The 72,089-nt window shown below is 41.5% G+C and overlaps 2 protein-coding genes and 2 long non-coding RNA genes across 4 annotated transcripts; 2 read left to right on the top strand and 2 right to left on the bottom strand.

Moving 5' to 3' along the window:
* Window positions 1-2,482: 2,482 nt before the first annotated feature.
* Window positions 2,483-13,015, bottom strand: LOC111973761 (LETM1 domain-containing protein LETM2, mitochondrial). The gene is made up of 10 exons (XM_024001155.2): window positions 12,548-13,015; window positions 12,114-12,188; window positions 11,291-11,798; window positions 7,673-7,816; window positions 6,204-6,347; window positions 5,637-5,960; window positions 5,273-5,392; window positions 3,754-3,843; window positions 3,527-3,595; window positions 2,483-2,935 (listed from the first exon to the last, which is right to left on the bottom strand). The coding sequence occupies exons 2-10, from the start codon at window positions 12,158-12,160 to the stop codon at window positions 2,882-2,884; spliced, it is 1,500 nt and encodes a 499-aa protein (XP_023856923.1). The 5' UTR covers window positions 12,161-12,188; window positions 12,548-13,015; the 3' UTR covers window positions 2,483-2,881.
* An 8,354-nt stretch (window positions 13,016-21,369) lies between these two features.
* On the top strand, window positions 21,370-21,952 carry LOC139028891 (uncharacterized). Its single transcript, XR_011481106.1, has 3 exons — window positions 21,370-21,443; window positions 21,534-21,819; window positions 21,900-21,952. It is a non-coding gene; the product is annotated as an uncharacterized lncRNA (long non-coding RNA).
* A 7,527-nt stretch (window positions 21,953-29,479) lies between these two features.
* si:ch211-127m7.2 (uncharacterized) lies at window positions 29,480-34,553 on the top strand. The gene is made up of 3 exons (XM_024001159.2): window positions 29,480-29,827; window positions 33,313-33,418; window positions 33,747-34,553. Exons 1-3 carry the CDS (start codon window positions 29,703-29,705, stop codon window positions 34,119-34,121), a joined length of 606 nt encoding a protein of 201 aa, XP_023856927.1. The 5' UTR covers window positions 29,480-29,702; the 3' UTR covers window positions 34,122-34,553.
* A 9,653-nt stretch (window positions 34,554-44,206) lies between these two features.
* On the bottom strand, window positions 44,207-58,781 carry LOC139028809 (uncharacterized). The gene is made up of 2 exons (XR_011481022.1): window positions 58,591-58,781; window positions 44,207-44,870 (listed from the first exon to the last, which is right to left on the bottom strand). It is a non-coding gene; the product is annotated as an uncharacterized lncRNA (long non-coding RNA).
* Between the last annotated feature and the right edge of the window lie 13,308 nt (window positions 58,782-72,089).

Raw genomic sequence — 72,089 nt, 5'->3', positions numbered from 1 at the left:
CTTCTTGATCTGAAAGGTATGCCATTAGCAATATAGTTCTGGTTTCCACTATACTGCTTGTACCAACAAGGGTTTAGGGGTAGGAGTTAGAAATTGGTATTAGGCATGTGAGTGAAAGGGCAATTACACAGGAGTTTAAATGAATCTAAGTATGTGTCCCAATTCTCTCCACCAACTTCCTAATCTCCTTGCCTCCATGACCACTGATCCAAAATAACCACAAAAAAAAAAGGTATATAAGCAATAATATGGTCAATTCCTTTCACCCATCTATCGACATGAACGGAGCCAAAAGGAACAAGGCAGGGGAATTTGAACACAATGTAAATCGCTTCCAGTAGTCAGTGGGGAACAGGCAGAGGAGAGATTCCACAGAGAGTAGAGGTAACAAAGCACCTTTTTACAGATCTGGCTGTACATTAATTTGCATAACAATCCTTAAACCAAGTAGAAAAATAAAGGATGGAAAGGAGAATCCCTGGTCTCATAGTCCTCTCTACCCGCCATTGCATTAATCACAGATCTGAGAGGATTGGTCAAAGCAGAAGGGTGGACATCTTGTTTTCGCTTATACACTCACCTACAGATCAGTGATTGGGAGAGGAAGATGCACTCTGAAGCCCATTCTATTCCATTCAGAAATGGTGAACGGTCAGCCACTGACTAATCAGTGAAGTAATGCAATTTGCTTGGAGGGGTTCATAAAGTTAATCCCCTAACTCAGGGTTTCCCCAAACTCGGTCCAAATAATCAAAGCTTGATGAGTTGGTTATTGGAATCAGCTGTGTAGCGCTAGGGKAAAAACCCAAAACATGCACCCAGCGGTGGCCCAAGGACCAAGTTTTGGAAACCCTGCCCTAACTTGACGCTGAAAGAGGTTTACCTCAAGGCTAAGGCAACACCAAACGCACACACTCTCATACACGCACACTGAAATATGAAACATACACAGTACATGTTTATGTGGTAAACCTTCCAAGAACCTTCTCGATCACATAATTGTGTTAACATACGTAAGCAGGATAGGTACTAGGCATTTCACCGTCAAATAGCGGCCATCTTTCAAGTTCTTCGAGAACCACATCTCAAAATAAAATGTAACACTTTCTTGTGCAATCCTTTAAGAGTTCACAAATCCTGCATTTTCATGCTGTTTCGCTCAAATAAACTCTTCAGACACTTCTCTAGTTTAGTTTTAACAGTGGGTATGGATCATTTCCAATAGCTGTCAAAGTCAAGTATTTGCTTTTAAAATGTGTAAATCAAGGGTAGAAGAGCATTAACACAACATATACACTGTATAGTCCATTTGTCCCCAGACTGGCAGTTGTGTTGACTATCAGGATGTAGGTGCTCCTACAACCTCTCCTGTGTATCAGGAGTAAACGCTCTCGCTAGCTTACAATTACAGCAGCAGGTAATCAAGTGGTTAAGAGTGTCGGGCCAGACACTGAAAGGGGGCTAGTTTGATTCCACGAGCTTACTAGGGCACATCGACAGAGGCACTTTACGCTAATTGCTCCTGTAAGTCGCTCTGGATAAGAGTGTCTGCTAAATGACATTGGACCACTCAGTCATAGTGTCACGCTTCACAATACATTGCAGATACCACGTGTTACATTTTCTGTTGTAATTCAAATGCAACTACCATTGTAACTACCTAGACAATTTGCCCAATTTCCTTTACACATCATTCATTGCTTATATTCCTTATTTGCAAAGACCATTTTGAGCTAAACAATTACATTCTGGTTACCAGAGTAGTTAGAGAGTAACTTCATGGTATGAAGGCAAGTTAATGTAAAGAGTTGCCCGGTCTTAGATTCCAATATTCAACAAACAAGACAAAATAAGAGGGTAAAAGTTCATAGAACTCTTTAGTTGGGAGAGCTTGAGGGCGTGGCATTACCAACATACAGAGGTGTACCTTTTCTGCCAGACACGGAGAACAATTTACAGGGTATTTACAAATATACACGGGGGGGGGGGGGTTGGTGGTGGTGGTCTACGTTAGTCTGATCCAGATCTGGAGATGAGCGGGCCAACTAAAAGAAAACACACCTTGACGAATGGTTGAAAGCCAGCAGGTGACCCCTAACACACCACAGCCACACCCTGCTTTCGCCTTTGTGGTGTTTCTAGTCAAGAGGATTCAGTTTCAGCACCTAATGAATCTGAGACCAGGCTAGGTCAAAATATAACCGAAATCTGAGACCAGGCTGCATGCAACCGGAAGTGAAACAGACTGAAGTTACACCAAAACCAACCAACCAGAACACTGGGCCAAACGGTACATCTTGAGAGGATGCGTCTACTCTTCAAGGGCATAATATTTGTTACATCACTGGGTAACTGTGATCCTTAAAACAAAACGAAAAGGTAATTCCAGTTGAGGGACTTTTGAGTTTACGTAACAGTGTCCTGCTGAGATGGAGTGTGAAACCCAAATGGATGGAGTGCATAACATGTAAACCAAATAGATGCAGGCAAGAAGAACCAGAGACTAATCAGACAAAGCAGAGGTGGGTGTCCCGTTTTAAACACCTGCCAGCGGCCTCACTCCAGGTGTAGCCAGAGTGGTCTGATCCTGAGCAAAGTGGCATTTTAGGCAAGCGTTGTCTGCTCTAATGACATCATCTCATGTGATGATCTTATGACCTTTTCATCACACAGCGAGCCCCCATTGGCTAGACAGTGAGGACGGGGGACTTGGATACAGACTCACGCCCCCTGGTCTTTGGGATAAGGAGAAGGTGTTAAGGGGGGCAGAGGGGTGATTGGGTTGACTGATCCCTCTTGATTTAGATTAGCTTGATTGATAGCCCCCCTCAACCCTGAGTACACAGGGTTGTGGGGTCCGGTCAAGCCCTTTCAGTCCTCCTCACACTCCGTTGACACTTATCTTGCTCTTCTGGGACGCCTTTGCTTCTTCAGCCTGGAGGAGAGATCAGAGGGCAAAGGTTAATTTACAAACAAATGATGAAAAAGAAACAGATGGCACTCATTGAATAACGGTGAATTTCAAACGTGGACATTAACAATATTGGAATAAAACCCGTTATGGGCGTACTGTAATTTAACGACTCATGAATCCTATATGGTTAATGAATGTGACAAGTAGGTGGATCGATGGTTAAATAGCTATGATTTCATGTGGACAGGTTTGTTTATCTTTTAGCCCACAATGGTTCTAATCTTCCAAGAGTCCATGGTTGGTTGGTTGGGCAGTTTGTTGTTGTGTGAGCGATTAGGACGTGGTGAGAGAAAGGGAGACGGTATTGGGGTTAATGTAATTACCACTAACACTAACCTTCAACCATCTCGAACCATAAATCAAGACCAAAAAGCTCATTTAATTTTTTACAAGTGATGAAGATGTTAAGTGAAGTTGTGAATAGTCATTTGCTTGCCAGCAGCCTGGCCATCTATTTACTACGGCTACTCTGTCATTTCTAGCACGGCCATCTAGTCACTACAGTGATGCTCCTTGTGGGTATCACATGACTGAGGGTCAAAGGTCGCTGACCTGAACAATCTGGGCAGGGGTGGGAGGTTTGTCTGAGACGATGGCAGCCGGGTCTCTAACCTCTTCCACCTGGAGGAACAGAAACACACACCAGAAATTAGGACTTTCTTTACCAACACCACAGGTCATGCCGGAGAAGATACTGGACCGGTCGGTCTTTGACCACAACCCATTTATCTACTCTACTGAGCATTCTGTGACCGGGTTGTGTGTGTCTGCGTACTAACCAGCATGTCTTTGATGACCAGAGCTGGGTCCACTAGTAAGTCTGAGGAGGAGGCTGTTGTTCCCTGTGGGGTCTCAGCTAGAGTGGCCTTCTGAAACATACAACACAATGTTACATTATCAACATACATACTTAGACAGTTCTGTTATGACCTCTCGGTTTAACAAAACACACACAATGACCTCCCTGAAAACAAAAACACACACAAACGGAATGATCCAGCCAGCTATGTAAGCAGTGGTGATGCCTTCTACAGAGTGTCCTGAGACTGGTGTAAAAGCCACAGAGAGAGTTGGCAGCAGGAACATACTTCAGATGGCTGACCTGCATTTCTATATCACTACGCTCAAGAGTTGGAGAATAAACCAGGTCTCCATGGTCTGATGGTCAAGCCTTAGTTCTGAGGGAAACCTGTGCTTCTGTGAGAATCACTGGAGGCAGGAGCCCTTAACCACAGACCTAGAATCAGATCACCCTTCCCAAATACGAACTGATCCGGTTGGGGGGGGTCTTACCTCTAGTATGGTTACAGGGGGTAAGAAAATGTAGTCTATTTCAAAAGAACAGAATACTCTGCGTTGTCCTTACGTTAGGTCCTGAACTGGTTATGCCATATGGCGGTGGCAGACAAGATTTGCTTAGAATTCCTTGGCATTATTTTATAGTATGAAGAATACAATTGAACAAACTGAATAAAATAGAAAGGATATTTTCTCCAAACGATTTGAGGGAGTGCGGTTAACAAAGAAACAGGTCCTCCAATATGCTTCATTTAGAGTTATTTATGCAACTTTAGTTGCGAAACAAAATGTTGGGCTATATGTTTTGATTTTGAATACATTCTAAGGCTGCATGATGAGACTAATGCTGACTTGAAAAAAGCATCATGAAAGGCATGGGCCCTTTGGTTTTTTTGCGCAGGCTGCACACAACTTCATCATTCTCTTATTCACAATTTGACAAGCACTTGATAATGCCTCAAATTTCCCAGCAACATTCCCTTTGTGTGATATTGTCCCCCATCAGACTATTCTTGATTTATTCTTGTCTTTACATATACTAAATAAGATATGTATGAAATTTGTTTTGATATAGAATGGACCATTATCATGCACCTGTCTCGATAAATGTCATCTATGCACTTAAACAGGGAATGGACGACGTATTTCCCGTGGTTCATTTTCATGCCAGCCAGGTAGGCTATACTCCTGCTGTAAGGGGAGGAAATTTGCTTAATATTAGGAAAGTTGAGAAATAGTAGGGCTAGCCTATAGAAAGCTGATGGGGTCCTATTTTTAATAGAGGCCATCAAAACCCTTGTTTTCTCACGCAATTGCATAGCCTATAGAAATGTAGCGCAACATGAGCTTGTGTTTGATTACATTTGCAATGATGTCAGAGTGACTTAGAGGGACAGAGTACTGAGTACCAGGCAATTAGCAAGTTTGGTAGGCTACTAATGACCATCAGCAGCATCAGTGCTTGGAGAAGCGATAGGTACAGGGGGTATGATGTCTTACCTCTAGTTTGGGTACAGGGGGTATGACGGGTATAATGGGTTTGACGTCAGTCAAGTACATAGCTCTGGAGAGCAGCAGCAGAGAGGGAGGGACGTTCTCCTTCAAGTGCAGGTCCAACCACTGGAACAGACAGAGGTTACAGGTCAGAGGCCACTGAAGAAGCTAATCCTTTTTCGTCCCTAATGGCACAAAAGGGGGCCATTTTGGACGCATCCCTTATAATACAATAAATAGATTGAATCCTTTAGTGGCTTGACATAACGCATCTTTAACAAGGTGGGCTATACGTTTTGATTTTGAATATATTCTAAGGCAGCATGATGCAACTAATGATGATGACTTGTTCACAAGTTGAGTGTCTGACCTGTTGCATCTGCTGGCGTAGCTGGTCAGTGGTCAGACCCAGTGACCTCATCCCTCTGCTACGACACGCTGCCTGTAGCTCTGACACACTCAAAGCAGGCACACCTTCAGCGGCGATCACCTCATCGTCTGCTTTGATGGTTCTCAGCTGCATCATCAGCTGGAAGCGGAGCAGGTTATTGGTTCCTATGGGCTGGAGCTCCAGCAGCTTACACAGGGCCACCAGCTGGGGGCGCTCTAGATGCTCCAGCGTCAATTCGTCTTCAAACAGCTTGGAGAACTTAACGATGTCCTTAGTGGTGGGCTGCTCCCCTGTGTGACGCACCTGGAGATGACACAGGGAGGACAGGGGTTAGTTAGAGCAGTCTGGGGACTTGGGAGACAGACTTGGGAAGGACACATGGGCACGTGAAGGTTATCACATGTTGACCGTTATCAGGTCTGTATGAACTTAGACGACCACGGCTAGACGACCAGGGCTCGATAAACAACGGGATGAAAACTTGAAACACTTATGACATTATGAATCAGAGGTGTGGATGCATGCTTTGCCCCCTGGCTAAATTACCTTCTGTACGTAGGTGGAGAAGCGCTGCGTCTCGTCCTCTGTCAGAGCCTTGGTCTTGTTCCTCTTGGCCATTTCTGCTATGGTCTCCTGGAGGAATTTAGCCAGCTCCAGCTTAGCAGCTAGACCCTTCTTCTGCTTCTCTTCCTTAAAGAGAGAAAAAAGGCAGAAAGAGAGAAGTCATTTCTCAAATGGTCTGTATGCATAAACTAGTATTAGCTACTTGTGATTGGGTTTAGAAATAGATTAGGTTTAAAAAAAAGAGCCTCATCACATTCTATGAAGATGCTAGGCAATGTTAAAGAGGGTCTATTTGAAAACAAACTTTCAAAGTGCTCCAGTTGGCTAATGGTGGTCACTACCCTTGCTTTCTGTAGGTATCCCAATGGCCATGATGTGAGCGGCCAGATCAGGCACCTCTGTTGTACAGGAGCACGAGGACATAAAAGCCATTCAGCCATGAGTGACCTACAACTAGCCAGGGCCCGGTTTCCCAAACGCATCTTAAGTCAAAGTTCATCGTTACAACCTTCGTAGGAGCATCGTTAAATCTCAGAGCGGTTTCCCAAAACAATTAACGTTGTGCTTGAAAACGCTCGGAATCTAACGCCTGCCTTTCGTAGAACAGCTTATTGCCCTCCCGCGTCACCTTATACACAGAAGATCTCAGCTAAACATAAACCGTGATTCTATCTTCTCTGACCGCAGATAACTTCAGAACAAAGTGGACTACAAATAAAGCTGCCAATGTCTTTTCAATTGATACAAACAAGTGACGTATAAAAAATATGCTTCAAATKATTTTGAAATACATTTCGTGGTCATTCGAGTTCTACTTTTCTACTTGCAGTAATTTGTCTCAACATATTTCATGTGTGATTTAAGGCATTGTTATTGGGTAAGCATTAGAATAAGCCGCCTCYTGAAATAGCCTTCAGMTTATTACAMAAATTATACTCAATGGGGTGATATGTGAGAGTTGTGTCTGTTTTTATTACCTTACATTATGTGTAATAAATGGTGTATGTTCATGTTCACAGAGCTCTCTTGTAAATAAGACCCCGGTCTCAATGGTGACCCAGCCTGGCCACCAAAAAATAAAATACAAATATATTTGTAGCCATAGTTGCTAATCTCTCTAGGAGCWGATCCGTGTGCTTTTGTCTCCTTTCCTTTATCTGCATAAGTCCCTGGTTTGAATCCAGGCTGTATCACATAGGGTGACGCACAATTGGCCCAGCGTCATCCGGGTTTGACCGGGGTAGGCCGTCATTGTAAATAAGAATATATTCTTAACTGACTTGTCTGGTTAAATTACAAAAATGGAAGAACAGAAAAACAGACTCCAAGCATATCATGACTAGCTCAGCGCAGATGAAGGAGAGATAAGGAAGCAAGTTTAGACCAATTGAGARGCAGTCAGTCATCAACAAGTCAGGGACATTAACATTGCAACAGTGTGAAGAACATGCCTTCTTGGTCTCGGTCTCAAAAGTGGAGGGCAGCATCTCAGGGAAGAGCTTGAGGAAGACAGGAAGCAGGAACTCCATGAAGGGAACGATGATGAAGACCATGAAGGGCAGCAGGCGGAACAGGTCAGCACATGTCCTCATCAGCTGGAGAGAAAACGAAGGGTTAGCAAAGCAAACAGTAAACAGGTCTCACACAACATCAAAGGAGAGGAGAGAGAATACAAATATGGCAGATTACTTATGTAGGCTACAGTTTATTGGTATTATAGAAAGATGCAGTGATGCAATGCGAGTTTTGCCCTGTCATTGCACCAACATCTATAGAAATAGAATGCCAACACCCAAGTACAAAGTCGATCACAAACATTTTGAAATGTGACCGACAAAACAATGTTTTCTTAAAAAATGTTCTCTTTGAACAAGCAAAACCAATGACTGTGGCCACATCTTAGGTGAAACTCCCATCTGATTCTTGTTGATTTTATATACTCTAGTCCATCTGATTCACAGGACCTTGTTCCTTTTATGAGCAAGGTCCAAAGACTGGCACAATACCTCAGCTAACCCTTCATGGACGGTAGACTAACAACGTTACACTATATACCTCAGCTAACCCTTCATGGACGGTAGACTAACACATTACACTATATATCTCAGCTAACCGTTACAGGCGAAAGATTCAAGGAATTTAGCACACTGTTATGAGCAAGGGTGAAAGACGCAAACAGAAGTCTGTATGTCTGATCGTTTAGTTCATTTTATGAGCTGAATGGGGGTGAAGGACGTTAGGTGAAGCCACATATGATGAAAGTTCTGTTCATTCTATGAACAGAACAGAGTGAAGGATATAAGTGAAACTCCATCTGAAACACTGTCCTGGTTATTTCACATAAGCAGGATAGTGAAACTGTATGTATGATAACGGATAAAGTTTGTCGGATCAGGATAGTGAAGAAAGTGTCAGCCTATTTGCAACGCACCTTCTTGTTAGTGCATTTCCATTTTCGTGTGTTGCACTTGCATTCAGTAGTCTATGAAATCACATAAATGCATAAAAGTGTGTATTCTTCTTTAAAATGTATGTAGTTCTGTCCTTGTAATGTACTCGTCTAGGTCATGTATTACGTCATGTTTTATGCGGATCCCAGGGAGAGTAGCAATTTGATGAATAGAAAGAGACATCAGTTACAAAACAACTAAAAGTATAATGACATTTGGCAATGATCATTAGGCACACAACACTTAAGCCTGAATAGCTGCGCCCACTGCTGTACCTGCGTGTCTCGTCTGGGCCACTTATCAAAGCACAACACAATTTGAGAGGGTGTATTGCCCGTTTTCAAGTCAATTCACTCATTTCCATGCAGCTGACCTGCGGTAATGTTAAATAATGGTGTCATTGCCTATAGTTCTCTTAATTATTGTAATAGGCTCACGTTTTACAGATATAGCAAACCCCACTATTTATTTTGCTGGGACGTCATACCGGATCAGCTTACTTTCACTCCTGGTCTTAAGCCAGGACACAAGAAGGAATCCCCCTTGACCCACCATGGGCAACACTATGTTAGCATTCTGTCCCTCCGTCTCTGGCAGACTACTAGCACTGCCAGTCCCTTTCTAAAATAGACCCGGTGCTGAGTAAAGCTCTACCATGGCATTCAAACAGCAAGGGTCACACGGCGGTGTGTTTGGATGTGTGCATGTGTTATTGCGCCCATCTTGTATCAGAGGCAATAGGGTAGATGCATCCTTTCAATCAGCCTTACTGATAAACATGAAGCCTGAAGTCAACTGAGGGTGTGTGTGTGCTGTCTCTTATACACATCTAGATGTGTATAAGACGGTAGACTAACACATTACACTATATATCTCAGCTAACCGTTACAGGCGAAAGATTCAAGGAATTTAGCACACTGTTATGAGCAAGGGTGAAAGACGCAAACAGAAGTCTGTATGTCTGATCGTTTAGTTCATTTTATGAGCTGAATGGGGGTGAAGGACGTTAGGTGAAGCCACATATGATGAAAGTTCTGTTCATTCTATGAACAGAACAGAGTGAAGGATATAAGTGAAACTCCATCTGAAACACTGTCCTGGTTATTTCACATAAGCAGGATAGTGAAACTGTATGTATGATAACGGATAAAGTTTGTCGGATCAGGATAGTGAAGAAAGTGTCAGCCTATTTGCAACGCACCTTCTTGTTAGTGCATTTCCATTTTCGTGTGTTGCACTTGCATTCAGTAGTCTATGAAATCACATAAATGCATAAAAGTGTGTATTCTTCTTTAAAATGTATGTAGTTCTGTCCTTGTAATGTACTCGTCTAGGTCATGTATTACGTCATGTTTTATGRGGATCCCAGGGAGAGTAGCAATTTGATGAATAGAAAGAGACATCAGTTACAAAACAACTAAAAGTATAATGACATTTGGCAATGATCATTAGGCACACAACACTTAAGCCTGAATAGCTGCGCCCACTGCTGTACCTGCGTGTCTCGTCTGGGCCACTTATCAAAGCACAACACAATTTGAGAGGGTGTATTGCCCGTTTTCAAGTCAATTCACTCATTTCCATGCAGCTGACCTGCGGTAATGTTAAATAATGGTGTCATTGCCTATAGTTCTCTTAATTATTGTAATAGGCTCACGTTTTACAGATATAGCAAACCCCACTATTTATTTTGCTGGGACGTCATACCGGATCAGCTTACTTTCACTCCTGGTCTTAAGCCAGGACACAAGAAGGAATCCCCCTTGACCCACCATGGGCAACACTATGTTAGCATTCTGTCCCTCCGTCTCTGGCAGACTACTAGCACTGCCAGTCCCTTTCTAAAATAGACCCGGTGCTGAGTAAAGCTCTACCATGGCATTCAAACAGCAAGGGTCACACGGCGGTGTGTTTGGATGTGTGCATGTGTTATTGCGCCCATCTTGTATCAGAGGCAATAGGGTAGATGCATCCTTTCAATCAGCCTTACTGATAAACATGAAGCCTGAAGTCAACTGAGGGTGTGTGTGTTTGTTTGACGTACTGTATCTACATGCCTGCGACTGTACTGCGTTTCATTCATCAATCCGCCGTATTTGCTGATAACCCCGTTTGCTTAATTGGCCTGTGTATCACCAGACAGCCTGTTAGAGAGACAGTTCGGTACACCATCCACATGAATGTCCTTTTTTCAGATAGCAGATTAACCACAACACTGCCACTGTGGCAGGCAGCGTTCTGAAATGTTTATAATCTAAGGGCCAGATTAGGTGACTCACACCTAAGATTAACTCAGTTTTGTTCTTAGACTGAGGGTTAAACTACAATACCTCACGACATGTGGTTTTACTCCTTCGGTTGTGTTCAATAGGCACAACGAGAGAAAACATGAACACAAAAATGAGCAACATTGTTATTGGTTCAATAAGTTCAAAAGGTAGGAACTTGTTCTTTTCAAAACATCCTGAGATTTGGAGGTGATCAGATGATCATTAGTTCCTGGTACTCCTTACTACACATCAAAGAGTATTCCTATAAATCCTGCCCTCTACCCTGTTATTTARTCCTTAAGGAACAGGTTAAACACAGAGCGAACTCAGCCTACACTTCCTGACTTACCCGTCTCCTCTCCCTGCGTGAGAGCAGTTGTCCGTGCAGCAGTCTCCACACCATCCTCCCTGCYATCTTGGTATCGATCCCCAGCAGCCTGAAGCCGTTGTAGTAGTGTTTCAGCTCATCCACTATCCTCTGGCCAATAGATTTCCTTACTACCTGGACCGTAGGGGCAGCTGCAGCCGCAACAGTGGTAGRAGCAGGGGGAGCAGGSGCTGGAGGTTGGGATGCAGGGGGGCCATTCTTAGGGGTCCCTGGGTGGTCATCCTGTGCTGGGGTGGCAGGGGCCTTGGTGTCCTGCAGCCAGACACAGGAGCTGTGCAGAGATCTGGCCAGCAGGGTGGTATTGTGGTTCTTGAAACCGTGGAGCCGAACACAGTGAGGGTAGCCAGACCTGGAATGCCTGAGGGAGGGTAAGGACGACAGGGAGCTGAGGGGGTCCAGGTTGTGATGGACGTAGGCGGTGGAGGTGAGAGGGCAGCAGCTGTGCCTCTTAGACAGCAGGTAAGATCCCCTAGAGACAGAACACATATATACATCAGTATGGTCAGTGGCTGCCTGGTCATATTTGACATATCCTTACTTTCACTACAGCAGTCAGCCAGGCACACTGCTGTTCTAGACCAATGGTTTGTGGGGTGCCACCATTTACAGACCAGACTAGCTTGTTTAAATAACCAACTCTTCCAAATTACTTCCTGGAGAGTTAAATGACTTCTTTAACTAGCAGGGATATTGTGGACACCTACAGTGGTGTCCCCACTGTATGGTTGAGGTAAGTACAGGCCTAAATGGTTTCTAATATAGAGCCGGTGGCCTGGTCTCCTACCTTGATCTTGTTACTGCCAGAAGCACCTGTGCACTGAACACTGCCATTGTTGTTATACCGGCAGATCGAGGTCTCCTGTAGGGTGAACAATAAGATCAGTGAAATACATTACTAGAAATAAATTAATACATACTGTAACTTGACAATTTTCTAGTACTGGTGGATGACTAATGTCAAGATATTTTATTTCAAACCGTCGTTCGGTATGATAAGATTTAATGTTAACGATGCTGATTACAAACAGTACTGTATCTCATTAGCTAGCTAAACAGCTAACATCTGCAGTCTTGAGAGATTGAACCTGTGGTTTGACAATAGAACACTTAAAATATCTGATGACTTATCAAACCTAGGAACATACAGAGATAATGCATGTTCTAGAGCAAACACGCCAACTGAAAACGGAAGTTGATTGACGAACTTTGCTAGCTTACCTCGAACGTCAAATTGTTCTCGAGAGAGCTATGCTATGGCTGCCGACAGGGCGTCGTAAAGCTTGTCTAAAAGAGCAAAATAGTAACGTTACAATCCATTCACAGTTGTGTGCTGATTGAAGATGTGCGACGAAAATCAAGACTGATGAGATAATAAACCCATTTCCGACGTTATTATTACTAGTATTCCTTTGAGAAACGTCGTGTACCCCTTTGACCAACTTCGCCTATTTGGTACAGTGACCTAACGCTGCTCCCGGGTCGTCACCAGTTAAATTAACAGTCATAATTATGGCTAAATCCCGCCCATTTCTACAATTMATCTTCTTAAGACCTGKTTTTAAAACCTAACCTTCACCACACTGCTAACCTTACGCCGAACCTTAAATTAACACCAGTTTTGACTTTGTAGCAATGTTATCTAGTGGAAACCCTGCTACTTCACTGAAAAGGTTATTGCGAGTCACACCGGGGGCGTTCGAGCGGATSACTTTTGTGAAGTCGGTGACTTCTTTGGTATTATTGCGGGCAGCCAACAAAAAACATAAGTGCATGCCGCCACCTACTGTATTGGCTGTGTATCAGCCTGCTATTCTGTAGTTTGAATTCGTTACACTTGGTGAAAAAAAATTGCCCTTGTAACTAACCCTGCACACATTAAAACCTCACAACTATGGCCCTATCTGATCCTACTCCAGGCCAGCAGCCAGGGAGGATGAGACCCTATTGTTCAAAACATTTTGTAACACTTCTGTAGGTCAAATATCATACACCCAACTACTTCTGCAGCTGCCACCACAACATCTATCATCAGTGATTTACGTTCCATTCCTGCAGTACAATTGACAACTATGGCCATAAACGCACKCCAAAAAATACCTTACTGAAGCTCGTTATTCACATGTTATTCTTATCACTCTCTATTGGCCTCGGCCTACTCACTCTGCAACCATTTTCCTCTACTACTCTTCTCRTCACTGCCTCATGCATACGACACCTTCTGCACTACTCTGATCCTGGCAACCTCAARCTGCACCATGGATACCCCTACAGCTTAAACACACAACTTTTCCAACCGATACTACACATTCCTTTGTCTCATGTTCTCCTGCCTACTTCTCACATCTAGAAATCTCCCTCCTACACACTGCTGCCACATGACCATAAGCCTGACACCTAAATCTCTGTAATGGCTTCGGGACAAAAYCTCTCATGGTATAACTGACACATCCCAACTTGACTTTATCTGGTAAAGTAACTGCATCAAAACTCAGTAGTACAGACAGTGTATTCGCTGTTTCACCACTCTCTACACCGGGTCCGCGTCGCACCAAACGGCGGGCGTCAGAGACACTTGAAATCTTCAACTTGAGGTTGATCATCATCGACACTTAACGCCACTCCAGTTATCACTCCTTTCAACGGCGCCCTGCTCCAGAGAGGAAAGCAAGTCACAGTTCTTGTCCCCAGTTGCATGGTACGGAGTGCATGCTCCCTCGGGATGGCAGAAACACAAAAAAAATGGAAACAATTCCACTTCGAGTCACTTTCACTGACCCAACATATCACAACCTGCTCCTCACAAACCTGACACCACATACGGATCTGCCAGAAGGCAAGGATCCATTCTCTCCAAAAACCTCATTCCCACTGGGCCAGAATCATCTTTGTCATCATCAGGATGAGGCTCATACTCTGCTGTCTTCACCGCACCTGCCACCGCAGTTAATTCATCCTCACTCTCGTCACGTTCAATTTTCTTCTGTAGCRCTACCACAAGTTCTGTGTGATCCACCACTCCATATTCACTGAAAACATGTTCCACTTTTCTCCATTTTTTTCCAGTCCGCCATCCTACCCCCACCTCATGGCCACACCGGCAGCCATCTCCAAAGTCAGTGACCGATGCCTTTAAAAGTTTGTTGCYTTATAGGGATAAAAATGTTCCTACTAGAGCCTACATGTCTACTGCAGGAACTTTACAGAAATCATGTGATCAAAGGTCATGAACTTGACTGCAAGTTTCTGCAGTTGTTCATCACCAACTTCRTCCTGCAGCCTTGCCTGCATTGTGGGAGGCTCTATTGTCAACCAATCATTAGGGTGTTTTTTTGACTCACGCAAAGGTGGCCAAAGACATGACTAAAACAGGAACCAACTTCATGTATACAGTGGATAGCCTATATACAAATTAATGTGATATTTGAAGCTCTCTCTCAGTAATTGATTTTACAATGACCACATTATATTTCAGTTTGTGAGTGTGTGATATGGGGGGTTGGAGCCATGTTTATTTAAGCATTATAAAGAAAAACTTTTATAAACAATGGTAACACTGCCATGTTTTTTCTTTTTTTTTCTTTTTAGGGGTGGATCAGCTTAATATTGCGGAAAGAATGTTGCTTCCAATGTAATTGTCTGCATCATTTCCAATCCCCCATATTTTTTTGGTAAATATATCTATACACGTATGTGTAACCGATGTGAAATGGCTAGCTAGTTAGCGGTGGTGCGCGCTAATAGCCTTTCAAACGGTGACGTCACTCGCMTTGAGACCTTGAAGTAGTGGTTCCCCTTGCTCTGCAAGGGCCGTGGCTTTTGTGGAGCGATGGGTAACGATGCTTCGTGGGTGACTGTTGTTGATGTGTGCAGAGYGTCCCTGGTTRGCGCCCGGGTCGGGGCGAGAGGACGGACTAAAGTTATACTGTTACATATGCATACATATACACATATATACATACACATACCTATATAGACATACATACTTTTTWAAAGAATATACCTTTATTATTATTCCCCGCAAACCCTACCACCGATCCCCCAATTGGAGTAAAGTAATAAACACTTCTGCTTTTACCTTCAATTTATACATCTTATACACATTTTACAGACACAGTCTACTTTACAATAGTTCTCTCTTGTTTGTTCTTAGTCCTTCCTCTATTTCTGATGTCCATCCAGCTTGATTTCCACTTGTAACTGTGCTATTTCACAAAAGCTCCGAACCTATACACATTTCACAGATCCCGTATGCCCTACATTGTTTATCTTGTCATTAGTCCCACCCTTTAGCTCCACTCAACCCTTCCCATCTATCTTCCAACATCATCCATTTCGGATTGTTATTTGCCATATATTTTTCAACTGTGCTGTGATGCTTCACAAAAGATTTGAACCTTCCTATTCTCATAGCTTCTACAGATTGTAAATTAAAAATAAACATTTTTGCTAAAATAATAATTATATTATTGATTGATTGACTATGGCTTTTCAAATCCCCCAGTATTGCTATCTGTAGCGTTAGTTCTAGGCAAATGTTGCAATTCTTCAGCCATTCCTGGACCTGTGACCAAAAACYAGCTACATATGGACAATACCAAAATAAATGATCTAATGACTCTGCKTCCTCACAGCAGAATCTGCAGAGCTGGAGATTGTATCCCCCATATATATAACATTCTATTAGTTGCAAGAATTATGTATAGTKATTTAAATAGAAAAATTCGAAGTTTTGAATCCGGCGTTGTTTTGCYTATCAATTCATAAACCATGTGCCATGGAATGGGTACATCCAAAATCTCTTCCCAACTATTTTGCGATTTATATATGGCACAGCTGTCAGTTTTTTGGTCCTTAAATGAAATTGGTATATGTTTTTATTTATCACACTTTTCTTTAACCATTTATGTTCTTTAATATAGGGCCGACATACAAGTTCCTTACTTTTTTCCCCTTCTACTTGCCTCTTCCACTTTTGTGGTAATGCTGCAATTAATTGGTTGTAATTTTGGGTAGAGCAGACATTTCCATATGTCTGTGTTAGCTGCATGTGTGACATAACTCCACCAGTCCTATTTATGATATCATTCACTAAAATTATACCTTTTTTAAACATTTCTTCAATAAATACAGTTTTTTTTAATCAATTACTATATTTGAATTTAACCACAATATTTGTTGTACTATTTGTTCTGTCCTTTCAGGTGGATTAAACTGAAATTGCAACCAACTTTCTAAGCCTTGTTAAAAAAATTAAGATATTTTGGAGATTATTTCCTTTTCAAACAACCGAAAGTGAGCAGGTGTAATCTGAATAAAGGGAAAAGGGCCCTTATTGAACATAGGATGAGACATTCGTACCCATTTACTAGAGAACCAGTTTGGATTTAAGTATAACTTTTCTATGACTGATGCCTTTAGTGAGAGGTCTAATGCTTTAATATTTAATAATTTCTGCCCTKCGAATTCATATTCGTTATATAAATAGGCCCTTTTAATTTTATCTGGCTTGCCGTTCCAAATCAAATTTAATATTTTTGTTCATATAATTTAAAAAGCAGGTCACTAGGTGTAGGCAAAACCATAAGCAAATAGGTAAACTGTGATATGACTAAAGAGTTAATCAGGGTGATTTTTCCACAAATAGACAGGTATTTTCCTTTCCATGGTAGCAAGATCTTATCTATTTTTGATAACTTTCTAAAAAGAATTATTGGAGTGAGATCATTTTTTTCTTTTGGGATTTGTATACCGAGTATGTCCACGTCTCCTTCAGGCCATTTAATTGGTAAACTACATGGTAATGTAAAATGTGATTTTTTTTWGTGATCCAATACGTAATATGGTACATTTATCATAATTTGGTTTTAATCCAGAGAGGATAGAAAAGGTATCTAGATCCTCTAAGAGGCTGTGGAGAGACTCTAGTTGTGGTTTTAAAAGAAAACATGAATCATCAGCGAACAATGACACCTTAGTTTTTAAGCCACGGATTTCTAATCCCTTAATATTAATGTTTGATCTAATTTTAACAGCTAACATTTCGATGGCAATAATAAATAGATATGCCGATAGTGGACAACCTTGTTTTTACTCCTCTAGATAGTTTTAAACTTTCTGAGATGTAGCCATTATTTACTATTTTACACCTAGGGTTACTATACATAATTTTAACCCATTTTATAAGAGATTCCCCAAAATTGAAATATTCTAGGCATTTATATATAAACTCCAGTCGTACTTTATTAAAAGCATTTTCAAAATCAGCTATGAAAACCGGGCCTGGTGTCCCCGATATTTCATAGTGTTCTATTGTTTCCAGTACTTGTCTTATATTATCTCCAATGTATCGTCCATGTAAAAAACCTGTCTGATTAGGATGAATAATATCTGAAAATACTTTTTTTATTCTATGCGCCAAGCATTTTGCTAGGATTTTTGCATCACAACACTGAAGTGTAAGAGGTCTCCAATTTTTTAAATGGACTGGATCTTTATATATACCACTTGGGTCCTGTTTCAGTAATAATGATATCAGACCTTCTTGTTGCGTGTCTGATAATCTACCATTTATATAGGAGTGGTTAAAACAAGCTAATAATGGTCCTTTGAGTATATCAAAAAAAGTTTTGTATACTTCCACTGGTATGCCATCCAGCCCTGGAGTTTTCCCATCCTAAAAGGCCCCAATTGCATCAAGCAGTTCCTCCTCTGTAATTTGGCCTTCACATGAGTCTTTCTGTACAGATGTTAATTTTACATTATTATTAGGAAAAAAATCCATTCAATTAGTTTCAGTTAGTGGAGATGGAGGAGCCTGAAACGAAAACATATTCTTAAAGTACTTTACTTCCTCTTTCAAAATATCATTTGGTGAATCATGCGTGACTCCATCATTTGTAACAAGTTTTAATACATCTTTTTGGTAGCATTTCTATATTGAAGATTGAAAAAGAATTTGGTGCATTTTRCCCCATATTCCATCCAGTTCGCTTTATTTTTATAATATTTTACACTGGATCTTTCTTGAATAAGTTCCTCCATTTCTTTTTGTTTTTCCTCTAACTTATTCTGTGCCTCTATGGTACCGTTCTTATTGTTATCTAACTGTACTGTTAGTCCTTCAATTTCCTTTGTTAATATGGACTCTTTTGATCTTAATTGCTTTTGTTTTATAGATGAGTACTGAATTGCATTGCCTCTAAAGGCACACTTAAAAGTGTCCCATACAATACGGGGATCTTCTGTACCTATGTTATGTCTGAAAAAGTCAGTTATAAATTCMTCTGTCCTAGTTCTAAACAATTTATCATCTAGTAGGCTTTGATTAAATTTCCAATATCCTCGCCCACGTGGAAATTCTGTAAGAGTAATATATATGCCAATTATGTGATGATCCGACCGCAMTCTGTCCCTCATCAACACTTTTTAAACTTTTGGTGCCAGAGAGAATGGTATAAGAAAGTAGTCAAGACGACTAGCTTGATTAAGCCTCCGCCATGTATATCTCACTAGGTCAGGGTATTTAAGTCTCCATATAACCACTAATTCCAATATATCCATGACATTCATGAGTTCCTTAAGTGCCTGAGGGGAATAGTTTGTAGTGTGATTTCCTTTCCGGTCCATAGAGGTATTTAAGACCGTATTAAAATCTCCCACTATAATAATAGAGTCTAGTGTTGCTTGTAGAGTTGATAAATTCTTTATATATATTTTCAAAGAAAGCTTGGATCATCATTATTCGGACCGTATAGGTTAATAAGCCATATCTGTTTATTGTCCAATAACATATTTAAAATAATCATCTACCTTGAGGACTGTTTGACAATTTGCACATTTGATCAAAATTATTTGTTAATTAAAACCATCACCCCTTTGAATTTCTTTGCCCATGGAGAAATATTATTTCGCCCCCCCAGTTCTTTTCCACAAAACTTAATCTAAAACTGTTGAATGGGTTTCCTGTAAACAATAGATTATATAATCCTTCTCTTTAGCCAGGTAATACTGATCGTCTTTTCTTATTATCTGCTAAGCCATTCAATTCTAACTGGCTATACTTATTTCACCACTTACCATAATGAGACACAACTTTCAATTATTTTTATCAAAATATATGTTTGTAAACGTACCATTAAAAAGTAACATGATGATTGAGTGTCTATATGAGCCCAACTGCCATGTTGATCTGAGCTTTGCTGTTGGAAAACCACATTAGTGTCCGACTTTCGAATATGGTGTAATTGCATTCTGCAATTCGGTACATTTCCTGATGTGGGTGTTCCCTGATATCAGGAAATGCCCACTGATACTTGTTGCCATTGGTCAGTTCCAGTGTTATGAGACTGATGGGTTGTTTTACATAACAGGATAGGATAACTAACGTGGCAGGTAGGATAATTAACATGGCAGGTTAGGTGAATTAGTGTTGCAGGTTAGAAAGATTAGGAAAAGGTTAGCTTAGCTACAATGCTGCAGTGTCAACAAACTGTTGTCCCCGATGCGAAAGAAACGGCCACCAACCAATGTCGAGCATCAATAGGTATAACTTGACATCAAGAAGCGCCTGATTCAGAAAACACGCCTAATTGCGATCTGCAATTACGCCCTTCTTCCATTTTCAGCTGTTGGAGATGCACCTCCCCCGAAGTCACTCCTCGACTTTTGCTACAGTCGGTTGCTTTTTCCTTACCACTGAAACACGCCCACAGACTTGATTGTTGTTGACATACAGTACTAGATCAGGGCCTGTTGCACAAAAGTGAATTAAGACATCGCGGATAAATGACTCAAGCTGAGCTCAATGAAGCCAAAACATGTGCGGTCCAGCTTAATTGGTTGCACAAAGACCAAGCCAGGATGAGCAGACACGGATTCATTAAGCCAGGTGAAACCAATCCTGGATAGGTGCGCGCTCACGGCTCACTCAAATAGACCCCCGCCACAGATCACAGATTAACTGATTTACCATGGGCAACTAGAGCCGCGTACTTTTCCCCGTCGGAAGCACAAATCCTCATGGAGGCATACGAGGAGGTAAAAGATATAATTAAGAAGAAAGGCAACACCGCCACAGGTGATAAAGCAAAGAGAAAAGCGTGGCAAAGTATTGCAGACCGCCTGAATGCGTAAAGTAGTGCACAATTACACACTCACCGCTCCGCTGAAACATCACAATTACAATTCAAATATTTAATTCAACATCTCCAAAAATGCAGTTGTACTGTAATTATGAAACGGTTAAATTTTTTATTGAAATGCACTCTCAGATATGAGTGAAATTGTGTAAAGTAACTCCATCACACTGTTATAAAGCTATGATAATTTTTTGATATTTTACTGAAAACAAAGACAAAAATACCAAGTAATTTTTTGCAGGTTGACTCATTAAATGTGGTGTGTGTGTTGTGTGTGTGTGTGTGTGTTGTGTTGTTGTGTGTGTCGATTAAACATGAACGGGCCAAAACGGACATGGCAAGCACGATCAAAATCAAATACAAGAAACATCTTGCAGAATGGTATGGTCCCTGACTAATATTTAACAAAGGCACAAGCATATATTGTAACCGAAGGTGCCTGCTCCACGCATTGGTCTGTACTGTTTTAGCAGTGAAAAAGAATTACCCACAGACAAGGCACGGGTGGTGGGTCACCAAAGGCTGACCTTACCCCAGCAGAGGACATGGCCTTGGAGCTAAATAAAGGCAGGGCCCGTCTTAGAGGGGATCCCTGGGGGAAAGAGACGAGCAATAGGTTCCTTTCCCAAGATGCCACCCGCTTCATTCAAGGTATGTCCTTCCATCTCTACATGGGATACAACCACATTCATATTGAATCAATTTGGACTGTCTGACTTTGGTTTACCTATTGCCTTGCAGTGTCTGGCAGCACTGTGTTCCTGTTAGAGCCACCAGCACAAAAGCACCAGACGATGCTGATCCAGTGAGACCTATCCATCAAAGGCATACTATTAGGCCTGGCATGTCTTGTCTACTAGCTTCAATATGGAATCGATTAAATTTTGATAGGGTGAAGGCCCAGTGCAGCAGCAACAGCACATGATGGAGACGATGATGAGGAGGAGACCATCTCTCTGGATTCCAGAAAGCATGAGGTATCATGTTAAGAACTGTGAAGTACTATTTACTCTACAATGGTGAGGAGTCCTCATCAAAATCAAAAAAATCTAATTTCTTTTTAACAGGACCCAGATGCTATACAGTGGGAAAACCAGCCTGGCCAACATAGTGCGTATTAATAAAAGGAACACACATCCTGCCAAATTCCAGCTGCGCTAATTGTATTGTGTTCACAGAGCTCACAAGCTATCAGAAAGTTGTATGGCAACCACCTCCGGCGCATAATAGAAACTGGCAGACATAGACATTCAGTACAAGAAGGAAAAAGATGAAAATCTTGCACTGGAGTCCGAAATAAAAAAGAGGACAATTAGGAAACTGGACCTTGAAATAAAAAAACTTGAGAGGGAGGTGAGATTATGCCTTCAATGTACACTGTATGCTAACTGTAACACAAATGTATTAATCATTATTTTTCTTTCCTCCCCCAGCTCCAAGAAGATGACACAGCGCTCAAAATAAAAATTAGGTATATTCTCGTAAGTCAAGTGAGCCATGACATATGAGCTCTTATTGTGAGCACACAGACGGCTGGCATCTTCTAAGGTTTTTTTCTATTTTCCCAGCAATCAGTACAACCAAAAGTCATCGTTATAAAGGCATCGCCCTCTTTTGGCCCACCCCCCAGCACCAGGTGTGGCCACTAGCCTATATGAAGGCCCAAAATTGTGTGTGTCCTTTCTGCTCTGACAATGGCCATGCCCATTCGTGCGAGATGTGGTGGATGAAGAAGCACTTGTGCTGAGGAGAGCCTTCAGGCGAGAAAGGGTCTTCAGGGACCGGTTGGACCCACTGGCCTTCCCTGATGACCATCTATATGAAAGATACAGGTTTTCTGGCAAGATGGCATCAGGTATACTATGCAGACTACTGGGTCCCAGGATTAAGCACCGCACTGCACGGAGCCATGCACTGAGTGTGGAGCAAATGGTTGTGTGCCTTGCGCTTTTTTGCTAGTGGAGCCTTCCTGTACTCAGTGGGGGATGCAGAACAGCTGAACAAGGCCACAATTTGCCGCACAATAAGGAGTGTGTGTCTGGCTATCAAAGCATTAGCAGATGTCTTCATCTCCTTCCCTTGGCCACAGAAGACTCTGTGACATCAAAGAGGAATTCTTTAGGATTGCGGTAAGAGGATCTACAAATTACAGGACAACTGTTAACACATAGTAGGATACTCATTACTTTGTGTACAGGTTTCCCCCAATGTCATTGGTGCAGTGGACTGCACACACATAAGGAAAAAGCCCCCTCAGGTGCCCATGAGGCCGATTTTGTGAATAGGAAATCCTTTCACAGCATTAATGTTCAGGTGAACATAACTTTTTGATATTGTCCATTGACGAACACTCTGCATTGCCAGTGATGTGCATTGATTGGGTGTAATATTCCTCATCTTATGATTTCAGATGGTCTGCAATGCTGACTGTGTGATCAGCAATGTTGTGGCAAAATGGCCTGGCTCAGTCCATGACTCCAGAATCTTTCGGGCCTCTGAATCTATCAGTGGCCTATCACAAGGTAAGCCACACAACCCCTATTTATAACCATCATGGCTGTGTCAAGAATATCACTGTGTTTATGAGGTAGTAATGATGAGATTTTGTGTTGACAGGTGAATTCTCTGGTGTGTTGCTGGGAGACAGGGGGTATGGCTGCCAGCCTTTTCTCCTGACACCTTTCACAGACCCCCAGAAGCACAGCAGGCCTACAACCATGCCCATGCCAGGACCAGGGCCAGAGTTGAAATGACCTTTGGCCTCCTGAAGGCACGCTTTCACTGCCTTCACAAATTAAGGGTCAGCCCTGTTAGGGCATGTGATATTACTGTGGCTTGTGCTGTCCTCCACAATGTGGCCTGCCTGAGGAAGGAGAGGGCCCCCAGAGTGCCACCAGCCATGGACTGGGACAATCCGGCAATCTTCCCTGATGACGACAGTGGTCGGCTGCTGAGGGACCAATATGTTTTGAATTATTTTAGTTAGTATGTGTGCTTTCAATTTTGGTTAAATATGTCCTGCGGTGGCAGAGGAATTTGGTTTTTTTTGGGTTCGTTTTTTGACGAATTTGGCCTCTTATGATGTTTGTCGGGTATACTGTGTGTAATACAAGGCTGCAGGGAGGCTACTGCATCATTCATTTGTCTGTTCAGTTGATGTATGGATTTGTCCTGCATTTATTTTAGTTCAGACATGCATGCAGGTGTGTGTTATATACAGACCTTTGAATGTGTATGTATCATTTTGTATAATATGCTTGGATTCTGTGCTTTCCATCTTGTAGAGTCACTGGGACTTCAGTTTCGAAAGGAGCTGATGGTTTACCTGCTTTGTTTTGTCCTTATTCAATAAAGGAACATAATGTTACACATTGTGTTTTTATATTCATATGGAATGTGTATTTGTTATATGACAGAGTACTAGGGCCACACTGAAGAAAAAGGATAAAGTCATAAATTTATGAGGCTGGTTCTTTCTGCAGAAAAGCTACATATTGTTTTTACAGTTTTGATACTTATGACAATGTGATACTTAATATTCTGGCACATCAGCATGTCTTTGTTTATGAACCATACTGAAGTACAATTTCACGAAATGCCCCACATCTGTCTTTTAACAACTGTCCTCCTTTAAAACAACTGGTTACAATATTATGACTTGTGTTTTTTTCCCCTCTGTGGCCCTAATATTCTATCATTTTATATATAGCCTTATAGTCTATGGGAAACTGTAAATTATCTAATGATAGCAACATCATCTAAAAATCATTTTTTATCCAAATCATTGAAATTAATGATCACAAACGTTTAAATAATAACAGTGGGTCTAGTTATATGTGATAACAATGTATAGTGAGCATGAAATAACTATTGGTTTCCATTTGTGGTGACTGCTGACTGACATTAGGGATGAGATTAAATAGATCCTGGAATTTAGCCTGGTCTGGAGCAGGCTAGCTCCACAGAATACTCCATGGTAATTATTATACCATAACATATCCTCCTGCCCCCTATCCATCTTTAGTGCAACCGGATTACGGATCAATTGAGCCAGGATCACCAAGATATCCTGGCTTAATCCTTATCCTAGTTTTGTGCAACAGGCCCCTGATGAGGATGGCGCTTTTGACAGAGCTGAGCACCAATAGATGAAGTAAAACATTTTCTAGCGGGAATTAATCCGCTTAAAGGAAAGAACCACTCACTTGATTAACCTAATGTAGCTGGCATAAAATAGCATTTTATTGACAATCAACTTACCTGGAAAATGAAATTGCACCATCGATAAATAAATAACAATAAACTTATCACAAACAATCCGTGTGCCCTCTCACAGTGGCAACTACACTGAGTATACCAAACATTAGGAACACCTTCCTTATAATGAATTGCACCCCCTTTGGCCCTCAGAACAGCCTCAATTGGTCGGGGCATGGCCTCTACATGGTGTRGAAAGCMTTCTACAGGGATGCTGGCACATGTTGACTCCAAATCTTCCCACAGTTGTGTCAAGTTGGCTGGATGTCCTTTGGGTGATGGACCATTCTCGATACACACGGGAAACTGTTGAGCATGAAAAACCCAGCAGCGTTGCAGTTCTTGACACAAACCGGTGGGCCTGGTACCTACTACCATACCACGTTCAAAYGCACTTACATTTTTTGTCTTGCCCATTCACCCTRTGAATWGCACACATACACAATCCATGTCCCAATTGTCTCAATGTTTAAAAATCATTCTTTAACCGGTCTCCTCCCTTTCATCTACACTGATTGAAGTGAATTTAAGAAGTGACATCAATACGGAATCACAGCTGTCACCTGGTCAGTCTACATCATGGAAAGAGTAGGTGACCTTAATGTTTTGTATATTCAGTGTATGTGATTCCCATAAAAAGTGGCAGAGTTCCAGAGTTTAAAAACATTTCACTGCATGTATCATAAAAGTGCCCCATCAATGTAAAGGAGAACGTGAACGTGAACGTGAAATGCATTGCAAATAGGATGATGCTATTAATGCACAGATTCCAGCTGCTCTTGTCCGAAAACACATACAAACATGAAGTTCCCCTGCTCATTCATCTATAAGACAATTTCTCTCAATGCATATTCAATAGACTGAGTGCAGTGTTCCAGTCCAGACGAGAAATGTATAATTTCTATGGTTAACAAAAAGGTGAAATAATTGATACTGGTCGCGGTTCCAGGCCGAATACATGCATTGCATCAACCAATGGTTGTGTCCTGCRAATTTGGTCCTGCCGAACATACCTACACGTACYCTACGGTCACAAGATGCAGGCCTCCATATTGTCCCTAGAATTTCTAAACAAACTGCTGGAGGCAGGGCTTTCTCCTATAGAGCTCAATTTCTGTGGAATGGTGTGCCTATCCATGTGAGAGACGCAGATTCGGTCTCGACTTTTAAGTCTTTACTGAAGACTCAGCTCTTCAGGAGGTCCTATGATTGAGTGTAGTCTGGCCCAGGGGTGCGAAAGTGAACGGCAAGGCACTGAAGCGACGAAACACCCTTGCTGTCTCTGCCTGGCCGGCTCCCCTCTCTCCACTGGGATTCTCTGCCTCTGACCCTATTACGGGGGCTGAGTCACTGGCTTACTAGTGCTCTTCCATGCCGTCCCTAGGCATGGAAGTGCGTCACTTGAGTGGGTTGAGTCACTGACATGATCTTCCTGTCCGATTTTGCGCCCCCTCAGGCTCGTGCGGTGGAGGAGATCTTCATGGGCTATACTCAACCTTGTCTCAGGGTAGTACATTGGTGGTCTTTTGATCTCCCTCTTGTGGTGTGGGGGCTGGGCTTTGGAAAAGTGGGTGTGGTTATATCCTGCCTYGTTGGCCCTGTCCGGGGTTATCGTCGGACGGGACCACAGTGTCCCCTGATCCCCCCCGTCTCAGCCTCCAGTATCTATGCTGCAATAGTCTATGTGCCGGGGGGCTAGGGTCAGTCTGTTATATCTGGTGTAATTCTCCTGTCTTATCTGGTGTCCTGTGTGAATTTAAGTATGCTCCCTCTAATTCTCTCTCTCTCTCCCTCTCTCCTAGGACCTGAGCCCTAGGACCATGCCTCAGGACTACCTGGCTTGATGACTCCTGGCAGTCCCCAGTCCACCTGGTCGTGCTGCTGCTCCAGTTTCAACTGTTCTGCCTGCGGCTATAGAACCCTGGCCTGTTCACCGGATGTGCTACCTTGTCCCGTACCTGCTGTTTTCGTCTCTCTCTCCCTACCACACCTGCTGTCTCAACTTCTGAATGCTCAGCTATGAAAAGCCAACTGACATTTACTRCTGAGGTACTGACCTGTTGCACCCTCTACAACCACTGTGATTACTATTTGACCCTGCTGGTCATCTATGAACATTTGAACATTTTGAAGAACAATCTGGCCTTAATAATGGCCATGTACTCTTATAATCTCCACCAGGTACAGCCAGAAGAGGACTGGCCAGTTTTTCCTAGCCAACGTGCTTCTACATCTGCATTGCTTGCTGTCTGGAGTTTTAGGCTGGGTTTCTGTAAAGCCCTTTGTGACATCTGCTGATGTAAAAAGGGCTTTATAAATACATTTGATTGATTGATTGTGTGCCAAATCATCGTCTGAGCAGTTGGGCATCAGATTGCTATATCATATGGGTRGTGTTCCCCTGCTCAGACGTTGCATGCATCAGCCAATGGTTGATACTGTAGTTTCAAAGACAGAAGTGAACAACAATTTTTATGAAATGCGACAGTACGGCTATATMACATTTTGTGAGAAAAAAAATAGCAAAAAACTTGTTTACAGAAAAATATTCTGAAATACAGTCAAATAAACTCTTGACGTGGTGTAAAGTATTCATTTTGGGATGTTTGTGTGGGTTTTTATTGTATGAAGGTGAGTGAATGTGCTTTAAAAAGTGGTAATATGTATTGATTGTGTTCAATATACTAGGCCCATAGATGGTTTAAAAGGATAGTTCACCCAAATTACTAAATAACACATTGGTTTCTGTACCCTGTAAGCAGTCTATGGACAAGGTATGACAGCAATCCATTGGTTTCCACATGCTAACGTTTTAGCATTTGTGGCACAAATCCCATTCAAGTCATGGGACGGATGCTAGCATTTATCTAAAATTGATTGTGAAGCTCAGCAAAGTCACTTATAGATGTTTTGAATYAGATGRGGGAAAAATGCTAATATCAGTCCCATGGCTTAAAAGGGATTTGTGCCACAAATGCTAAATCATGGAAACAGTGKCAGGGAAACAAAACCAAAGTATGGATTGCTGTRATGCTTTGTCCATAGATTGCTTATAGGGCAATTAAACCAATGTCATTTTCTAARTTGGGTGAACTATCACTTTAAAATGGATGGCCACACTGTAATATGGAAGGATGGGTCTCAAAGGCTCCATCTAGTGTAGAAGACTTGAAGAAAGCCCAAATGATACTTCATGTAAACACAGATGGTTGTTAAAAAAGCAACCGTCTAGGAGCTGTAAAAAGTTAAATTACACTGAACGAAAATATGTACGCAACATGTAAAAWGTGTTGATCCCATGACCTGAAATGAAAGATCCCAGAAATGTTCCATAAGCACAAAAAGCTTATTTCTCTCAAATGTTGTGCACAAATCTGTATACGTCCACTTAGTGAGCATTTCTCCTTTGCCAAGATACTCCATCCACTTGACAGGTGTGGCATATCAATAATCTGATTAAACAGCATGATAATTACACAGGTGCACCTTGTGCTGTGCTGGGGACAATAAAAGGCCACTCTAAAATGTGCAGTTGTCACACAACACAATGCCACAGATGTCTCAAGTTGAYGGAGCACGCAATTGGCATGCTGACTGCAAGAATGTCCACCAGAGCTGTTGCCAAATAATTAAATGTTTATTTCTCTACCATAAACCTCCAACGTCTGTTTGTTTTAGAGAATTTGTCAGTACGTCCAACCGGCCTCACAATCGCAGACCACGTCTATTGCGTCGTGTGGGCGAGCGGTTTGCTGATGTCAACGTTGTGAACAGTGCCAGCCCCATGGTGGTGGTGGGGTTATGGTATGGGCAGGCATAAGCTACGGACAACYTACACAATTGCATTTTATCAATGGCAATTTGAATGCAAAAAAATACCGTGACGAGATCCTGAGGCCCTTTGTGAGGCCCATTTTTTAAGGTATCTGTGACCAACAGATGCACATCTGTACTCCCAGTGATGTGAAATCCATAGATTAGTGTCGAATGAATTTATTTAAATTGACTGATTTCCTCATATGAACTATAACTCAGTAAAATCAATGAATGCATGGCATGTTGCGTTTATATTTGTGTTCAGTATATAATAAACATTTTACCATTTACTTTGGTTGTGACTTTACAATAACGTCATAGAAACTAAACTACAGATACATTACGCACATTGTAGTGTTTCTCTTCTTGTCCACAACATGGCACTCTAGGCTAAGCAATGAATGGCTATGGTTAGAACTTTCGATATATTCACAAATGGAAATATCTCAAACWTTTATCGCGTCCTCGCTCCTCGTCTCCTTCTCAATACCCATTGGATGAGAAAGCCAGAAGTCCCTCCCTCTGAATGTATCCAATGGGGAAAGGAGAGGACGCGAGGAGTACGTAATCAGAGATTTCAACGAAAGGAGATAGTGATCCTAATGGGCAATGTCTGGAAAACAGTCATAACGCCTCACCAGCAGAATGTCGACCAATTGTGTTCACGTTCTATGGTGCGTCACGCGGTTGCTAAACTAATCGTAACGCAATCCCTCCTTAACTTGGCTATTTTCCTCGAAAGTACACAATGTCACGATTCCAAAGCTATACGATATTACAGACAACAAGTTAATTATCTCATATCTCGGAAAAGATTTGCAATGTTGTACTTCTTGTTGAAATTCATGCTAATGGTGGTTTTTTGAGCTGGCGCTCAACTGACTCCTTGAAGGAGAGTTCTAATTGTCCCAGAATKGTCCAGAATGCAACGCGCGGCCCATTGACGACGGGTTGGCAACGCACATAAGGGGCCTTACTACGATACCAATATTGTTTCCCATCTCCTCACAAGTWTATCTTCCCAATGGCTGCGGACGTATCAAACCGGAAAAAAAACAGAAGTTGTGAAATGACATCGAAAATTKACGGAGTTATGATTTAAACACGGTATTTTAGTCGTATTTCTGTACTACTTTAAACTGKGCATACAGTACATCGTTGACATGGCAGGAAAGCGGCGGATACTACCGTCTTGGATGGCGAGGAAGGATGAGGACAGAGTGAAAGATAAGGAGACACTGAAGAGGATAACTTCAGGCAAGAGAACAAGGAGGAAACGAGTTGAAAGGTGGGCAGTGTAGTTTCATCAAAGGACAAAGTAACCTGATATTCTTGAAATATGAAATAATACCTATACTATAGGAGGGCAGTGCCCTTARGAAAAACATTGCAGTCAGAATCAGTGGCGGTCAGACAGTGCCGTTTAAGATGAGGACGTTTTTTGTTTTTTTCATGAGCATGGCTTTATTTCTATTACAGCATATTGGACGACTCATTCATATTCCATTCATCCAGTTCAATGTWACAMCGATAGGTTTCGGCMACTACARGATACTCGAATTTGCCCTATACCCATCATGAGGTTGCTACAACCTAGCCTATGAATTAAAGTTGACAACATAGGTGCACACAGGTCACCTCTTTGCTTGTGGACTTCAATGCACAACACATCAGCTGTATGTGACCAGGCGAAAAAAAACTTTCCAAGCCAAACCCCTATACACAGCCTACATCGTTGTCACCATATTAGCTGGAGTATATTAGCTAAAGTAACGTCATAGTCAGCATAGCTAATGGAACTAATTTGTTAGTAAACCCGCTACAATCATACAGTAATGGTACAGTCAGTAAGCAGTTACATCGGCGGGCCCTGGTGGCAATAATTTATAATACCAAAAGCTTAACTGTTACCTTGACTTGGACGAGTTCCAGTGTTGTGTTGGAAAGCAGGTTGTTTCAGTAGGCTAAACTAGCTTGCTGCATTTGCTAGCTAAGTGAAACTGAAAGTGGAAAAAATGACAATCCCCCTCTATATATTTCTCTCTTGCTTCTCCTTCATTTTGGAAGAAATGTATTTGTTAAAAACTGTTGTCTTTCTCTCTTTGAGTCAACTACTCACCACATTTTATACACTGCAGTGCTAGCTAGCTGTAGTTTATGCTTTCAGTACTAGATTAAATATTAGATTTTTTGATTGGGTGGACAACATGTCAGTTCATGCTTCAAGAGCTCTGATAGGCTGGAGGATGTCCTCTGGAAATTGTCATAATTACTGTGTAAATCAGGGGTTCTTAAACTTTTTCAGCCTGGGACCCAAATGAGAAATTCAAGCTTAGGAAAATATGCAACTATAAATAAATATTGGTACATTTCATTGCCCTTATACCTAAAACAAATGCAATATAGACAAAAACAAATAACATTGAAATTAAATATCCATATAAATATKTATTCAGGTTTATTTTCCACCATTAAAAACACTCTTACATATCTGTCTAGGTTGGAGCTGTTGCTGTTAAAATATAATAAATCCTTTTCATTCTGAACAGGAATAAACTGATTGATCACATTACACAGATGTACAACAGAACACACACATACAGGCAGTTTTTGATAGTGCAACTCTAACAGTATCGCTTCTGTCCCTCTCCTCGCCCCTACCTGAGCTCGAACCAGGAACACTCTGCACACACCGACAAGCCACGGCCCTTGCAGTGCAATGGGAACAACTACTTCAAGGTCTCAGAGCGAGTGATGTCCCCGATTGAAACGCTATTAGCGCGCACCCCGCTAACTAGCTAGCCATTTCACACCGGTTACACTCACCCCCCTTTTTGACCTCCTCCTTTTCTACAGCAACCAGTGATCTTGGTCACGGCACCAATGTAACAGTATAGCTTACGTCCCTCGCCCCGAACCAGGAACCCTCTGCACACATCGACAACAGTAACCTTTGAAGCATCGTTACCTATCGCTCCACAAAAGCCACGGCCCTTGCAGAGCAACGGAAACAACTTCTTCAAGGTCTCAGAGCGAGTGACGTCACCGATTGAAATGCTATTAGCGCACACCCCGCTAACTAGCTAGCCATTTCACACCGGTTACACAACCCTAAGTAACAGTACAGATGAAAAATAATCAGGCCTACTGTACATCTTACTGTATAAATTATTGTTGAAAGAAAGTCTAGGTTGGAACTGTTGCTATTAAAATACAATATGTATTTTTTATTCTAAATTGGAATAAACTAATTGATCACATCACACAGATGTAGACCAGAAAACACACAGTCCTAATTAGAGGTGTGTGGCTGGTTGAAGTTTTCAACAAGCATGTATATTCTGGGCTCTATTTTGATGTACAGTAGGCATGATCATTTTTCATCTTCATCTGTACTGTCACTAGGGTTGCACTAACAGTAGCTAGCTTGCTTTGGCGAATGTTAGCTATTAGCTYTGTACAAGGCCAGGGGATTGTTTGAAAGAGAAACTCACATCTACTACGATGAGAGCTAGTTAGTACTCCCTTTTTTCTGCTTATAATCACCTGTTATAAAATGACAACAATGCCTTGCTAGCTGACTTACTTTTCCATTGTTGAAGCACTGTTTCCTGAAGCATTCTGCACTGTTCTCAAAGAACTCCCTTGGTTTGCCATCATGCTGTGGATGTTTGGTCAGGACGTGTCGTTATAATTTGTTCGTTTTGAGAGACTCATTACTAAGCACTTCCCCACACAAAACACATTGTGGGCGCTCCTCGTTATAAGTTTGTATGAAAGAGAGAGAAASTCATCGCTGTATATGCGTTTCATGATAATTGAGCTCAGTCAGAACTTGTGGCTAGCATGAGTCCATTTGATGACAGCGCTGAGTGATGGCAAGTGGGAATGACAAATRAGTGGCAGACAGCGRATCATCTGCTGCTGAACGACAGCGCTGCATTGTGTGTGTCGCGGAGTGATCTTCAAGAAACTACAGAAAAAAGATCTGGTAAYCCGCGAAGCACACGGGCATCTCCCTCACACCRGTGCAGCTGCCAAACAGAGCAGAGACCGCTGCTGAGCAGAACTTGGCCAAATCAATTCCTGTAATTAATTAAATAATTATAAATMTACTCTGACACGTCGCGACCCACCATTAACAGGTCCGCGACCCATACTTTAAGAAAGGCTGGTGTAAGTCTATGGAAGGGGGTGAGAACCATGAGCCTCCTAGGTTTTGTATTGAAGTCAATGTACCTAGAGGAGGGTGAAAGCTAGCTGTCCTCCGGCTACACCATGGTGCTACTCTACAGAGTGCTGCTGAGGCTACTGTAGACTTTTTGCAAAACAGTGTGTTTTAATCAATTATTTGATGTGATTATATTTAGTATAGTTTTATCTAAAAAGGAAAACATTTTTTTTTTTAAATGTAATTTTTATGAAATTCACTGAGGAGAATGGTTTTCCCTTTCCTCCTCTGAGGAGCATCCACTGGTCAGAATGCAGTATAGCTGCAATACACTGTACTGCAGTTATATATTGCTTCCAAAATAAGTTTTTACTGCAGTAATTTTGCAGTCTATTCTGAAAAATACCACAGTCAAGTACAGTTAGTGCAATTTTACTGCATTTTCAAAAKGSCAATTGTTTTCTGTAGAGTGTGGTTTCAACCACTAACTTTTCTATTTTTCAATTAAAAGTAACCTGATGGCCTATTATTGGCTATATGGCTATATGAAAAACATTCATTTTCTGCACATAGGACTTAATTTTCCCTCTCTTGCTGTTCAGAGTGGCTTTCTACTGCATGAATGAAAAGGAGCTGGTGGAGGCAGCTGTCAGTTATTTGAATGATTTTGGAGGTGGAGAAGATGGAGCTAGTCATGATGACAAACAGGTGATGTTCCATAGACTGGGTGATGATTCACMGYGGGGMAMGGGGGGGGGGGGGGGGTGCAGCTAACTAGCTTAGACCACAGTATGAAAGACCTCTAGTGGGGACCCCCAGTTGTTATTTGATCTAATCTAGAGCTAGCACACCTGATTCAACTCATCAGGTAATCATCATGCCTTTGAATAGGTGACTCAGGTGAGCTAGTTCAGGGCTACAACAAAATTGTGAAATGTCTGGTGGGGAGGTTTGAGAATAATTTSTAGTGGATATAACTGAGCTATTTCTGTCTGCTTTATCCAATTCACCCTGTATATTGCATTCATTGCTACAGGTGAAAAGTAGTGTGGTGGGCTGCTCTATGAATGCAAAAAACAACTGTGTCAGGGAGAAGAAGAGGAGGCTGTCTGAGTTGGACGTGGTGGCGGAGTCCTCAGACTCTGATGCCCAGGAGAGGACGTATGTCTCAGAAACGGACATCGACATAGCCGAGGAGGACACTCTACTGTACGCTCAAAACAACAACACTCACAATAACAACACAGAGCAGGGACCTGAGGGTCAGAGTTCAGGACCAGGTCACGGTCACGACGATGCTGATGGTCATGGGGATTTGGCTCAGGGTGTTGAAGGAGCAGAGGACCGGTCACAGTCTCCCACAGCAGATGATGATGCCCTCAGGCTTGTAAGGGAGATATTCTTCACCTGATGATAAACCACAGAACACTGAACTTTGAGATGCTTTCCTTACAAACTGAGATGGGGGGGTTACACAGCGAGGTCATGTAGACTAGAGTATATTAGAAAATAGTCAATGGGGGCAAATGGGACCCATAACATTAATGATTTCCTTCTCAGCTAATAGTGGGTTCTTGGTATATGTTAGTAAATACATCTCCATTGAAAMCATTTATTAATACAGGATTAGGTTTCATCTGTGAAGTGTTTAGGCACRATGTCCTAGAAAAGGCCTTGGGCCTAAAAACTGGCTCACTAGGTGCAACTAAMGACGTGTACAATATTAGGCGCAACTGCGCAAGATGGTTTCCCCTTTTAAGAACAGTAAAAGGGCAATGACATACTTTGTAATAGAAACAAAAATATATATAATTTTGATTGAAGAATAAAATGTGACGACTGGGATATTCTAAAGGCACTTTTATTGATTTCATTATTATTATTTTTTAAGCTACAATATGTCACTTTTTTGGCGACTTGACCAAATTCACATAGAAATTAGAGAAATCTTGACCATCAACATACTCTTATGATAGGTTTATGATCAACAGGCATGTCATGCACTTCACAATTTTACAACATTGTTGATGAATAAATCATGTACATTTGAGACTTGTGAGCAAAATTGGTGGTTTTAACTTAACCTACTTTACCTAATAATCATTGTTATCACACTAATTTACTGGAACATGACAGTTAGCCAAAAGGTATGCAATATCTTTTTGAATTACTTAGGCTAGTGGTTGATTTATTAAAATGACTGTAGCATTTTTGTTGTCAACATTGCCGACCACAATACAGTAGGACTATAGTAGTAGTGGTCAAAGAGCAAAATATCTCTGTATCAGAGTTCATATTGGAAACTTAATTTGATTTTAAAATATACATCTATGTACAGAACAGAACACAAACATGAAAACAGACTAAATAAAATGATGAATAGCATGTTTTGAAAAACATTATATAGACATAGTCATTTAAAATGTACACCWTTTTGGTTGATCATGTTGAACACATTGAAAAACTTTAAATAATCAAATCAAAAGTCGACTTGTTTTTCCTGACCAGCAAACAAATGTTTGCCAAAGTAAACTGATGCAGAGAGGTCAGTTAGGGGTTGCTGAACATTTCCTCTTATTTGAACACTAGGGAGGACTTGACAATCCCTTGTTGGTTACCAGCAAGCCTCTCCACTGTGTTATTAGTTATCATAGGCTGTCGTCTCATCTCTTAGCTGCCGCCTCCCTGTCATCCAGGTCAGTACAGCTGCTGCAYCCAGCTCAGCATTAACAAACACACAGACATAGTACCCTGCTGTCATACCAGTAAAAGACACATAGCTAAAGTGGAGCCCCACAAACACASAYAGGCCCACAAGCATCAGTAGGCTGGAAGCAGCCTGACAGCTGACACTGAACCACAACACCCCTCTGTCATCACAGCAGACTGCAAACAGAAAGGCCATGAGGGCAAAGGGCACCAGCACCAGTGGAGTATACAGGCTCATAATGACCAGGGGCCTCATTTATAAAACTGTGCAGAGGATTCACGTCAAAAGGTGGCGTATGGATGAAACAAAGTGCTTATGCACAAAAATATTGTGATTTATAACACAGTGCTCACGTACGTCCGACGGCGGATTCTCCTTTATAAATCACAATCAACTCGATATTTGGCGCACGTGAGCGAGCGTCTTGTCCCACCCTTTTAACGCACATAGTTGCCAGTAAATAGTCAGTGAAAGGCCCCTAATTAATATTCATCCATACTGACRGCATGACGACAATGACGGTAAATCCCAACAGAAAGGCTAAAAAAACATTTTTTTTGTAAGGGAAGTTGAAGCAAGAAAAAATATATTATTTGGTGGACATAGTGTGGGCAAATCAAATGCCAAAAAGGKGTTAGAGTGGCAGCATGTGGCGGACGCTGTGAATGCTGCTGGCTCAGGTCGGACCCTCTCAGAAATAAAAAAGTGGTCCGACATAAAAGTGGAGGCCACAAGGCGCATAGCCTTACACAGACAAAGTGTTTGTGCCACGGACGGGGAAAAGGGGACATCGAAGCTCAACCCCCTAGATGAGCGACTTGCCGGTAATATAGGGGAATCGCTCCTGTGTGGAGTAGTGACGTAGGTGGAGGGGGACACGGATATGCAAGATGCATGATCCAGGTATGTAATTAGTATTCCCTCATTTGAAAATAGTAAACCAAATGCATTCAAGTTGTGTTTAAACATTTATTTACACAAACAATTGACATTTTCTATTGTTTTTAGTCGTTGCGTGTTCCAGCGGGGTCGGTGGTGCTGCAGCTGAGCAGGAGCTGAGTGCGCCTAGACCCGACGGCTCCACTGCACCTCGTGCGTCACAACCCTCCAGAGGCCGTGTCCTCACAGATGCAGTCCTGCAAATGCAAAGAGACACCATTGACGCTATTAACGAGGTTGCCAAGGAGTTGAAGTYGGACAGGCACGGCTTGGTTTCTGTGGGTGCTTCTCTGTAAACCTGGGCCCACTACAGCACAGAGATCCAAGAGAACAGCTCTTGGTAATCAGAACCGGCTCATAAGGCACTCATCATCGTTAGCCAGTAAATATTGCTGGTCTCTGAAAATTCGCTCTCGGAATTCWTCCAACAGTGCCAAAGCAGCCATTGTGCGTCATTACCAATTGTAATTTCATGCCTTTTTATACCCACCTATTTGATTGTCAAAGCTACACAATTGCGTAACATCTTCAAGTGTGGTAATTACCCTGATTGTAACTGACAATGAAAGGGCCATTATCACATTGACAGTTCTGCGCAACGAACATGTGAAAACAATATATGAAACTGTTCACTCGTATCTGCCCGACTGAGGCATTGAAAACAGCATCAGTTTAAACGTAATTGGTCCTACTGTTGACATTATTTATGAGAATACATTTCATAACATGCGAGTATTGTTTAATAATTACCGATCCAATTAAATATGATTCCCGATTAAACTGTACAACATATTTGAGGGGTTTATTTGCAAAAACATATCTCCGTTTGTATTTATCCTAAATCATGTTTTTTATGTGTTTTTTTTGTGTGCACTGCAGGGAACTCATCATATATAATATGTGAGAGGTAATATTTCGATTTATTTTACACAATGCTATCAATTTCAAAGTGTTTCTGGAGTGTGATCCTTATGCTATCGGAGTCGCACATTCTCACGTCAAGTTTGCTTTTTATAAATACCAAAGTTTCCTACGCAACGTTTATAAATGAGGCCCCAGAACCCTGAGGATATCCACTAATACACCAGCGGTGGCAGCAATGTTGTTCTATTGATCATCACAGGTAACTCCAACATCTTGTCCCTGGAGGCAGAAGTTGATAGAGGCTGATGATGGCCTCAGTAGAGCTGACCAACTGGCCGTGTAACACGATGAGGGCGTAGAGCTGCTGGGTGAGGATGAAGACGAGGAAAAGAGCCACCGGAGGCCAGCAACGTGGAGGTATTCTGGTGCTGTGCTCCATGGTTGAGAGGTTAACCATCACGAGGCGCCTGTAGGAGTCAGTGCACTTTTCTCAAAATGTGCATCAGCCAATTACAATTGTCGTCATAGTTGGATGTGATAGAACTCTACATTGTAGCTGGTCCCATCAGATGATCTGCCATATTTTAGCCTTATGCTAACCTCTCCAGCTGACAGTGATTATTTCCTGTAACAAATTCCACATCAGCCTGTCAAAGAATACCATGCTATTGTTTGAGGAGAGTGCACAGTTATGAACTTGAAAATGTATTAATAAACCAATTTGGTACATTTGGGCAGTCTTGAGGCAATGGTTCATTGGATCAGTCTAAAACGTTGCGCATACTGCTGCCAAAATCTAAATTGCGCCTGGGCTGGAATAATACATTATGGCCTTTCTCTTGCATTTCAAAGATGATAATTCAAAACAAATACAAAAAAACGCATGTTTTTTTCTTTGTATTATCTTTTACCAGATCTAATGTGTTATATTATCCCACATTTCCACAAACTTCAAAGTGTTTCCTTTCAAATGGTATGCATATCCTTGCTTCAGGTCCTGAGCTACAGGCAGTTAGATTTGGGTATGTCAAGGGGCGGATCCTTAAGAGGTTTTAAAGGCCCAGTGCAGTCAAAAACGTAATTTCCTCTGTTTTATAAACATTTCCACACTACAAGGTTGGAATAATACTGTGAAAAAATAATGATAATGCCCTTTAAGTGTAAGAGCCCTTTGAAAAGACCACCTGAACTTTCAGCCTGTTTTGGTGGGATGGAGTTTGGGCCTGCCTGCTGGCCAGTGGTGATATGGATAATATAGAGCTGGCGGGATTTTCCATGCACCGGGAGAACAAAGAAGCTACATCTGGTAAGACGAGGGGTAGGGGTGTGTGTCTATTTGTCAATAACAGCTGGTGTGCGATGTCTAAAGTAGTGACATGTTGAATGCTCCAAACTGTCTGTCTAAACTACTGGCACACAGCTCACACAGCTCGGACACCCATGCAGACCCCACAAGACATCCCACAGGAGGTCTCTTCACAGTCCCCAAGTACAGAACAGACTATGGGAGGCACACAGTACTATTTAGAGCCATGACTACATGGAACTCTATTCCACATCAAGTAACTGACGCAAGCAGTAAAATTTGATTTAAAAAAACAGATTAAAAAACACCTTATGGAACAGTGGGGACTGTGAAGCAACACACACACACACACACACACAATAACATACGCACGCACTATACATACACATGGATTTAGTCATGTAGATATGTGGTAGTGGTGGAGTAGGGGCCTGAGGGAATACAGTGTGTTGTGAAATCTGTGAATGTATTGTAATGTTTTAAAATTGTTTAAACTGCCTTAATTTTGCTGGACCCCAGGAAGAGTAGCTGCTGCTTTAGCCAATGAGGATCCATAATACATACAAATATTAAAGAAGTCTTGAGGTATTGCTCGCCTGAGGTAGAGTGCCTTATGATAAGCTGTAGACCACACTATCAACCAAGAGAGTTCTCATCTATATTATTCGTAGCCGTCTATTTACCACCACAAAATGAAGCTGGCACTAAGACTGCTCTCAACCAACTCTATAAGGCCATAAGCAAAGAAGAAAATGCTCACCCAGAAGTGCTCCTAGTGGCCGGGGACATTAATGCATGCAAACTTAAATCAGTTTCACCAATTTTTTTGCGCATGTGCAACCAGAGGGAAAAAAAATCCTAGACCACATTTACTCCACACACAGAGATGCATACAAAGCTCTCCCCCGCCCTCCATTTGGCAAATCTGACCATAATTCTATCCTCCTGATTCCTGCTTACAAGCAAAAACCAAAGCAGGAAGTACCAGTGACTCGCTGAATACGGAAGTGGTCAGATGATGCGGATGCTACACTACAGGACTGTTTTGCTAGCACAGACTGGAATATGTTCCGGGATTCATCCAATGGCATTGAGGAGTACATCACCTCAGTCATCGCCTTCATCAATAAGTGCATTGACGATGTTGTCCCTATAATGACCGAACATACATATCCCAACCAGAAGCCATGGATTACAGGCAACATCCGCAGTGAGCTAAAGGCTAGAGCTGCCGCTTTAAAAGAGCGGGAGACTAATCCGGACGCTTAGAAGAAATCCCGCTATGCCCTCAAACGAACCATCAAACAAGCAAAGCGTCAATACAGGATTAAGATTGAATCCTACTATACCGGCTCTGATGCTCGTCGGATGTGGCAGGGCTTGAAAACTATTACGGACTACAAAGGGAAACCCAGACACGAGCTGCCCAGTGACGCGAGCCTACCAGATGAGCAATATGCCTTTTATGTTCGCTTCGAGGCAAGCAACACTGAAGCATGCACGAGAGCACCAGCTGTTCTGGATGACTGTGTGATAACGCTCTCGGTAGCTGGTGTGAACTAAACTTTTAAACAGGTTAACATTCACAAAGCCGCGGGTCCAGATGGATTACCAGGACGTGTACTCAAAGCATGCGCGGACCAACTGTCAAGTGTCTTCACTGACATTTTCAACCTCTCCCTGACCGATTCTGTAATACCTACATGTTTCAAGCAGACCACCATAGTCCCTGTGCCCAAGGAAGCCAAGGTAACCTGCCTAATTGATTATCGCTCCGTAGCACTCATGTCGGTAGCCATGGAGTGCTTTGAAAGACTGGTCATGGCTCACATCAACAGCATCCTCCCGGACACCCTAGACCCAGTCCAATTCGCATACCGCCCCAACAGATCCACAGATGACGCAATCTCAATCGCACTCCACACTGCCCTTTCCCACCTGGACAAAAGTAACACCTACGTGAGAWTGCTGTTCATTGACTACAGCTCAGCGTTCAACACCATAGTGCCCACAAAGCTCATCACTAAGCTAAGGACCCTGGGACTAAACACTTCCCTCTGCAAAGGCATCTTGGACTTCCTGAGGGGCCGCCCCCAGGTGGTAAGAGTAGGCAACAACACGTCTGCCATGCTGATTCTTAACACTGGGGCCCCTCAGGGGCATCTGACCGTAAGGCGCTACAGAGGGTACTGCGTATGACCCAATACATCACTGGGGCCAAGCTTCCTGCCACCCAGGACCTATTTAATAGGCGGTGTTAGAGGAAAGCCCATAAGTTATAAACTGTTTTCCCTGCTACCGCACGACAAGCGGTAGGTACCAAAGCACCAAGTCTAAGACCAAAAGGCTCCTCAACAGCTTCTACCCCCAAGCCATAAGACTGCTGAACAATTAATAAAATCACCACCAGATTATTTACATTGACCACCCCCCCCCTTTTGTACACTGCTGCTACTTGCTGTTTATTATCTATGCATAGTCACTTCACCCCTACCTACATGTACAAATTAGCTCAACTAACCTGTACTGCTGCACACTGACTCGGTACCGGTGCCTTCTGTATATAGCCTCGTTATTGTTATTCTTATTGTGTTACTTTTTATTATAATTTTTTACTTTAGTCTATTTGGTAAATATTTTCTTAACTCTTCTTGAACTGCACTGTTGGTTAAGGGCTTGTAAGTAAGCATTTCACGGTAAGGTCTCGAACTTGTTGTATTTGGCGAATGTGACAAATAAAGTTCGATTTGATTTGTAGTACAATTTTTTTAGGTGAGGGAGCACTACAAAACAAATAGTCATAATTTCCCAATCAAATGTTGTACCGACAGATGTAACCTATTGGATATCATTGTAGAATAGACCTATGCATGAAATGCATCCTCCAATTGCAACGTCTTCCTATGTCTACACAATCAGAAGAAAATACACTCAAACACCAAGATAGGCATACCTAATTTTAAAGTAGGCCATCATCACGGTCAATCGATAATGACCATTCTTCATTTTACCGGTGTTTTACCGGTGAAATGTCCAAACTGCATGCCAATCATTTGATCTTAATGGGAATATGCATTTAGATCTTCTTGAATTACTGTTCCGTGAGCGAATTAAAGCAGATATGTTTAAACTATTAGCCTTTTGTAGGACTATTTTGTTTCAATGAAAGCATGCATGTATCCTGCCTAGTAACGCACGCTGTTGAGTTTTTGCTGCATAAGGAAAACATTTGACCTATTAAGCTTCAGATAAGAAATGACGGAATAGTTTGTAACATATTATAGGCTTAGTATGCTACTGTATATAGGCCCTACTGTTATATTCGGTTCTGTTATGTAAGATACTAAATAATCATTGTGATCTTGCGAGACATTAAGCTTTGATCTAACTTTACTAAACAAGCACCATTGTGAGAATTGATCATCTTCTATTTTTAATAAGTGATAGGCGTAAGCCACAGATCTTGATCGTGGTGGTGAAAAGACAGCCCCGTAACCAAGTGGTCACATATCGTTCTGGGTTCCACTGCACAATTAGGGGTCTGTGGAGTTTTATGAACATCAAGGCAGACACGCGGTGAATTTGGAACCTAGATCTCGTTGGTGTGATGATAAGGTTCATGAGGTGGATCAGTTTGACTGAACAGGCCTATGCAAGAGTTGGTACCTTTCTGTAAGCTATGAATTGGGATAGTAGAGGGAGTTCAAGTGCGTCGTACATGATCCCCAAATCCATAACAAACTGTTTTGAGGACAGCCGTTTTAGCAACCCTTGGTAGAGCTCTGTCTATGGCTGTTCTTGTCAAGTCGGATTTGGCCTGCTCAAAGTGGTCAAGCCTCCGACCTTGCCTACAGTTATTCATTGTTCGCGCCACCGCGAGAGAAACAGGGAAGAAAACACCATTTACCTACCTATTAGGCTGCTATAGCCTATATATTTATTTTACCAAAGTTGAGGACACAACAGTTCACCTGACAATAATTGAATCCAATCATTACACTGTTGATTTTGTCAATTTTACATTTACTGTACTTTGCCACATTTATTGATAATGAWATCTGAAAATACTCTGGATACACTAAGTAACATAAGAATATTTGTGGAATACGAGTGAGACGACTAGCATGAAACACACTGAGAATCTCACTGCTGATAGACTGCCGATAGGTATCACAATGGGAGGCCTTTCCTTCTCTTGCTAGAACTAAAAGGTGGTACCTGCTGTGTGCCGACCAGGTAACGACGAACCTACTTGGAGAATTTACTTTTTTACTACTTTTACTTTCGGTTTTGTACACCAGCTTAAAAACAGAAAAATACAATTATTTTGGTTATTGAAAAGACATTTCAGAGTGGTTTAGATGGTACATTGATTATCTACACTGTACTTGCTTGTTTAGTCATAATGTCATGCCCTGACCATAGAGAGCCCTTGATTCTCTATGGTGTAGTAGGTCAGGGCTTGACTAGGGGGTGATCTAGGACAGATATTTATATGTGGGTGCTAATATGGTTCCCAATTAGAGGCAGCTGTTTATCGTTGCCTCTGATTGGGGATCATATTTAGGTTGGTTGTTTCCCCACCTGCATTTGTGGGATATTATTTTGTGTTTTGTGCAGGTGCACCACGTAGTCACGTTTCGTTGTTAGTTTATTTGATTTGTTTTGCTAAGTTTCACTTTATAATAAATATGTGGAACTTAACATCTGCTGCGCCTTGGTCCGTCTCTCCTCACGTTCGTGACACATAAATTGAAATGAGGCAAACTATTAGAATTCTAACAACCAAGAAATGGTGGAGCGATTTTTGCATATTGCACCTTTAACTAAGTCAGTTACAAGGTAATTAAAGGACATATGAAACAAGTGATCATGTAGAAGTTAACCCTTCACCAGGCAACATAGTATTATTTTTCAGTCTATAAACATTTTATCCCTAAAAAAAGACCAACAAATGAATTGATAGTCAAGAAACCAGTCATGCACCTGGCATAAGCACATTACTTCAACAGATGCCATAGAAATAACCTGGGCAATGATAGCACATTGCCTAATACCAGAATTAACATGGCCCTGTTTATTCCTTAATACAAGTATCAGATACTAAAACTATAAATAAATCTTTCTTGAACATCAACATACGATAGGTAGGCTCATGATCAATATGTACTTGATAATTTTGCAACATTAATCATGATGAATGCATGCACATTCGGTGACCTGTGTGCTAAATTAGTGGTTTTAAATGACACTACTTTACCTAATAATCATGGTTGAAATTTGATCACACAAATTTACTGGAACATGACAGCTAGCCAAAAAAAGTATGCAAAATCTTGTTATATTACTTAGTTGTTGATTTATTGAAATGACAGTGTTTTTGTCAACATTGCCGACCACAATACAGTAGGGCTATAGTAGCTACAGTAGCCTAGTGGTCAAAGAGAGCAAAGCATCTAGGTTTCAGAGTTTATATGGGAAACTTTATTTGACTTCAAATATAAGTCCATGTACAGAACAGAACACAAACATGAATACAGGCAAAATAAAGTTATGAACAGTTTGTTTGGAAAAACATGACATAGGCATAGTCAACTGATGCAGAGAAGTCAGTTAGGGGTTGCTGAATATTTCCTCTTATTTGAACACTAGGGAGGACTTGACAATCCCTTGTTGGTTACCAGCAAGCCTCTCCACTGGGTTATTAGTTATCATAGGCTGTCGTCTCATCTCTTAGCTGCCGCCTCCCTGTCATCCAGGTCAGTACAGCTGCTGCAGCCAGCTCAGCATTAACAAACACACAGACATAGTACCCTGCTGTCATACCAGTAAATGACACATAGCTAAAGTGGAGCCCCACAAACACAGAGAGGCCCACAAGCATCAGTAGGCTGGAAGCAGCCTGACAGATGACACTGAACCACAACACCCCTCTGTCATCACAGCAGACTGCAAACAGAAAGGCCATGAGGGCAAAGGGCACCAGCACCAGTGGAGTATACAGGCTCATAATGACCAGAACCCTGAGGATATCCACTAATACACCAGCGGTGGTAGCCATGTTGTTGTGTTGATCATCACAGGTAACTCCAACATCTTGTCCCTGGAGGCAGAAGTTGAAAGGGCTGATGATGGCCTCAGTAGAGCTGACCAACTGGCCGTGTAACACGATGAGGGCGTAGAGCTGCTGGGTGAGGATGAAGACGAGGAAAAGAGACACCGGAGGCCAGCAACGTGGAGGTCTTCTGGTGCTGTGCTCCATGGTTGAGAGGTTAACCATCACGAGGCGCCTGTAGGAGTCAGTGCACTTTCACTACCTCTCCTTGCCTCGAGTTGGGGTACTGTGGAGAGAGAAAGTAAATAAATAAGATAGAGGGGTCTATACTTGGACATTAGAAAAAGTTAAACCTAACGTTTTCCTCAGTCTCAAAATGTGCATCAGCCAATTACAATCCTCAACGTAGTTGCATGTGATGTGACCAGCTACAATGTAGTGTTCTATCAGATAACCACACTACGAGGTTAGAATAATACTGTGATTAGGATGATAATGCCCTCAGTGTAAGAGCCGTTTGAAAAGACCAACAAAAATGTCAGCCTGTTTTGGTGTGATGGAGTTTGCCTGCCTGGTGGCCAGTGATGTAGTGCAATTCTTTTAGGTGTTTTCATCAAGCTGTCATCAAGGCAAAGGCTGGCTACTTTGAATAATCTCAAATATAAAATATATTTTGATTCATTTCACAGTTGTTTGGTTTCTACATGATTCCATGTGTTATTTCATAGTTTTGATGTCTTCACTATTACAGTGGTTCCTCCTTTAAAAGTTGCATCCTACTGCGGCACACCTTGCAGGCTGCTGCAGCATTCCGTGGCACATTATCTATTTGTCAGACATTTTTTCTGTTAACGCAAGTTATTGCTAGTTTGACCACCAGAGGGCATCTTTGAGAAGCATTTGATAGTCTTCCGTATTGGCATTACCAGAGAATTTAAGACCTTTTTTTTGTAATAACATAGTATATGGGATTGATTAAGAAATTTGGCTTAATTAATTTGATTAATATTATGGTGTTTCTATTCAGAGAAAAACAAAAACCATCAGGGTTTCCATTAGGATGGGAATAGAAAATATGGCGCTGTACAACGGAGGGAAGGAGTAGGCTGTCGTTGTAAATAAGAATTTGTTCTTAACTGACTTGCCTAGTTAAATAATGGAGCGTAAGAGCATAACATTTCTGCACCCTAATTTTCTAATTCTTGTCTAGCCAATACCCAAACGGAGGTTAAGTGAAAATAAAAATCTCATTGATATATCAAGACTAGTCCCGATGCTTGCCTCAGAGCAGCGCGAAACGGTGCTAAAAAACATCCTCAACATCCTCTTTAAATAAATAAGACCGTCGCCATTTTTAACAGCACATTACTCAACACTAGTGAGACTAATTTCACCTACATTATATCGGAAAAAAATGTTTTTCAATAACGTGACTCTCCACCAACAATAATTACACTAAATTATTAGCGATATTCTCACAGATCCTAAGGGGCTTTTATATAATTCTAAATTAATTAATAATAATCGCTTTGTTTAAAAAGTAATGATATTTTGGAGATTTCGTTTTAATTTTAGAGTGAGAAAAAGGCCAGAACATAGGGTGAGACATTCTCACTAATTTGTAAATAAAGACAGTTTGTTATTTCAAATTATTTATTTCTGGAGAAACCTAAATTGATTATTTAGCAGACATCACTTGCTTATGTTCATGAAGATGACGAGTGATCGGCAAAGGCAATCTGTAATCTGCTGGCATTACGGCACATCATCACTCTAATTACAGTCAGAAACTTGCGATCAAAACTTGCGAGACATTCAAGAATGTCATCTTCACAGACGAATCAACCGTGGCCCTTGAGCAATTTTCTGTAAATTGCTACAGAAATAAAAGAAGAAGATTAACGAAAGCATAAAGATGTTGATAAAGAATTGCTGTTTTGAGTTAGATATATGTAACACTTTAGAGTACTTAAGCATCGAATACATTGTAAGTTGAGAGATTTTCACAACAGTAGCCGGGCTATAAAAAGTCTATTGTCCTGCTAATAGGAAACATTTGCATGATGGGATACATTCTTCATTGTAACCACAATGTCACACATCATTTGGATCTACCTTTCCAATTACTTTTAGAGTTTGGGATTTACAAATGTGCACTTTCATTATTAGTTACATTGTTTTAGTTCGAACGTGCAGATTTTTTCCCTTTATATTGTTTTATGTAGGATGCTACATTTGACCAGTTGCAATTGTAAGTAGGACAAATAAAAAAATCCTACTTCTATTAGGCTGTTAAGCCTCAGACTACCTCAGCCAGTTAAGTTATTTTATATAGGTCTAGGCTRCAAAGAAATAGACTCCAATTAAGCCCTCTTGTTGTTTGTAAAGTAAAATTAAAATGAAGATTGTTGAAATGAATTGCTCGACTGGTGTAGGTTTTCTCCATCTGGTGGTGTGCAACACTTGCATAACAAGTTAGCTATATTTTTAGGCACCAGCCACTGTTCACCTCCTATTGATTGTGCTGCAGTTGCTGCCAGTTGTTTTTATAAATTGAACCTTTATTTAACTAGGCAAGTACAAATGCTTATTTACAATGACGGCCTACCCTGGACAAACCCGGATGATGCTGGGCCAATTGTGAGCCGCGCTATGGCACTCCCAATCACGTCCGGATGTAATACAGCCTGAATTCGAACCAGGGACTGTAGTAAAGCCTCTTGCACCAAGATGCAGTGCATTAGATCGCTGCGCCACTCGGGAGCCATGAAAAATATACAGTTGAAGTCGGAAGTTCACTTAGGTTGAAGTCATTAAAACTCGTTTTTCAACCACTCTACAAATTTCTTGTTAACAAACTATAATTTTGGCAAGTCGGTTAGGACATCTACTTTGTGCATGACAAGTACTTTTTCAACAATTGTTAAGACAGATTATTTCACTTATAATTCACTGCATCACAATTCCAGTGGGTCAGAAGTTGACATACCCTAAGTTGACTGTGCCTTTAAACAGCTTGGAAAATTCCAGAAAATTATATCATGGCTTTAGAAGCTTATGATAGGATAATTGACAGCATTTGAGTCAATTGGAGGTGTACCTGTGGCTGTATTTCAAGGCCTACCTTCAAACTCAGTGCCTCTTTGCTTGACATCATAGGAAAATAAAAAGAAATCAGCCAAGACCTCAGAAAAAAAATTGTAGACCTCCACAAGTCTGGTTCAACCTTGAGAGAAATTTCCAAATGCCTGAAGGTACCACGTTCATCTGTACAAACAATAGTACGCAAGTATAAACACAATGGGACCACGCAGCCGCCATACCACTCAGGAAGGAGACGCGTTCTGTCTCCTAGAGATGAACGTACTGTGGTGCAAAAAGTGAAAATCAATCCCATAACAGCAAAAGACCTTGTGAAGATGCTGGAGGAAACAGATACAAAAGCATCTATATCCACAGTAAAACGAGTCCTATATCGACACAACCTGAAAGGCCGCTCAGCAAGGAAGAAGCAACCGCTCCAAAACCGCCATAAAAAAGCCAGACTACAGTTTGCAACTGCACATGGGAACAAAGATCATACTTTGAGAAATGTCCTCTGTTCTGATGAAACAAAAATATAACTGTTTGGCCATAATGACCATCGTTATGTTTGGAGGAAAAAGGGGGAAGCTTGCAAGCCGAAAAACACCACCCCAACCGTGGTGGCAACATCATGTTGTGGTGGTGCTTTGCTGCAGGAGCGACTGGTGCACTTAAAAAAATAGATGGCATCAAGAGGCAGGAAAATTGTGTGGATATATTGAAGCAACATCTCCAGACATCAGTCAGGAAGTTAAAGCTTGGTCACAAATGGGTCTTCCAAATGAACAATGACCCCAAGCATACTTCCAAAGTTGTGGCAAAATGGCTAAAGGACAACGAAGTCAAGGTATTGGAGTGGCCATCACAAAGCCCTGACCTCAATCCTATAGAACATTTGTGGGCAGAACTGATAAAGCGTGTGCGACCAAAGAGGCCTACAAACCTGATTCAGTTACACAAGCTCTGTCAGGAGGAAGGGGCCAAAATTCAACCAACTTATTGTGGGAAGCTTGAGGAAGGCCACCCGAAACATTTGACCCAAGTTAAACAATTTAAAGGCAATGCTACCAAATACTAATTGAGTGTATGTAAACGTCTGACCCACTGGGAATGTGATGAAAGAAATAAAAGCTGAAATAAATAATTCTCTCTATTATTCTGACATTTCACATTCTTAAAATGAAGTGGTGATCCTAACTAACCTAAAACTGAATTTTTACTAGGATTAAATGTCAGAAATTGTGAAAAACTGAGTTTAAACGTATTTGGCGAAGGTGTATGCAAACTTCCGACTTCAACTGTATATATATATTAATATATTTCAGAACATTAACCATGTGTGTAGGTAAATGTGTGTGTAGGTAGATGTGGAAAGATGGATACAAATGATTTGTTGCAAGTTGGGGAGGGGGGTTCACACCTAGCTCGGCTATTAGACAATTCTTTAGTAAAGGTTGTCTATTGTTCAGCGAATAGCCCATCCTGCTTGTGAAAAACGAATAATAATACTTTTTCACCTTTACACATGTTAAAGATTCCAATTGATAAAATGTTTTTAGCCACAATCGGCCCCAACCCCAATGAATWCATTTGGGCATTCGGGCTAGAATGTTGAGGGTTTGAAACCTTCTCCTTGCTTGTTTCATTACATTATGCCGGTCTCAGAGCAAATAGCCTGGATTGTTACTCCCATCTCGTTCCTCGCTCTCTTCCACGCGTCATTCTTCGCCTGAGTGGCTCGCTTGTGGGCGTGCTGGCAGGATGTACTGTTTTTTACTCTGTATATATGAATTACAAATCAGCCTTCACTTAAATCATGATTCTACTCTATTGCATAGTTACAATGTGTAATCATTGATGTTCCAGGAGCAGAAGTGGTAAACACTGTTGAAGTGTATAATTGTAATACATACATGCAGACACAGCATCATTCAAAGAATGGAGTTTGATACACCTAGTATTGGATATGACTGAGAAAAAAAACGTGCAAAATAGCAAAAATAGCGAAATAGCATAACAAAAGAATATGCACAATTGTTTGTATCTACATTAACTAACATATTCCTCGCAATTGTACATTTTTTGCTTGACTAATTATGATGTTAGAATAAGTTAAATTTACTTCCAACAATGTTTTGTCAGCCATTTTTGCTGAAGAAAGCCACCAGGAACGGGTGGCTRGTGTCAAATTCGTCATTGGAACCACTCGATATGACCGGTCAAATAACAACCGTGGGACTCAAATGCATAATGAGTGCTCTAACTCCCCCTTGTGGAATGAAGGCGTGACGCTGGGTACCTCTAAGTCCCGCGGTGTAAGCTCYCAACTTTTAAAGGAGGAACCACTGTATTCTACAATGTAGAAAACAGTAAAAATAAAGAAAAATCCTTGAATGAGTAGGTGTGTCCAAACTTTTGACTGGTACTGTACATTCATGTGTTTTTAATAGGGAAAATATGATCTATACAATATTTAAGTTGATTGTAGATCATTAAAAAAAACATTCCTGGTGGCACACACCATTAATGTGATTGACTCGAAAACAACAGCGCTCATTAACACTCGCTTCAAGCATTTTTGTTAAGAAAAACACTTCACTGCTGGTCCATGCATATGTGACGAAGTGGATGATTATAATAGTGCATATGAAACATTGTAAGTGTAGGCTTACACATCTATGTAATATAGCCTATAGTAGCAACAATTATTTATGTAGCAGTGTACTGGTCTGCAAGAGGGGCTCCAACAAGAAGCTCCTCATTAAATGTACTTGTAATCTTGAATTACAAGGTTTTGACTTCCCTGCTCTTCTCCCCTCCCCCCCAAAAAAATCACCAGGCTCACAACACTGTGAGCTAATCTTCCAGGGCCTGGTTTCCCGATAGCGTTGGAACTAAAGGCGTCCGCATACATAGGTTCGGTTTGCTCCTAGCAGAATTCAGCTAGGCGAAGTGAACATCTGTGCTCGCATACTCCCTTAAAATACCTTTGCTTGAAAAACAAGGAAATATTGCTTGAAAAACAAGGAAATATTACTGCCGTAGCCAGCACACTTCCTCAAAATAGTATGATTTAATCTAAGATAACTCAAGAAATCTAATTAATTTCAAAGTTTTTGCAGAGGAGGTCTTAGTCGCTCAATTTACATCTAACTAAGATGTTTGGTGCAGTATTTCTCAAGTGAAAAAATGTGCATGAAAACTAGTCATATGCCGTTGAATTAATTGAAGAATCCCTACTGTTGACCAATCACCCACGAAGGGGCGTAGACTTCAGCTCCTGAACTTCGACAAGCCTCAAAACAGCTGAAGTAACCCCCTGCAGAACACCAAAACGTCACAAAATGTCATAATATATGCATTAACTGTTTTGACTGGGAAGCATGCGGTAAGCTTTAGACTTTTGAGTGTTTTAACGATGCAGCTTTCCTGCACTGGCCGAAGATGTAACCAGCTTTCCCCAAAACACCACACAGGAAGAACGTTCGCTATGTGTCGTTGAGTCGTGTCGATACTGATAGAATCGAAAGAAAGGCAACACTGCTCTCAGATCATCTTTCTTCATTTAAATCTTACCTTAACATTATAATTATTCCATAATGGCTACGGATTATTCAGCTCCTAGAGCAACCTGGTCTAGGAGCATTTTGTATTATTGTGTACGGAAATCCGAGACACTCCATTAACCTAGGTGCCTAACGCTAATGTTAGGTAGGCTTTGTCTTTTAATGCAGTCATCTCGGTTTTCATTTTAAGTATAATTTTATCCTTTGCTTGTTTGTAACAATTGGAAAGACATTGGCAACTTTGCAGTTGTAGTCAATTTTGTTGTGAAGTTGTCAGTGGTCACAGAGAGACAAACATCTTGATTCTGTTTAGAGGAGATAATTCTGTGTATAAAGTGACACGGTAAGGAAAAACGCATCTAATGACACACTTAGCTGTCCTATGAGTGGTCTGAGGCAGTCGGTAAATAACGAGCTTTTTCAAGTGCAACTTTAATATTGATGGTTTTGGAAAACAGCTCAGAGATTTAATGATGTTCCTACAAATGTTCTAACAATGAACTTAGCCTAGATGCTTTTGGGGAACCGGACCCAGGTGAAAATTGGTGTGTGCTTTAGTAACTTTGATTAGCAGATGGTGACGTTCGACTGCTGTTAATGCTGCATTCAAAACAACTGGGAACTCGGAAATTTTCCGACTTCAGTGTGTTCAAGACAACTGGGAAAAATCGTTTTGAACGTTCATCCAACTCAGAATTCCAAGTCGGAAAGTCAGGAATCAATCTAGAGCCCCGACTTTTCGACTTGATGACTGATGACATGATTTTACCTCGTTTTTATATCTGAGTTTCTGAGAAATGCAGAGTTCATGTGCTAGTCCCAACTAGGAAAGTCTGACATTACCAACTTGCTAACTGGTTGTAATTATACACGTGCCGCATTCAATAAATCAGCAAGTCAGAAATATCTGAGTTCTGACTAGCATGTGAATGCGGAAATGGCACCATAAGGAGGATCCCACAGTTTCTAAACCCAGAGGAGCAACATCACAAGACTTACGGGAACGCTTGCGAAGCAGACCAGGGTTTGGGGTTAGAGAAGTCAATACGAGAACTGAAACATTCTTCCGCTAATACAGGAGTTGTGTGTGTCCTATCAAATGAGAAGAAGAAAAATGCATCTCCAAATTGAAGCGTAGGACTGGCTCTTGGGCTGCATTTACACATTTTGCCACTAATTGGTATTTTGACCAATCAGGGTTCCCTGTGTAAAGGCAGCCTTAGAACCACAGTCTGTATGATTTTCAGTCACTTCATTAAAAAAAAWATATATATAGGCAATCACTTTATATATCCCTTGAAAATGCCTACCAGGACTATTTGCATTGTCCTCCCTAGCAGTCAGAGACCACTATGATGACACACAAAATGGGTTTGATGGATCGCGGGAAAAGAGCAGGAATAGGTTTTTGTAGGCTACAGTCCAAGCTGTCTTCCAATGGTACGACTGCCGTTGGCATCCAAAGATGATCCAATTTGAATAAACGCTTGGAGTTAAGGATGACAGCAGTGGTATAGTCTACGGCGATATGGATGTCACTTATTATTGCRATCTACATAGCACATTGATGTGAATCACTGCTGCTCTCATTTAGCTATTTGTGCCTTACGGATTGTGGTGGTTGTGGATGGCTGTTCACAAATATAAATATTTGAACCCAATAATGGTTGATTTTAAGAAGTTGACGGCCTAAGTTAAAACTTCTTGCAACTATAGSGGGTGCTGTTCCGCATTAGCATTTTTTGGTCTCCAAATTAAACTGCCTCGTGCTCAATTCTTGATCGTACAATATGCATATTATTGTTATTATTGGATAGAAAACACTTTCTAGTTTCTATAGCCGTTGGAATTTTGTCTCTGAGTGGTACAGAACTACTTCTACAGCACTTTTCCTGACAGGGAGTCAGATTTCAGAAATTTTGACCCCTGATCTGGGGTCGGTTTTAAGGGGCCTGTATAAGGATGATGCTATGGAGAAACCGACACTGCTCTACGTCTTCCTCTGGGTGTCAGTGTCATCACGCTTTGAATGGATTCGATTGCGCAATAGAGCCACTATAAAACACGAAAACGTGGAAGTACCGCTCTCTCCTGCATGCGTCTTGCGCAAGATGGACATCAGACCTGCCTCCTTCCAAATGGTTGTTTAGCCTGTGATATTTCTCCGGTCATGTTTTTAGTCGTTATAGTTGTTAAAAACATCATAATGTAGTTATTTGAACCGTTTTATAGCAATTTATATCCGTTTAGTGCGATTTTGAGGAATTTCTTTGTCGTGCACTCTGAAACTTTGGGCACGTTTCGGGGTCCGTTCGATCGTTAGTGACATTTCGAAAGGAAAGAGAATCTTATCGCCAAAAGAAGATTAGACCCAAGAAAGGATACATTGCCCAAGAATCTGATGGAAAATCACCTCATAGTAAGAAATATTTAATATGATAAATCGTTGTTCTGTCGAAATATTTTAAACGCATATTACGCATTTTGTTTGTTATAGCTTCTCTTGGCGAACGCTGTATAAGAAAAGTAAGGATAATTTTAGAAATGTAAATCAGCGATTGCATTAGAACTAATTTGTCTTTCGATTCCTGTCAACCCTGTATTTTTTAGTCAAGTATATGTTAGCTTCGATTAAACTAGATCACTCTGAAAGATGACGTCCGACATTTTGAGGCTTGATTTCCTACTATTTTCATTGTGTTAACCACGGTTTTGTATGGCTAAATATGCACATTTTCGAACAACTGTATTATGTATGTTGTAAAATGATGTATAGGAGTGTCATCGGAAGAATTCTGAGAAGGTTAGTGAAAAAATTTATATATTTTGGCGATGATTACGTTATAGCTCTCTTTGGCTTGAATCGATTGCTCTGGTAAAGTTTGCACATGTGGTATGCTAACTTATCGATTTATTGTGTTTTCGCTGTAAAAAGCGCTTAGAAATCTGAAATATTGTCTGGAATCACAAGATCTGGGTCTTTCCATTGCTATGCTTTGTCTATTCTTATGAAATGTTTTATGATGAGTAAATTGGTCATACACGTTGCTCTCTATAGTAATTCTAGTCGAGTTGTGATGGTCGGTGCAATTGTAAACTGTGATTTCTACCTGAAATATGCACTTTCTCTAACAAAACCTATCCTATACCATAAACAATTATCGATTTCATCAGACTGTCATCTGATGAGTTTTTTTCTTGGTAGTGGCTATCAATATCTTAGTTTAGCCGAATTGGTGATAGCTACTTGGTGGAGAGAAAAAATGGTGGACAAAGAAAGAGTTGTATTTTGCTAACGTGTTTAGCTAATAGATTTACATATTGTGTCTTCCCTGTAAAACATTTTAAAAACACGAATGATGGGTTTATTCACAAGATCTGTATCTTTCATCTGGTGTCTTGGACTTGTGATTTATGATATTTATGATGCTACCTATCTACTTGTGAAGCTATGCTAGCTATGGCTAATCAGTGTGTGGGGGGTGGGGGGTGATCCCGGACCCGGGGTAGAGGCTCATGAAAGGTAACGGCCTACCCTGGCCAAACTCTCCCCTAAACCGGACGCCGCTGGCCAATTGTGCGGCCGCCCTATGGGACTCCAATCATGGCGCGTTGTGATACAGCCCGGATCGAACAGGGCTTGTAGTGACGCCTCTAGCACTGAGATGTACGCCTGCGCACTAGGGAGCCTATCAATAATTTTTTTGAAACCAGTGGACAGCCAGTGAAAAATGTGCTCTTAAACAACTGCACAGCTGCGGATCCCAGCTGTGGAATAAAAGTGGAACTTTTATTGAGCAATCTAATTTCATGCTGATAAAACATTCAATCCATAGGCCTAATGGACACATGTTAAACTCTCACTCTTTTGATAGACTTAAAAGGCATCTGTAGTTGCTAGATCCATTTTTGGACTGGATATACACTGCGCTCAAAAAAATAAAGGGAACACTAAATAACACATCCTAGATCTGAATGAAATATTCTTATAAATACTTTTTCTTTACATAGTTGAATGTGCTGACAACAAAATCACACAAAATTATCAATGGAAATCAATTATCAACCCATGGAGGTCTGGATTTGGAGTCACACTCAAAATTAAAGTGGAAAACCACACTACAGGCTTATCCAACTTTGATGTAATGTCCTTAAACAAGTCAAATATGAGCTCAGTAGTGTGTGTGGCCTCCACGTGCCTGTTGACCTCCCTACAACGCCTGGGCATGCTCCTGATGAGGTGCGGATGGTCTCCTGAGGGATCTCCTCCCAGACCTGGACTAAAGCATCCGCCAACTCCTGGACAGTCTGTGTGTCAACGTGGCGTGGTGATGGAGCGAGACATGATGTCCCAGATGTGCTCAATTGGATTCAGGTCTGGGGAACGGGCGGGCCAGTCCATAGCATCAATGCCTTCCTCTTTCAGGAACTGCTGACACACTCCAGCCACATGAGGTCTAGCATTGTCTTGCATTAGGGAGGAACCCAGGGCCAACCGCACCAGCATATGGTCTCACAAGGGGTTCGAGGATCTCATCTCGGTTACCTAATGGCAGTCAGGCTACCTCTGGCGAGCACATGGAGGGCTGTGCGGCCCCAAGAAAATGCCACCCCCACACCATGACTGACCCACCGCCAAACCGGTCATGCTGGAGATGTTGCAGACAGCAGAAACGTTCTCCACGGCGTCTCCAGACTCTGTCACGTCTGTCACATGTGCGTGTGAACCTTGCTTTCATCTGTGAAGAGCACAGGGCGCCAGTGGCGAATTTGCAATGGTGTTGGTGTTGGTGTTCTCTGGCAAATGCCAAACGTCCTGCACGGTGTTAGGCTGTAAGCACAACCCCACCTGTAGAGTCGGGCCCTCATACCACCCTCACGGAGTCTGTTTCTGACCTTTGAGCAGACACATGCACATTTGTGGCCTGCTGAGGTCATTTTGGAGGGCTCTGGCAGTGCTCCTCCTTGCACAAAGGCGGACGTAGCCGGTCCTGCTGCTGTTTGTGCCTCCTTCGGCCTCCTCCACGTCTCCTGATGTACTGCCTGTCTCTGGTAGCGCTCCATGCTCTGGACACTACGCTGACAGACACAGTAAACCTTCTTGCCACAGCTCGCATTGATGTGCCATCCTGATGAGCTGCACTACCTGAGCCACTTGTGTGGGTTGTAGACTCCATCTCATGCTACCACTAGAGTGAAAGCACCGCCAGCATTCAAAAGTGACCAAAACATCAGCCAGGAAGCATAGGAACTGAGAAGTGGTCTGTGGTCACCACTGCAGAACCACTCCTTTATTGGGGTGTCTTGCTAATTGCCTATAATTTCCACCTTTTGTCTATTCCATTTGCACAACAGCATGTGAAATTTATTGTCAATCAGTGTTGCTTCTTAAGTGGACAGTTTGTTTTCACAGCATCCATAGTTCTGTCTATTAATCTGAGTGGTTAGATTTCTCCATGCCCATCCCTCAGTTTTTTTTWACCAAAACAGGTGGGGCAATCGTTTTGTTATTTTTTAATCTGTGGATTTGCCCTTTAAACAGCTGCATATTATCAATATATCAAAGTGTCACCAACAAAAAGTGAAACAATAGACCTATAGCAAATGCAGAATTCATTTTTCACATGTAAATAGCACTTTCAGAAGTGCTGAAAGCATGCCATTCCATAAGCGCAGCATTTATTTTTCAACTCGAATCAATGAGCCCAATCTGTCCTCCGTAACAAAATCCTAAAGTACAGAGTAGGGCTGGCTAATAAATCCTTAGTTTTGGTGTTACGCTCCGGTAAAACAACTAGGCTAATCTATACTTCCAGTCATTCCAATAAATGTTATACTCCTTGATCTTGTAAATATGGAATTCTGATAGACTTTGGTTTTTAATGTAAAGATATAATTTAATTGTATTATTATTATATGTAGTAGAAAGCAATGGGTTAGAAGAAGCCTACATAACCAACCCATGAAGTTAAATTTAACATCCATATATGGCCAGCTATGTAAACTTTAACATTGATTTATCCTGCAATAGATGTGGTTCAATTGGTAACATACATGTGTCTTCTAATGCCGCTTAAGGGCAAAGTAATATAAAAGTAACTGAATGTAATCAGATTACGTTATTGGGTTTGGGTAATCCAAAACTTGTCACTGACTACAATTTTGGACAGGTAACTAGTAACAGATTACATTTAGGAAGTAACCTACCCAACGCTGGCTATCAATCATGTTAACATTATTCAAGCATGTGATAAAATACCATATAATAATACCAATGTAATAAAATACCAATAAAGCTAAAAGACTAGTGGGGCGTTCACATGCTATTGGAGTTATCGAAAGCTCAGAGTTCATACTGGAAAGTTTCACTTGAAAGACCTTCCAAATTGTAATTACAAGTGGGAAACTTGGAGAAAATGTTACCCGAGTTGCCGAGCCGAGTTGTGACGTTTCACCTTTTTAACCAAAAGATAACGAATTTTTGACAGTTATCAATTTGGATAATGCAGCTAATTTGACCGTATTGTGAATGTTAGGTAAACTAGCTAAATGTATATGGTTGATGAATTGGCCCGACCTCAAAAGCGCTTAATCAGGTCGGTCTTACGACTTCCCACATACGCCCCAGCTCAGCACAGCTGAAATCTCATTCTTGTAGGCTAATTAGCTTTATACTTAAACTTACCATTTGCATGGGAAAATGTTCTGGGATAGGCTACATACAGTAATTTGTGGCGCTTAAAAAAAAACGCACCCGTTTAAGACATTATGCATAAAATAAACTATAACCGTAGGAAATAGGGATTGTCTTTGTGTCCGGACAATAAACATAGGCAGAAGAACAATGACAWGCATCAAAAGCTACTTTCACATTATTTAGGCAGGCGCCAAGTGCCTTAAAAGGATGATCATTGGATTGGGTCCAAGAGTCATAACCGAGCAACAGCTCGGTTAACCGCTGAATTGCATTGAATTCTCCCACGGGCAGAAATCTTAGTTCGAGTCTGGAAGTTTTCCTCGCAACCTATACATGCCAGAATGTTGAATAAAATGACATGCTGCTTTACCGGTTGTCCATGCGGCTGGTCCTTTAGGCCGTGGGCGCGTGAGCACATATCCACAAGAAAGTATAACTACATCAACTTTTCAAAGCACTGGTAGTGCATTCAGATTTATATCACCTGGAGCATGAGCACAAGATACAAATTCATGCGTACCTCCCGAACACATGCATACATCGTTCTGCGCATGCTTCAACGTCGGGTTTCCAAGCAAGGCTAACGGCAATATACTGTTTTATAAATACTTACATTTAAAGGTGTTACCACATCAAAGTAAGGTGAACAAACAACTTACCTAGGTAAATAATAATGATCGTGAGTCAAGTTGAGGTAGTCAACATCTTTCTTTAAACAATGCTCAGCAAGTGTTGAGAACACTCAAAGTTGAGCATTAGTGCACTTTCGACTGGATAAGTTAAGTTTCACTTTGAGATGTCTCATGTGCTAATATTTAGCTTGTGTCAGCTGATCATCATAATAATAACTGCGTGGCGAATATCAACGGGACTTTCCTTGTAAACAGATTTTGAATTGGGCTTTGAAGTAGTCCAGCAGTCAAATTGGTGAAATGCTCGCTTGATTTACTTTCACCCAGCCAACTAACGTCAACTTCATAAATGGCCTAAATTTCAACAACATAGAAGAAACGATACAGAAAAGGTTTGTAGGCCATTTTATGTCCTACACATGAGAAACATGAGCTGTCAGAGCTGCCAATTCTCATGCATTGGCCGTGATATACGCATCTTATATCTCATTGAAAATTACTGCTTTTATTTGTCTAATTAGTCCATTAACTTTTCAACTAGACGCGGAGGGGTGGACATCTCCTGCTCTGACTGCAGCGCGAGGACTTGACCGCCTGTGAGTGCTTTGGGACGGGGTGGGGCCTACGGCAGCACCCGCTGCTCGTTGAGAAGAGTAAGAACGATACGTGCTTTCACGTCAGAGTCTCCAATAACACCAGAAAAAGTCGCTAGATTTGTCGCTAGTCACTTTTTTGAAAATGTGTCGCTAGAGGGGTCTGAATACTCGCTAAATATAGCGACAACGTCGCTAAATTGGCAACAATGCGCATGTTGCGGTGCCACTACAGCCTGGGGTTCATTGACCGGGAGTTCCATTGAGGCGGCACATAATTGTCCGGGTTAGGGCTGGGGGGGCTTTACTTGGCTCCCCGTGCTCTAGTGACTCCTTGTGGCAGGGCTGGTGCCTGCAGGCTGACTCTSATCATCAGTTGAACAGTGTTTCATCTGACACATTGGTGCAGCTGGCTTCCAGGTTAAGCGAGCAGGTGTTAAGAAGTGCGGTTTGGTGGGTCATGTTTCGGAGGAAGCATTACTTCACCTTTGCCTCTCCCAAGCCCGTTGGGGAGTTGCAGCGATGAGACAAGATCATAATCACGAAAAAGGGGGTCAAAAATTAAATAAAAATAGTTTTATTATCTATTTATTAATTTAGTCTGATCAGTGGAACAATTCTCATTCTTAACAGTGGACTAAATAATAGGGTAATTACCGTCAGCAAGAACACTACTGTTATTCCCCACACTTATTATATTATTCCACTTCTTCCCAATTTTGCCAGTGTAATCACATATTTGAAATCTGATATGCCTACTTGTGTCTTTGAAAATTAATGATATGAAGCTATGTATTATTGCAGCTATTTATGGAAAGTTTTGGATAAGTCTTACAAAAAAAGCATTGGATATGAAATGCTCAAGGAATCAAATATAATTTTTGACATTTTAGTATTGTGCACAAGCTAGGCAGTAAGTAGGGGGACTCACAACTCATAAACACATATTTTGTCTATGTCGAGTAAGATGATGGCAAGGATCTTCAACTAGAGGCATAATTACCTTGACTAACCTGTACCCCCGCACATTGACTTGGTACCGGTACCCCCTATATATAGCCTCGTTATTGTTATTTTATTGTGTTACTTTTAATTTTCTAAATATTTTCTTAACTCTTTCTGAACTCTATTTCTTGAACTGCAAGTAAGTTCTTGAACAAGTAAGTAAGCATGTCACGTTAAGGTCTACACCTGTTGTATTCTGCGCATGTGACAAATACAATTTGATTTGATAAGTAAGTAGCTTTGCACGACCCTTCCCAGTGGGCAAAACCTGGTTGAAAATACGTCAGTATTACGTATTTTTATGAAGTCTTATTCTGTTCACAAACTTGTTGAAAAATGAAGATTTTTTTATGTCTTTTTACTGAACAGCATATGACTTCTTTTTCTTACCGCCATAAGACCAGTTGGTCATAATTGCTATATTATGTAGCCTACTGGTCATAGTTAAAACCTCATCATAACCTGGTAACTTATTACCTACACTCGTAGAAAAAGGGGTTCCAAAAGGGTTCTACAGCTGTCCCCATAGAAGAACCCATTTTGGTTCCAGGGAGAATACTTTTTAGTTTCCATGTAGAGCCCTCTGTGGAAAGGGTTCTACCTGAAACCAAAAGGGTTCTACCTGGAACCAAACAGGGTTCTTCAAAGGGTTCTCCTATGGGCACAGCTGAATAACTACTTTAGGTTTTAGATAGAAAAAAAGGTGCTAAGAGTGTACTGTAACAATTATTGCAGAGAATAAAGTTGGATATTGAAAATATTGTTAATTACATTTCTATTTGTTTCCATAATCAACAATTAAAGTTAATCTGCAACACAGTCTTACATTTAAAATAGATCAAGCAATGGCAAAAACAATATATATATTTTTTTTCACACATCGGCATACAGTAATTGTTTCATAATTCACCCACAGCAATTGGATGCATAGAAATACTGGGAGTATATAAAGACCCAATGTTTATGATAAATAAGAGTGGTGATATAGGGTAGATCCTCATCAAGGACCTCTGAGCACAGAAGGCGATCAGGAGTGTCGTGGCCCTCTTGAAGAGTCGTGTGATGGGTCAGATCTGCAGTGAAGAGAATCAGCGCATTACAACTTTATCCATTTGAAAAGTACAAGCTATAAAAGGACATTCTTGAAGAAACTTCGTGGACTCAGCTGCATAAAAGTATTTCCATGGTACTAGTTCAATAATTTTGTGGCAGTTATAGCTTAGATGTCTTTAAAAAATAGTACTTTGCTCATATACTATACAGTTGAAGTCAGAAGTTTACATACACCTTAGCCAAATACATTTKAACTCAGTTTTTCACAATTCCTGACATTTAATCCTAGTAAAAATTCCCTGTCTTAGGTCAGTTAGGATCACCACTTTATTTTAAGAATGTGAAATGTCAGAATAATAGTAGAGAATTATTGATTTCAGCTTTTATTTCTTTCATCACATTCCCAGTGGGTCAGAAGTTTACATACACTCAATTAGTAATTGGTAGCATTGTCTTTAAATTGTTTAATTTGGMTCAAACATTTTGGGTAGCCTTCCACAAGCTTCCCACAATAAGTTGGATGAATTTTGGCCCATTTCTCCTGACAGAGCTGGTGTAACTGAGTCAGGTTTGTAGTCCTCCTTGCTCGCACACGCTTTTTCAGTTCTGCCCACTCATTTTCTATGMGATTGAGGTCAGGGCTTTGTGATGGACACTCCAATACCTTGACTTTGTTGTCCTTAGGCCATTTTGCAACAACTTTGGAAGTATACTTGGGGTCATTGTCCAGTTGGAAGACCCATTTGCGACCAAGCTTTAACTTCCTGACTGATGTCTTGAGATGTTGCTTCAATATATCCACATAATTTCCCATCCTTATGATGCCATCTATTTTGTGAAGTGCACCAGTCCCTCCTGCAGCAAAGCACCCCCACAACATGATGTTGCCACCCCCGTGCTTCACGGTTGGGATGGTGTTCTTCGGCTTGCAAGCTTCCCCCTTTTTCCTCCAAACATAACGATGGTCATTATGGGCAAACAGTTATATTTTTGTTTCATCAGACCAGAGGACATTTCTCCAAAAAGTACGATCTTTGTCCCCATGTGCAGTTGCAAACCGTAGTCTGGATTTTTATGGCGGTTTTGGAGGAGTGGCTTCTTCCTTGCTGAGCYGCCTTTCAGGTTATGTCGATATAGGGCTCGTTTTACTGTGGATATAGATACTTTTGTACCTGTTTCCTCCAGCATCTTCACAAGGTTCTTTGCTGTTGTTCTGGGATTGATTTGCACTTTTTGCACCAAAGTGCGTTCATCTCTAGGAGACAGAACGCGTCTCCTTCCTGAGCGGTATGACGGCTGCGTGGTCCCATGGTGTTTATACTTGCGTACTATTGTTTGTACAGATGAACGTGGTACCTTCAGGCGTTTGGAAATTGTGGACTTGTGGAGGTCTACAATTTTTTTCTGAGGTCTTGGCTGATTTCTTTTGATTTTCCCATGATGTCAAGCAAAGAGGCACTGAGTTTGAAGGTAGGCCTTGAAATACATCCACAGGTACACCTCCAATTGACTCAAATGATGTCAATTAGCCTATCAGAAGCTTCTAAAGCCATGACATCATTTTCTGGAATTTTCCAAGCTGTTTAAAGGCACAGTCAACTTAGTGTATGTAAAKCTCTGACCCACTGGAATTGTGATACAGTGAATTATAAGTCAAATAATCTGTCTGTAAACAATTGTTGGAAAAATTAGATGTCCTAACCGACTTGCCAAAACTATAGTTTGTTAACAAGACATTTGTGGAGCGGTTGAAAAACGAGTTTTAATGACTCCAACCTAAGTGTATGTAAACTTCCYACTTCAACTGTACATACTTTGCGTCCTTCTCCAACACGGCTCAGTGGCATATTCCGGGACTTTCCAGAGGGCCTGCAACACATCAACCTCCTGAGTTTTCTGGCTTTTCATGACACGTACTGTAAGATTATTATTATTATTTTTTACGATTGGCATGTTGTGGGCATGCAGGACATGACATAACAGTAACGCACAGTAAAATATCTTTAACAGTCAGAATCTACTAAAAGTGGTAGCAAAGGCATGTTTTCTCCTTTGTCCCTTCATATTGAAGTGGGACATCAATCTGAAACATTTTAAGAAAGATGATATCAAAATTAGACAGTAGTTGGATAATAAAAGTGCTCAACTCCTCTCTAAATGGTAAAGTTTTGCTTAATCGTAATACATGTTGTAATATTCAAACCACTTTTGATAAACACACCGCTCCATAATCCTGAGGACATTGTCCCGGACAGAGGTTCCCCAATTGAGGACAGCTTGGCAATTAAAGTATGTGTAAAGAGGCAATAAAGATATAATAAAATATTATATTGTTCAAAAGTTATGTCTGTCATATCATTCCTGCWWCAAACATTGTTAGAAATGGGTGTAATTTGCAAATCTCTTCATCTTCTCTGCAACTGCACACATGTGATAGTTTGAGTGAGCGACAGAGCGAATGAGCAAGAGASAAATGGGAGAAACTTTACATGACTCACCTGGGAAAAAAGGCGAGTTAAAATTGTACTTGATTTGCTTTACAATCTWATATTATTAGAAGCTGTGCTATTTCAATTGGATCTACTTACACAAAAGAGTTCCAAAAGGGTAGAACCATTTTTGGTTCCAGGTAGAACCGTTTTGGGTTCCAGGTAGAACCCTCTGTGCAAACGGTTCTACATGGAACCTAAAATAGTTATAACTGGAACCAAAGCATTCTATCTGGAACCAAAAAGGGTTCTTCAAAGGGTTCTCCTATGCGGACAGCCGATTAACCCTTTTAGGTTATAGATACCACCTTTTTTTCTGAGAGTGTAAGCTCAGACAATCATGAGCAGCTGAATAGCATGTCTCTTGGGGAATCCTGTCTCAGTGAGACCTGATGCAGAGAAAAAACYTTCATGATCATCAGCATAGCTAGTACAAACCTAGCTCTTACAAAACTGGTTAATAGGAATCAATACACATTGAAGATCAGAGTATCAAACATAAATATTTTGCAAACAACTTACTGTCAGTGAGTATGGATTTAAGGAGAGGTGGTTCTGCTCTCTCRTTTCCRTGGGATGTGGCAGAATAGGTCAATGGTAACTGAGTGGGTGGCCACGCACAGCTGTAGAAGCCATGCATCAGGCCATTGACATGTTTCAGGAATTGTAAAGATATGGTTAATCATGATTCATCTTACCTACCTATCAGGCCTGACCTACCTACTTGGCCTGGCGGCTGGACATACCTACCTGTCAAACTGACTGGACCTACCGACCTACCTATCTGGCCGGCCGGTCGGACCTAACTATCTGGCCGGCCGGTCGGACCTAACTATCTGGCCGGCCGGCAAGACCTAGCCATCTGGCCGTCCGGACCTAGCTTTCTGGGCAGCCGGCCAGACCTAGCTATCTGGCCAGCCGGACCTAGCGTTCTGGCTGGAATGGTCGGACCGTGCTATCTGGACGGCCGGACCCATCTATCTGGCCGGACAAAAGGTATTATCTAAGTGAGTTTCAGAGATATCAAATCAAATGTATTTATATAGCCCTTCTTACATCAGCTGATATCTCAAAGTGCTTTACAGAAACCCAGCCTAAAACCCCAAACAGCAAGCAATGCAGGTGTAGAAGCACGGTGGCTAGGAAAAACTCCCTAGAAAGGCTAAAACCTAGGAAGAAACCTAGAGAGGAACCAGGCTATGAGGGGTGGCCAGTTCTCTACTGGTTGTGCCGGGTGGAGATTATAACAGAACACTGGATGTTCAAATGTTCATAAATGACCAGCATGGTCAAATAATAATAATCACAGTAGTTGTCGAGGGTGCAGCAAGTCAGCACCTCAGGAGTAAATGTCAGTTGGCTTTTCATAGCCGATCATTAAGAGTATCTCTACCGCTCCTGCTGTCTCTAGAGAGTTGAAAACAGCAGGTCTGGGACAGGTAGCACGTCCGGTGAACAGGTCAGGGTTCCATAGCCGCAGGCAGAACAGTTGAAACTGGAGCAGCAGCACGGCCAGGTGGACTGGGGACAGCAAGGAGTCATCATGCCAGGTAGTCCTGAGGCATGGTCCTAGGGCTCAGGTCCTCCGAGAGAGAAAGAAAGAGAGAAAGAGAGAATTAGAGAGAGCATACTTAAATTCACACAGGACACCGGATAAGACAGGAGAAGTACTRCAGATATAACAAACTGACCCTAGCCCCCCGACACATAAACTACTGCAGCARAAATACTGGAGGCTGAGACAGGAGGGGTCAGGAGATATGAATGTCATCTGTTACTAGCAAGTTAATGACTTCATGAATCTTGTTTCTTAGGCTACATGTGTTAATGTGGGCTATTTAATAAAAAAAAATCTGTCATGCTTGATTGTTTATATTGCATTTTGTTGATAACTGGGATGATCTGATGCTCAAATAATGTAAAACCATTCCCATACATCTTCAAATTACAGGGTTTGAGAAACAAATACATTTGTAGTAAAACAGTTTTTAAAATGATTAACTCCTCAATTTGTATTTACAGAGCTGTTGCTTTGGGTTCAGTGTAAGTATTGGACGGTCGAAGTCCAATAGAAGTAGTCTGGGAAGTCAATTGGGTATAGCAGAGTATGGCAGTCACCATACCCTAGATCAGTGGTCACCAACCTGTTGATCGCGATCGCCTGGTCGATCTCCAAGGCATTCCTAGACATTCACAAAATATTTCTGTAAATCAAACGATAAAGCCTTGCGTTCCTATTTTTTGTTTTGCGCTGTTGGTGGTAGGTGCATTTGATTCAGCAGCCCTAGTGCCAGGTGTAAGGACCGATGCTGGAGTCGAGAAACAGGTACGGGGAATCAAACATTTAATGAGGAACAGACAAGGACCAAGACAGGAACAGCGTCAGCACACGGGTAACAAAACGACATATGAACATTAATGTGGAAGTGAGGAACAGAGCTGGGGGACAGACAGATATAGGGAAGGAAATAACACAGGTGATTGAGTCCAGGTGAGTCCAAATGATCGCTGATGCGCGTGACGAGGGAAGCAGGTGTGCGTAATGATGGTGGCAGGAGTGTGTAATGCTGAGAAGCCCGGCGCCCTCGAGCACCAGGGTGGAAGAGCAGGATCAGGCGTGACACCAGGAAGTCAAAGTGTTCCCATTTTGAACCATTTCATGGGTGCATTCCAAACACTTAAAAGACACACCCTCTCCCCTCAGCCCTCAAATTAAGTGGACACTTCTGATGACGTATCATGACGTCTGACGAGTTTACACTTGCAGGGCAAGGGGCGAAGGAGGAAGGAATTCATTTTTAAATGAACCGCCTTGCCCGGAAATTCGTCACTTGTTCATCCTGCGACGATTGTGTTTTCAGCCACCGGTAGCTTTATAAGCGCTAGAAGTCAATTCATTGCATTTCCACTTATATTAACTATATCATTATTTATATACGCCTACGGTATGATAGCTAGCAAATTAATTAGCTAACTYACGTTAGCCTGCCTAGCTGGAACTTCTAAAGAAGGAAAATGTTTATTTCTACAATTTCCAAAAGCTAACCAAACAAAAACATAATTACTTTTACGAGACGTGTTTGTGCATTAGTAGCACAATTTCTAACGTGGGATGGCTGAGGATTTTAACAAAGCAAATTTGAGGAAAAGGCTGCCGAAGTCCTGTCAGCATATCGACTATAGTGCTTTGAGAGACTATTCAAGGACCATATCACCTCTACCTTACCTGTCACCCTAGACCCACTTCAATTTGCTTAACACCCCAATAGATCCACAGACAATGCAATCGCCATCACACTGCACACTGCCCTATCCCATTTGGACAACAGGAATACTTATGTAAGAATGATGTTCATTGACTATAGCTCAGCATTCAACACCATAGTACCCTCCAAGCTCATCATTAAYCTCGAGGCCCTGCATCGGAACCCCTCCCTGTGCAACTGGGTCCTGGACTTCTTGACGGGCCGCCCTCAGGTGGTGAAGGTGGGAAACAACACCTCCACTTCGCTGATCCTCAACACTGGTGCCCCACAAGGGTTCTTGCTCAGCCCCCTCCTGTACTCTCTGTTCACCCATGACTGTGTGGCCAAGCACGCCTCCAACTCTAATCATCAAGTTTGCAGACAACACAACAATAGTAGGCTTGATTACCAACAATGACAAGGCAGCCTACAGGGAGGAGGTGAGGGCATCAACAAAARAAAAGGAGATGATCGTGGACTTCAGGAAACAGCAGAGGGAGCACCCCCTATCCACATCGAAGGGACTGCAGTGGAGAAGGTGGAAAGCTTCAAGTTCCTCGGCGTACACATCAATGACACACTGAAATGGTCCACCCACACCGACAGTGTGGTGAAGAAGGTGCAACAGCGCCGCTTCAAACTCAAAAGGCTGAAGAAATTTGGCTTGTCACCCAAAACCCTCACAAACRTTTACAGATGCACAATTGAGAGCATKCTGTTGGGTTGTAGCACTGCTTGGTACGGCAACTGCACCGCCCGCAACCGCAGGGCTCTCCATAGGGTGGTGCGGCCTGCCCAACGCATCACCGGGGGCAAACTACCTGCCCTCCAGGATACCRACAGCACCCGATGTCACAGGAAAGCCAAAAAGATCATCAAGGACAACAACTACCCGAGCCACTGCCTGTTCACCCCGCTATCATCCAGAAGGTGAGGTCAMWACAGGTGCATCAAAGCTGGGACAGAGAGACTGAAAAACAGCTTCTATCTCAAGGCCATCAGACTGTTAAATAGCCATCACTGCTGCCTATATACATAGACTTYAAATCACTGGCCATTTTAATAAATGGAACACTAGTCACTTTAATAACGTTTACATATCTTGCATTACTCATCTTATATGTTGATATACTTTATTCTATACTATATCTTAGTCTATGCRGCTCTGACATTGGTCGTCCATATATTTATATATTCTTAATTCCATTCCTTAGATGTGTGTATACGTTGTGAAATTGTTAGATATTACTGCACTGTGGGAGCTAGAAACACAAGCATTTCGCTACACCCGCAATAACATCCGRTAAACACGTGTATGTGACCAATAAAATATGATTTGATGATTTGATTTGAGAAGGAGGCAAGGAGAGAGGACGTGAGGAATCAAGGAAATGCAATTGAGATTCTCCACTTTCCCCCATTCCTCACCTCCCTCTTAAAGTACATTGGAGGAGAGGAGTGAAGGTTCCTCCCCTCAGGATTTCATAATTGGTTATTATTGTCAGTGATTTTGTTGACAGAACCCATTGTATTATATCAACTATTAAAACATAAAAATGCTTTTGATTATCTTTTTCATTCTTCAGGAATGTTTAGCATGGCCGTAAATGATAGAGAAGTTGACCTGGCAACTAGTCATGACAAAGAAACATYTGGTATCCATGTTTCTTGTGACATTTTGAATGACATGTAGATGTTTTATTGTTGCTAGGTGGAGCTACGGTCTCATTGCGCCTACATTGCCTTGCAAAAGTATTCATCCCCCTTTTTCCTATTTTATTTCATTACAGCCTGTAATTTAAATAGATTTGTATTTGGATTTCATGTAATGGACATACACAAAATAGTCCAAATTGGTGAAGTGAAATGCTAAAAATTACTTGTTTKAAAAAAATAAGTAAATGGAAAAGTGGTGCGTGCACATGTATTCACCCCATTTGCTATGAAGCCCCTAAATAAGATCTGGTGCAACCAATTACCTTCAGAAGTCACATAATTAGTTAAATAAAGTCACATGATCTCCGTATATCTCCACCTGTTCTGAAAGGCCCCAGAGTCTGCAACACCACTAAGTAAGGAGCACCACAAAGACCAAGGAGCTCTCCAAACAGGTCAGGGACAAAGTTGTGGAGAAGTACAGATCAGGGTTGGGTTATATAAAAAAAAAAAAATGAAACTGAACATCCCACGGAGCACCATTACATCCATTATAAAAAAAAATGGAAAGAATATGGCACCACAACAAACCTGCCAAGTGAGTGCCGCCCACCAAAACTCACGGACCAGGCAAGGAGGGCATTAATCAGAGAGGCAACAAAGAGACCAAAGATAACCCTGAAGGAGCTGCAAAGCTCCACAGTGGAGATTGGAGTATCTGTCCATAGGCCAACCTTAAGCCGTACACTCCGCAGAGCTGGGCTTTACGGAAGAGTGGCCAGAAAATGCCATTACTTAAAGAAAAACATTAGTGTTCGCCAAAAGGCATGTGGTAGACTCCCCAAACATATGAAATTGTATTTATTTATTTCACCTTTATTTAACCAGGTAGGCTAGTTGAGAACAAGTTCTCATTTGCAACTGCGACCTGGCCAAGATAAAGCATAGCAGGTCGACACATACAACAACACAGAGTTACACATGGAATAAACAAACATACAGTCAATATTACAGTAGAGAAAAAAAAGGAAAACAAAAAGTCTATATACAGTGAGTGCAAATGAGGTAGGATAAGGGAGTTAAGGCAATAAATGGGCCATGGTGGCGAAGTAATTACAATATAGCAATTAAACACTGGAATGGTAGATGTGCAGAAGATGAATGTGCAAGTAGAGATACTGGGGTGCAAAGGAGCAAGATAAATAAATACAGTATGGGGATGAGGTAGTTGGATGGGCTGTTCTGACCATCAAGGAAAACACTATGCCTGGCGCAAACCCAAAACCTCTCATCACCCTGAGAATACAATACCCACAGTGAAGTATGGTGGTGGCAGCATCATACTGTGGGGATGTTTTTCCATCGGCAGAGACTGGGAAACTGGTTAGAATTGAAGGAATGATGGATGGCGCTAAATACAGGGAAATTCTTGAGGGAAACCTGTTTGTCTTCCAGAGATTTGAGACTGGGACGGAAGTTCACCTTCCAGCAGGACAATGGCCCTAAGCATACTGCTAAAGCAACACTCGAGTGGTTTAAGGGGAAACATTTAAATGTCTTGGAATGGCCTAATCAAAGCCCAGACCTCAATCCAATTGAGAATCTGTGGTTTGACTTAAAGATTGCTGTACACCAGCGGAACCCATCCAACTTGAAGGAGCTGGAGCAGTTTTAGCTTGAAGAATGGGCAAAAATCCCAGTAGCTAGATGTGCCAAGCTTATAGAGACATACCCCAAGAGACTTGCAGCTGTAATTTCTGCAAAAGGTGGCTCTACAAAGTATTGACTTTGGGGGGGTAAATAGTTATCACAAGTTATGACAATAGTTTTTTCACAAGAAAAAATATTTTGCATCTTCAAAGTGGTAGGCATGTTGTGTAAACCAAATTATTCAAATCCTCCAAAAATCTATTTTAATTCCAGGTTGTAAGGCAACAAAATAGTAAAAATGGCAAGGGGGTGAATACTTTCGCAAGCCACTGTACCTATACTTTTATTCCTGTAACTACACATGTGAAGCTGTAAGAAACTATCAAACCATTTTGAACTTTTGACCTTGATGTCACACATTGGCCCCTTTATTTATAGAAAGACCCACATACAACAATTGCACATTGACCCACTTATGTGGCTTGATTTGTGGGTTAAATTTGTGAGCTGAAAATAAAGCTGCTTATTTTGGTTTTCAGTCCTTTAAATTATTTAGAATTGCTTTCAGACTTTGTCCCAGATACCTAGAACAGTTTGTCTTTCTGTGTTCTCCCTCATGTAAAGTGAAAAATGGACTGTCAGAGGTGGGTGCTGGAAACACTTCAAGAGGTGCAGATTCTACACATTTCCTGTAGGCCTAGTCCTAGAGGAGTTGGAACTTGATGTTTTATCTATTGTATTGTGGTACATGTTTGCTCCCATCTAGTGTACTTTTTATATTTTATATATGGCTCCCCTGTTCTCACTATTTTTGCCATTTCTTATTCAAGGCTAGAAATGTTGTGTATCTCTTATACTTCTAACATGCATTTTGATAGAATATATATATTTCACCTTTTTTTATTTATATTGCCTACTGTTTACTATGTACTGTCCACCAATGAACATTCTGTAACAACTCCCTCTTCAATCAGGGTTGATTGGATCATGATTTGTTCAAAAGAATGCATGTTGTGTCATAGTATCATTGTACTCCCTGACTAAGGCCATGCTGCTGAAACATGTCAGAGTTTTAAAGGTTTTGTTCTATTGAACATGCTATAACAATAAAGACATTTTAATTAAATGAAGTGTCCTAATATTAAACAAATAAAAAGAGTGCCTTGGTCCTCTTTTTTGGGGGTAATTTAAAACCCCTTTACCAAAGAGCACTTTCAACCTACAACGTTCTACTGTATCCCAGCAGTGCTTCCCTTCCTTTTTTCTACAAGTTGATCTGTCCAAGCTTTTACGGTAAACTTTAAATTCATTTTGTGAGAATGATAGAGCACCCCCCCCCCCAATGTCCATTTGCCATTTCAAGTACATTGGAATATTTTCAATTGGAACTTTTACATCTGTGTGCCCAGACACAATATGTATCTTTGCTGATCACTCACTGTGCACTGTAGTGTAATCTGGCTGCACATCAAGTAAGCATTGACCGACTCCATGTTTTGGTCTTGTCCAGACCGACGTATTTTTTGGGGGTCTGTTTTTTGGTGCAGTAGACTTCTATGATTGGTTCAGATTTGGTCCAGTCCAAACCAATCATAAATATCTATGTTTAACAAGTTTGGACAGCACAGTACAGGACAACAGAGTACAGTACAGTAAAGAAAAGTATAGTTCAGTACAGTAGAGCAGGGGTTCCCAAACTTTTTCACTCTGGCCCCCTTCCAGCATTCTGGAACATCGATCAGATTTGGTCTGATCCACCAAATGTGTACTTGTTTGGGGCGGAGCTAGGGTTGTGGCAGTCATTAAAATTTGTCAGATGGTTTTTGTCATGCAAA

The sequence above is a fragment of the Salvelinus sp. IW2-2015 genome, linkage group LG15 (genome assembly GCF_002910315.2).
Source record: "Salvelinus sp. IW2-2015 linkage group LG15, ASM291031v2, whole genome shotgun sequence".
NCBI lineage: Eukaryota > Metazoa > Chordata > Actinopteri > Salmoniformes > Salmonidae > Salvelinus > Salvelinus sp. IW2-2015.
This window is presented reverse-complemented; position numbering and strand designations above follow the sequence as displayed.

Excerpts from the sequence above, each read along its gene's own strand:
- si:ch211-127m7.2 (XM_024001159.2), top strand. The coding sequence starts at position 29,703 with ATGGCAGGAAAGCGGCGGATACTACCGTCTTGGATGGCGAGGAAGGAT. Across the intron at positions 29,828-33,312 it reads AGGAGGAAACGAGTTGAAAG|AGTGGCTTTCTACTGCATGA; the intron begins GTGGGCAGTGTA and ends CTTGCTGTTCAG. Across the intron at positions 33,419-33,746 it reads CTAGTCATGATGACAAACAG|GTGAAAAGTAGTGTGGTGGG; the intron begins GTGATGTTCCAT and ends TCATTGCTACAG.